The sequence below is a fragment of the Quercus robur genome, chromosome 12 (genome assembly GCF_932294415.1).
Source record: "Quercus robur chromosome 12, dhQueRobu3.1, whole genome shotgun sequence".
Taxonomy (NCBI): Eukaryota; Viridiplantae; Streptophyta; class Magnoliopsida; order Fagales; family Fagaceae; genus Quercus; species Quercus robur.
In genome coordinates, this window is record NC_065545.1 from 198,194 (window position 1) to 270,282 (window position 72,089).

At 36.4% G+C, this 72,089-nt stretch overlaps 4 protein-coding genes across 6 annotated transcripts; 3 read left to right on the forward strand and 1 right to left on the reverse strand.

The window, feature by feature from the left end:
- Positions 1-5,871: 5,871 nt before the first annotated feature.
- Positions 5,872-22,770, forward strand: LOC126708610 (iron-sulfur protein required for NADH dehydrogenase, mitochondrial). Of its 2 annotated transcripts, XR_007649204.1 has the most exons (9): positions 5,872-6,028; positions 6,125-6,233; positions 8,191-8,313; positions 9,094-9,191; positions 10,220-10,346; positions 15,221-15,306; positions 16,149-16,274; positions 20,146-20,315; positions 22,329-22,547. XR_007649204.1 is itself a non-coding variant. In XM_050408420.1 (8 exons), the coding sequence occupies exons 1-8, from the start codon at positions 6,002-6,004 to the stop codon at positions 22,494-22,496; spliced, it is 864 nt and encodes a 287-aa protein (XP_050264377.1). In that variant the 5' UTR covers positions 5,872-6,001; the 3' UTR covers positions 22,497-22,770. The 2 variants fall into 2 exon arrangements, 1 of the variants encoding a protein (XP_050264377.1); XM_050408420.1 differs by lacking the exon at positions 20,146-20,315 and having other exon boundaries at positions 22,329-22,770.
- A 2,533-nt stretch (positions 22,771-25,303) lies between these two features.
- On the forward strand, positions 25,304-29,122 carry LOC126708608 (fructokinase-1). Its single transcript, XM_050408417.1, has 5 exons — positions 25,304-25,893; positions 25,991-26,256; positions 26,353-26,644; positions 27,518-27,670; positions 28,258-29,122. The coding sequence occupies exons 1-5, from the start codon at positions 25,492-25,494 to the stop codon at positions 28,642-28,644; spliced, it is 1,500 nt and encodes a 499-aa protein (XP_050264374.1). The 5' UTR covers positions 25,304-25,491; the 3' UTR covers positions 28,645-29,122.
- Positions 29,123-31,377: 2,255 nt separating this feature from the next.
- On the forward strand, positions 31,378-34,502 carry LOC126708607 (uncharacterized). The gene is made up of 4 exons (XM_050408416.1): positions 31,378-31,513; positions 31,768-31,825; positions 32,000-32,016; positions 32,142-34,502. Exon 4 carries the CDS (start codon positions 32,264-32,266, stop codon positions 34,319-34,321), a length of 2,058 nt encoding a protein of 685 aa, XP_050264373.1. The 5' UTR covers positions 31,378-31,513; positions 31,768-31,825; positions 32,000-32,016; positions 32,142-32,263; the 3' UTR covers positions 34,322-34,502.
- A 5,532-nt stretch (positions 34,503-40,034) lies between these two features.
- LOC126708609 (flowering locus K homology domain-like) lies at positions 40,035-49,897 on the reverse strand. Of its 2 annotated transcripts, none has more exons than XM_050408419.1 (7): positions 49,753-49,897; positions 48,840-49,129; positions 46,075-46,324; positions 45,489-45,637; positions 43,742-43,999; positions 42,303-42,497; positions 40,035-40,384 (listed from the first exon to the last, which is right to left on the reverse strand). In XM_050408419.1, exons 2-7 carry the CDS (start codon positions 49,116-49,118, stop codon positions 40,199-40,201), a joined length of 1,317 nt encoding a protein of 438 aa, XP_050264376.1. In that variant the 5' UTR covers positions 49,119-49,129; positions 49,753-49,897; the 3' UTR covers positions 40,035-40,198. The 2 variants fall into 2 exon arrangements, with proteins under 2 accessions (XP_050264376.1, XP_050264375.1); XM_050408418.1 differs by having other exon boundaries at positions 43,742-44,005.
- Between the last annotated feature and the right edge of the window lie 22,192 nt (positions 49,898-72,089).

A 72,089-nucleotide genomic window follows, 5' to 3' on the forward strand; every position in this document is an offset into this window, starting at 1 on the left:
GAAGCAAAACCTCCTCATTGGGATTAACGATTGAAGGAGGGGCTTTAGCTTGATGGGGTGGAGGAGCTGAGGGACTGATCGCCTCAGGATAGAATACGTTCTCTGGCTCCGTAACTCAGAAGAAGCCTCAACCCTAACTTGATTAAGGGCCTCATCCCAAGTTTTTGCACAGTAGATACGGCACACCACTGGAACCTCGGCTCTCAAAGCCTTCTCAGTCTTAGCTATACCAACCTCATAGCCTCTCTGCTCAGCTTCATTTATTGCCCATTCGGCCTCGGTTTTTGCTTTCTCGTCTTCCTCCCTGGACTTTTCAGCTTGTTCCCTTAGCTTTTGGGTTTCCTCCGAGTGCTTCTTAAGAGTTAAGACTTGTTCCTGAGCCTTCTTCAGTTCAGCATTCGCCTCACGCAAGCGGTTCCCCTGGTCCTCGGCCTGCTTTTGATAGCCTTCTAGGGCCGACTCAGCACTCTTGCGAGCTTGCTCCTCAGCAAGTAACTTTTTCTTCACATCGGTCAAGTCCTGCTCAAATTTGGACAAGGTCTGCACAGCCGTTGCCCGTTTCTTCCTTTCATCATCTAGCTGATTAAAGCAGATATTGAGCATCTCATCCAACTTGAAAGTATTTTGAATAATCTGTAGGAAAGAGGTTAACACTATAGTCAGTAAGAAGTACATATTGATGAGTAATGATCGTAAAAAGAAAGAAGAAAAGAGTCAGCTTCTTACCATGCCCAAGTATCTTTTATTGTCGAGGATGAGTTCATTCTTCCTCATATTTTTTATTTCGGCCATATCTTTTGGGAGCAATAAGGCCTCCTTTATGGCCGAGGCTATGTGACACCCTATGCCACCGTTGAAGTCCCTTATAGATGCATCATCCCACAGGGGCTCCCCATCTCACAGGGGCTCCCCATCATGCATAGGTGCTGGCAACCATGCTTGTGGCTCAGAAAGTTCGGAATCAGACCTCTCCTGGCCCTGCGGAGCTTGGTGCTTGGTTTTTTACTGCTTTGCAGCTCGTTGGGCATCCTCCTCGCGAGTAGGACGAGACTTGCCAACGTCTACCACCTCCTTGCCCTTCTGCTCCCTGCGCCTTTTTAATTCGGTAGCATCAGGACGGGCTGGCAGAGGAGGTTGACGAGAAGGCTGGCGAGGAGCAGGAGGAGGAGACCTAGTGGGAAGAGATGGAGCCTGGGATTGAGTTGATTTTGCCGACGCACTCTTCCCGGGCTGACCTTCCATCAACTCCAACAAGCTTCTTTAGGGCTTCCTTTGTATCCCCATCTCATCAAAACCTTCTCCGGAGTGTATGGACTAATCAAAAATCCCAAAGTCGTCCGAGGAGTCAGAGACTTCTACAACTTCTTCCTCTCCTTCTTCTTCTTCCTCTCTCCCTCCTGCTTCCTCTTCTTTGAGGGTAAGCTGGGATGAAGAGGCTTCTGTCGAGACGTTGGCCACAAAAAGAGGCTCAGTACGGGATGTGTATTGGGGAAGTGGAATACCTTTTGGAACAACGAACCCTTTGTAGGCAACACTGATACGGTGAAGCCAAGAATTGCGGGCTTTAATCACGCACTTTGACGCTTGGAAAGCAAACGATAGAGGAGTATAGCCGATGATTAAATGTGCTGCACGGAGTTGACCGTCAGTTTCATTCACGTATATCTCAGCTTTCAATACCTTGTCCAGGCTCGCCTTATTGACTAACTTAATGTTGGGATTTGTGTAACGTCTATCTGCAAAACCATTGAATTGAAGCGAAGCGTTGTTAGAGATAGGAATACCAAAAAAAAACAAAAAACAAAAATACAAAATGTATGCGTAAACCAAATGTTATAAATCTATGACTACACTCCCACCTGGTATTCCTTCCACCATGGGGCATGGCAGACCATTGTGCCATTCCCCAGAGAAGATAAGAAAATTCTTCTTTAGATTCTTGTTCAAAGTGGGAAGGCACTGAATCAGCCTTACCTCGAGATATCTCGACCTGAGGTAATACCCCTGCCCGGTCAAGTGATGGAGATTGTACACCCAATTCACGTCATGGTGGGTCAGTTTTAGGTCCATTCTCTCGTTCAGAGCATCTATACTTCCAGGACCCTAAACATATTTAGGACATACTAGGTGGGGGATAACCTAAAGAAACTAAGGTAGCTCCTAGTAATACTACCCATGGGGATGATCATCCCACCTTCTATGAAAGCAATCATGGGAATAACCACTTCCCCTGTTTGTCTAGCGTCGACCCATTCCCCTTGGGCGGCGTACCTCATACCCACCGTAGAGGGGATCCTATACTTAGAGTGGAAATTTCTGATACCTTCCTCGGACTCAACTAGACATCGAAATGGACTCTTCTTTTTCCCCATTTTTCTAAAGGATTTAGTAGGAAAAAAGTAACGAGTTTAAAATAAAAGTGGTAAAGATTTTGAGAAGACTTACAGGTTTGAAAGAGGGACTTCGGACAAGATGTAATTGTTTGTAAATGCCAAAGAAATGATGAAAAAGGAGATAGGCCCTCTACCGTTCGATTTACATCTCACCATCGAACGTGGGAGACAAGGGCGTCGCCAAAATTTAATGCTGCCAAAATCGGGATGCTGAAGTATCAGAAGCATGCCCTAAAACATGAGTGAGTATGGGCTTATGACGTCAAAATCCATCTTTTCTCCCAAGGAGTCGAAAAGCAAGATTTTGAGGGGCTATTGTGGGGGCCGGTCGGTCACTAAAATTATTAAAGTCAAGTTAATTGGGCTTGTGGCCCATCCGAGAATGCAAACCTGTCCGAGGAGGCCCATATCAGATTGAAGGGGTAACCAAACGAAAGGAAGAGTGAATATCACGAAAGGTGAGTTTAGTATTCGTCCAAGGACAAAATCCTTCTCGGCAATATGAGTTCGAGGACGATCAGGATGCCATGTTGTTACAAACATACTTCGGAGCTACGTCACCACTAAAGGTGGGATAAGGGACCAAAGGTAAGAGAGAGAAGGCAAACAAATATCTATGACAACAGCTGCCTCCGCATTAATTGCCTCTCAACCAACTCTCTGGCTACATTAATGTGGAAGTGATGCCTGAACAGTGATGAAGCAGCCTTACAGTTGCTAGAAGGAGGTTCCAGAAGGTGTTAGATGGGACAGAAAGAGATCCCCTGAACCCAACCTACATGTGTGTGGTGAAGATGGTATGAAGAGGGCGGTATATAACATGAAAGAAAAGCATGCAGAAAGGGATCGAAACATAGAGAAAAATACAAAGAACACTCCGGAAGAAAGCTTGAAAACCAAAGAACTGTATTTGTTTCAAAGGAAAACAGATTGTTATATCGGTTCTAATCCATCTATAAACGTGAGGTTGAATCTTTTTACTTTTAAAGAAGTTAATCTAGTTCTTGAACATCCACGCTCTACAAATTTTATTGTTTGGGCCTTTTAATGTACGAACCCAAGACCGGTTTGGGATCGTTACAAATTGAGTCCTTACAATGATAATTGAGAAATTGTTTTAGTAAAAAAAAAAAAAATGTATGAGTATAATTTGGGGTTAAAAAAATCACTTGTTAACACTGGACGATTATTTGCTATCATGTGGTGGCGGCGGTGGAAGAGTTGGTGGCGGTGACGGTAAAAGAGTCAGCGGCGGTGGTGGTGACGGCGGCAGCAGCGGCGGTGGTAACGGTGGCGATTGCAGCTAGTTGTGATTGTTGTTTATTGTAGTGGATATATTATTTTATTGTGATGTTAATATTATTTTATTATATTAAAAGCTAAAATAGATCCACTGCTGCAACATGTATGTAGGTAAAATAGATAAAATAACTTTTAGTGGAGCTAAAAAGCTAAATTTTTATCACCATTGCTGTGAATACTCTAACTAATTTTCTACATCTCATTAATGTTTCTATCCTTTAATAAAATGATAATATAATAATAAAAATAATAATAATAAAAGTACCAAGCCGTGTGATGTGAAAAAGACAAAATTTGAAAAGTTAACTTCAATTTTTACTTTTAGCCCATTTAAACGTCATTCATTCACATTTATTAGACTATCAGGGGTGGACAAAACAAGAAAAGTATATAGAGAAGAGAGAACATTTATGCTGGGGCAAGGTGAAGAAGAAGCGGCTCTTATGCTGGGACAGAGGTGAAGAAGAAGCGGTGGCAGCAGCAACTGGCAGTGGGTGATCGGCACCGGGTTTGTGGCTGGAGGATGACAGTGCAGGTGATTAATATCGTTTTTTTTTTTGTACAGTCCGAATTTCAATTTTCGGCCGAAATGTCCGATTTTCGCCGGTATAGCCGGTATAGTCCGGTATTTAAAACGGTGCGATACAAGCATGTTTTTGTATCGGTTAAGTGACCGGTAAGAGAAATACCAACCGATACGATACAGTATTAACCTCTCTGTAAGAGCATCAGCATTGGAAAATTTCAATGCTATTCTATTTTACCATTATAAAACACCACTTTATCAATATACCATACCATTTTACAATATCTCCACATCCCAAAACTCTATTTTTATTAAAATATTATTTTTTAACCTTTCTTTATTATTTTGTTTCCAACCGTTTTCCTGGGCTTTCCAACAGCCATTTTTATTCTTCTCTCTCAACCTCTAGCACCGGTTCAACACACAACACACACACACACCCATGATTCACCGATCAACCTATCCAAACCCATCGCCACACCCACACACACAAACACAAACATCAAACCAGCAACAAAGAGCCACACACAAACACAAACCAGCAACAAAGCCACACACACAAACACAAACCATCAACAGAGCCACACACACAAACCATCAAACCAGTCCACCGATCAGCAAACCCAAGCCACTGATCTGAAACCCACGCCGCTGATTTGAAACCCAGGCCACTGATCAAAAAAATCATCACCGGAGCAAGCCCATTCAAACCCATTCAAAAAAAAATCATCACCGGAGCAAACCCATTCAAACCCATTCAAAAAACATCATCACCGGAGCCACCGAGCAAATCCATTCAAAAAAAATCATCACCGGAGTAAACCCATTCAAAAAACATCATCACCGGAGCCACCGGAGCAAACTCATTTAAACCCATTCAAAAAAAATCATCACCGGAGCCACCGAAGCAAACCCATTCAAAAAAATGAGAGAGATGAGAGAGCAGATGGAGAGCAGAGCCGAGAGAGCAGATGAAGAAGCAGAGACAGAAGAGAGAGAAGAGAACAGAAAAAATGAGAGAGATGAGAGACAGAGGAGAGAGAGTAGAGATACCGGAGCCTCCAGAGCAAACCCATTAAAAAAAAATCATCATCGGAGCCACCAGAGCAAACCCATTCAAAAAAATGAGAGAGATGAGAGAGCAGATGAAGAGCTGAGCCGAGAGAGCAGATGGAGAAGCAGAGACATAAGAGAGAGAAGAGATAAAAAAAATGAGAGAGATGAGAGACAGAGGAGAGAGAGTAGAGATAAAATATTAAATTTTTTTTTTAGAATACTGCTACAGTGCAATTCTACCTTTATAATTGCACTGTAGCAAGTATTGCAAAAAATTTACAATACTTGCCTTTACAATTTTCTGATGTAGATGATTTTAAGGCTACAAATGTCAAATTTTCTTTAGATATGACATTAGCATTCTCCAATGTTAATACTCTAAGGGGCACGCAGTCACTTGTCAAACATACGAAACAATTCATGCCACTTTCTATTTTATTAAGGTTGGTGGATTGAGCAAAAAAGGCCGTTGGAAGAGCCCAATGTGGAATGCTCTAATATAAACGCTAGCCCAAAAAAAAAACAGAGCTTTGGGTTTTTATCTTTTTGGGTCGTCGAAAAAGGCCCAATTAGACTATAACAAAAACACCTGAGAGAGCGAAATTCCAGCCATTGGCATTTCTAGGAGTTCCAACATATAAAAAAGAAAGGAAGGAATTCATGAAGGGATTTCCATAATCTTCATTTTGGGTTTAAAGGAAGGAAGGAAGGAAGGAAGGAATTCATGAAGGGATTTTTAAGCTCTTTCACTGTAAGTCATATGAAACTTTTGAAAAGGCTTTTGTCACTGTTGTTTAAAGGAATGGAATGGGAATGGGAATGGGCATATTCTATTTTGTTTTTGTAGAGGGTTGGTGGTGTTAGAGGTTATTCAAGCGTAAAGAAGGTTGAAGGGATTAAGCATGCTATAGCGGTTGCTTCTGGTAAAGGCGGTGTGGGCAAGTCCACCACTGCAGGTATTTCCTTCTTCTTCTCGAACAAAAACAAGATTTTGGGTTTTTGTATAGATGTTAATGTTTAGATTTATTTACATTTCTCAAATTAAATTTGAATTTGAATTTATTTTTGGGGTTTGGGCTTAGTCTAAATTTGTTGAGTTTTCGGGCCTTTGCTGAGATTACTACATTAGTTTTGATTCTGAAAGGGTTAAGGTCTGCGGATTCATTAATCATAGTGTTATGGTAGCCGTCTCTGTAGTTACTTTATATTCACATTTTAGGAAAAGCAGAGACTTCCAGTAGCATACAACAACAAGCCTCATTCAGACCCCAAAACTTTTGGGTCGGCCTTTGATCCTCAATAGATTATTCAGGGAGTCATGGTGGGCACATGTATTTTTCTCCCATTTTATTGTGTCTATAGTCATACCTTTTGTTACTTCCTTAATTAACGTGTCATTTTTTATTACTTCTATTAATGTTATTTTTATTCCACTTGAATTAACTCCATAAAAAAATTTTAAAAAAATCTTGAATTAACTCATTCTTTTTCACTGGTGCATTAATCACTATACTCCAAATATGACCAAGCTATCTAAAGTGAATTTCTCTCATCTTTTCATCAATATGGGTCACCCCTATTTTTAAGCGAATTTCCTCATTCGAAATCTATCATTTCTTATATTTCCACTTATCCATCTTAACATTCTCATTTCAACCACCCTCTATCTATGAATATGATTATTCCTAACATTCCAACATTAAGTTCCATAAAGCATGTCTAGTCTTGTAGTACCTTTTGAGTTTATAGGTATTATACAATCAACCGATATTTTTTATGTGCGTCTTAACTTCATCCATCTACCCTGCTCTTGTCTTGTGATTTGCATCCACTTTAATCTCTTTATCTTTATGAATTATTGATCAAAAGCTCTCTCTCTCTCTCTCTCTCTCTTCGGTATCTCTTGACCATCAAATCTTACAACCCATTTATTTTTGTTTTAACTGTTACTAAACTTGAATTCCATGTACTTTATTCTAGTTTACTTAACCAAAAGCCTTTAGATTCTAAAATGTCTTGCCAAATTTCTAACTTTGCATTAACCCCATGTTTAGTTTTATCCACTAAAACCATATCATCTGCAAAAAGTATACAACCATGGAACTTCCTCTTGAATCAACTTATTAAGCTCATCCATCACTAGTATAAAGATATATGCACTCAATGCTTATCCCTGACGCAAACCTATACCGATAGGAAAGTCACTTATGATGTCTCCACTTGTTATCACACTAATTATGTCTCTTGTCAAACATATCCTTAATCAACTTAATATGTTTTATAGGAACTCATTTCCTTTTTAAAACCCACTAAATAACCTCTCTAGGGATCCTACCACATGCTTCGTCTAGGTTAATAAAAAACCATATACCAACCTCTCTATATTTTTTCATTAGACATCTAAGTTAAACTCTGTAGTATGCTAGACTAAAATATATGCCAATGATGTGGGTGCCAATTAGACTAATTGGTGAAGTCTCTTGGCATTCTTCTAGAGACATATAATTGAATCCTGCTCACCATAGGGATGGGGGATTTAAGGGAGAGAAAGGGCTACCTTGGTTGTGTAGCCCATCTATTAGACCCCAAAAAATACACACACACGCACACACCCCAATGGACTTTAGCTCAAATAGCATCTCCTCCATCTATAAGAATGGGATTTAGGGTAAAGTTGTAGGTTGAAGATATGGTGCATGTCTAAGTTATGAAAAAAAGAACGGGGGTGTTTTAGGAAGAACATGGTCAAAGTATCACATGGAATGCGTTTTCAATTTGTCATCTTTGAAAACTTAAATATGATATAATGGTTTTAATAATGGCCTTGTCTTTGAACTAGATAAGGCACCTACCAATGTTTTTTAACTGTTTCTTCTGTTATTTTTCGGCTTATGCATGCTGCTGGGATTGCAGTTAACTTGGCTGTTGCACTTGCTACCAAGTGCCAACTGAAAGTTGGTTTGCTTGATGCTGATGTGTATGGACCAAATGTTCCTATCATGATGAAGATCAATAGTAAGCCAGAGGTGACTGAAGGTATTTCTTTAACTTAACATCACCCAAGGTGCTCTAGAATTAGCTTCTTCTTTATTTTTTGGTTGATTTTGGAATGTGCTATGAGAAGAAACCACATATCAACTAACCAACGCCATTGAAACAGGTTAAGAATACAAAAAAGTTGTTGGTTGAGTTACTCCAAAATTTTTAATTGTATGTGCTCTATGTATTTTTCAAATTTACAATCTTGTTAGTTCATGTTTTTGCTAAATTGGTTATTACAAAGCAGTCTAAAATTTCAGTTTTGTGGAAAGTCCTCAGTTGTTCGTTTACAAATTAACTTCGATTAGGTGTATGTTTACATTTTGTGCTTTTGTACTACCTTCTTTTTTTTTCTTTCTTTCTTTTTTTATGACTTGGAACCTCACCAAGGCAGGGCTCTTTAGAACCATCCCTAGAGAGTAGAGTAAGCCATGGATACACAATCCCATGTGCCAAGATTGTGTATTTGGTAATCCAAGGGAACACCTAATGGGGATGGAAAATAAGATGTCTAGGTCTACAGCTCATCTTTTATGTTATAAAATACTAAAAACTTGAAATTTAAACATCTTATAGATAGATAGATAGATAGATCTTGATTTTTAATTGCCTTGAAATTTTGCAAGTATGGAAGAGGTGTGTGTTTGTGTGCGCATGCGTGCGTGTGTAGATTTATTCTGGTAAGCTCTAGCCTGAATTCAAATCGATACTTTTGATGGCCTTCTTCTTAATTATTAATCTAGAGATATTTCATTATATTTTATCTTTCTCTGGTAGATAAAAAAATGGTTCCAATTGAGAACTACGGAGTCAAGTGTATGTCAATGGGGTTGCTTGTGGAGACAGATGCTGCCTTTGTGTGGAGAGGTCCCATGGTATGTCTGCCTTGTTATCAGTGCTTGCTTGAAGATGCATTTGTTTTAACCCCTTTTTTATCTTTCAAATGTTAATGGTCTTGTATGTATGATATTTACTTTGATGGGGCACCCTTGCCAATCGAATAAAAATGAAAAGATCATGGATAGCGCATATATATATACAAGTGGATGTAAAAATTTGGTATGTAACTTAATTGATATTTTATTTTGTTAATCCTCCAAGTATATGCAATTGATTCAATTGTTTTAATCATATTTGCATTTACCATTTGTTGTTTTCCCTGTCATGCATGAAATTCTGCGCATTCTCCTATCAAGGAATGGGAAGTTAGGGATTCATTGGTTCAAAATCACTGGATGGCAATGTAACATTTATTGAAATTATTATTATTTGAAATGAATCCCAAGGTTTATTTAGTTTGTGCCATGTAAAGGACTCTATCCCCCCTCCCCATCGCCTCCCCCTTTCCCAATGCTTGCTTAGGATAAAGGCATTTTTAAATTGAATAAAATGACTCTTTTTACTAGTATGCTTTCTTACTGTAATCAATATTTTCCAAGCTCACTGCAAACTTTCTGCTTCAAGACAAATAATGGTTCACAAATTTATATTGGCTAATCCTTGAGGATATCTATTTAAAAGATGGATTAATAATTTTTACATGATTATGATATTATTGGACTGTAGTTTACGGATGTAATTTAAACCATCCAATGGTTGTCTCAATTGTCTCGGAAGTATGTCAGATGTAATTGAAATGTAAGCCAACCAATTTTGATGTGTTGTTATATCTGTTGATTAAAAGTATCTTGTGTATTTTATTACAGCAAATTAAATTTTAGTTCCACATGATTTGCCCTTAAAACATGGAATCTTCATACTTCAATTTGTGGCAGTTAACCGCATCGTGGTTGGGTTCAAACATCCCATTAGTTCTGTAAACATAGACAGAAAAAGTTCACATGTGATATGCCTGTTCAAACAGATTGCTAATGTTTAGATGGGTTAACTTGAATTCTTGCAGGTAGGGAATGCTCTTGGAAAAATGGTCAAGGATGTGACCTGGGGAAAACTTGATATTCTCGTAGTGGATATGCCCCCTGGCACTGGTGATGCTCAGATAGCTATTTCTCAACTGCTACATTTGTCAGGTAGTTGAAGAATTTATAAGCTTAGGTTTTGGGTTCTATTGCTTTAATTTGCCTTCAAGTGAAGCTAAAATTAGATGTCTCAATTGACCATTAGGAGCTTAAAGTTTCCTAGGGTTGTGCATTAAGTTATAAGGGAATCTTGGGTGCATTTTATGTGTGGTGTATTGTGAACCAGGATAATTGAAAGATAGATTAGTCAATTCGAGGTGACTAGCCTTCTGAACTTGAGAGAAGAAGTAGACATTTTTGGGTTAATTTTCTGCTTAATTCTCATTAATGCATTTAACGTACATAAATAGCCAAGCATGAGATAACCTCATCAACAAATCCTAAAATATAAGAACTAATCCTATCCTAAAACATAGGAATCAATTTGAAAACAAGCAAAATAACAATACTAATCTACTACTACCTTATTCAGATATAGATCTATCACTAAGCCTAAATTTTAAATACTTCTAATTCAAATACAATTTATTGGGTCATAGCATTCCCTTCCCCTTGAAATGAATCTTGTCCTCAAGATTCCTAGATAGGAAATTGATGCTTCGTCACACCACGTCCTCCCTTGATTGGAGAAAACTCGACCTTGAATTCTTAAATGTGAAGGATAAGAACTTTGGTGTTAGGCTTAAGCATGTCTTGTGGGAGCACCAAGGATAGAAAATTCTTGCATTCCTCACCATTAAATTTATCAGGAATTACAAAATCGATGTGCGTAGGCATTGGTGCAATCGTGGTTGTCTTTTCTTGAGTCAAAGGAAGCATTGTAGTTTCAATCTTTCTAACTTCAGTAAGCTCTTGTTGGTCATGCACCATGTAGGGCTGATCATAAAAACATTCATCAAACTCTAACTTTTTAGCATGCGCACCATCTAATGAATCACTTTTCTTGTAGAACCTTCTCCTGTTCATGCTCTTTAGTAGGTTCTTGTTGAACAAAGGCTGAAGCAACACTTGTTGTTGTCATCGGTACTTCTATCGGAAATTTTGGTGAGTCCATAGTATTGGCTTGATTGTGTAAAACATTGCCTTCAAAGTCGTCGGTTGTTCTTTTGATAGATTGCATTGATTTATTTGGCCCAACCGATCTACTGCTGCAGACAAGTTTTGAAAGGCGTGCCTTAGATCCTTGAAGGCTTGTTCATAAGTGGTGGCTGATTGTGCTAATGAATATGGGTCAAACATGTTGTGGCAATTTTTTATATTTTTCTTGGGGTTATGGGTGGTGGCTAGATGAGGAAGGCAGCGGTATTTTGGTTGATGGTGATTTGGAGGATGGATTTTCTGTGGTTTGCTGGAATGAGAAAGGCAGTAAAGATTTTATTATTATTATTATTATTATTTTATTTTATTTAAAAAAAAAAAAAAAAACTAGATGGATCTGTTGGCTCTGATATCAAATGTTATGAACCCATGGGTAGAACTCACTCTTGAAAACTGGCTTGCAAGGAGAGGGTGTCCAAGAACTTATAAATACATGGTTAAACTTATATTTAATCCATGTGGAACACTAAGATCATAATATGGTTTGTATGTGTTTCTTATGCACATGAAAACCAATAAAGGGGCATGTATCCTGGGATGCACAGACGCCGCATCTGCGTCCGACGCAGCGACGCACGAGGGATGCTGCTGCCTGCGCGTTCGTGAAGTGATCAGTTTTTTTTGTTTGTTTGTTTCCCGACTCCCACTGATTTGGGCCGAATCGGTCCGTATCGGCTGAAACTGCCGATACATGCCGAATTTTTTTTTTTAAAAAAGTGCGAAACGCACCGTTTTGGCCGAAATAACAAAACCCTAACTAATCTAACCCGATTCATTCTTCTCATCTTCAGCTCTCTCTCACTCGTCTTTGTGCTCTCTATCTCTGCTCTTCGTCTCCCCTCTCTCACACTTAGCCACTCAGTCACACACACAATCTCACTCACAACCTCATCGACCCACTCTCATTCTCAAGTTCTCAATTCAACTCAAGTCTCAACTCTCAAGCTCGACCCACTCTCAAGAGTCTCAACTCAAGTATCAAACTAAAGCTTTCAATCTTAGTTTTTCAAATTTTTTAAGCTGAAGCTGATCTGATTTTTTTAGTCTGAAGCTCACGTCACCTGATCTGACTTTTTAAATATATTTTTTTAAATTTTTTATATAAGCTGTAATGTAATAATGTTGTGACTTGGGTTTGATTTTTTATTTAGTTAATAGTTATTACTCATTGTGATTTGTGAATCTGTGAACTGTGATCTGATTTTTTTAATTTTTTATATAAGCTATAATGTTGTGACTTGGGTTTGATTTTTTTTATTTAATTTATGAACATCATGATTTAGTTATTATCAAGGATGCACGGATGCGGCTCCCAGGCCGGCGCACCCGCGTCCGACGCGGCGACGCGGGAGGGACGCCGCAAACCGCGCGTCGTGCCGCGTCGCGCCACGTGGCGGATCCGACTCGGGCCGACGCGGCCCAAATCGGCGCCGACGCGGCCCAAATCGGGCCGAATCGGTCCGTATCGGCCGTATCGGCCATATCGGCCAGCGACCGATACGGCCGAAACAGGCCGGAATCGGCCGAAACATGCCGGAATCGGCCGAAACAGGCCGAAATCGGCCGTGAAAATCGCCGGAGAGGCCGAAATTCTGGCCTCAGATGCGTTTCTTGCCTTATTCTTTCTTTGTTTTGTGAATCAAGTATATTAATGTGTTTTTTAAGAATATTTTAATAGTAAAAATATATAGAAAATATAAATAAAAATATTTTTAATAATTTTTTAATCGCCGAGTCCCGCCCCGCACCCTATTTTTTCAAAAATTGCCGAGTCCCGCACCCGCACCCGCACCCGCACCCGAGTCCCGAAACGCACCCGTGCTTCATAGGTTATTATCTACTATTGCTCTTAAATTTGGCATATGTTTATATAATGTGAAAATGTATGCTTAGCAATATATTAAAAATATAAATAAAAAATTTTAATAATTTTTTAATCGCCACACCCTACTTTTTCAAAAATTGCCGAGTCTTACACCTGCACCTGAATCTAGAAACGTACCTGTGTTTCATAGCATGTATCTACTGTTGTTCTTTACAGAACTCAATATGTTTATCTTGTTTTCAGCATGGTTAACAAAATTAGACCTGATCTGCCAGTGATTGGTAAATGCTAGTGAATCAGTTCAGGTTCTATTTCTTTCCAGTCTCTCTTTTTTTTTTTTTTTTTTTGGGGGGGGGGGGGGGGGGGGGGGCGGGGGTTCAATCGTTTCGTTTTTTTTTTATTATTTCTGGGTTCAATCCATTCATTGGATCAGATAAGTATGTGAACTGGTCATGATTGATTACAATATGACTGGTACAAACTAGCTTATGAAAGATTAAATAAGAAACATAGGGAAACAAAACCACAGCATTTGTGTGTAAATCAGGTGAACTACCACTAATCCGAGTGATTGGAGCAGAAAGCAGATTTGAGATGGTTCAGTAATTCAGTAATTCATTATATTAAAATGGGAGTTCTGAAAATGTAGTTTTGGTTTAATGTCCATTTGATATGCCTTTTTAAATGTTTACTCACATTTATTGATTGCTTGTCTTTTTGATAATATGTTGTGATGTACTGCTCCCCCCTTGGAGGCCCTTTGTATACTTCGATATATTAGAAATTGAGACGCGCCCCCCCCCTTCTCCCTTTTCTCTATTTCCATTTTTGATAAAGCTTTATTACAAGTTATAATATGTGGGATGTGTGGACAAATGAATACTTACAAAATAAACTTAAGTTGTAGTTAAATAGATAATTGATTTCAACTTTTAGTGAAATTAATATTTTTGTATTACTCATTGCAGCCAAATGGTAAAGGAGGAGTTCTTGGATCCAATACATGGGAGGGAGGGATTTTAAATAGGGAAGTCTACTCCCCATAGTGTAGCCTACTATTATCGTTTGATCATGAAGTTGTATTCCAACCATAGACCTGACAGTTAAGTCAGTGAACTACTGATACTGTCCCTTACTTGAAAATGTATGATTGCTAGCCATAGTTTCAAATTTAAAGTATGATAACTATAATAATGAAATTTGAATCATTTTAGAACTTAGCAGTATTTAGCTAACATTAATTAGCTTTATTTGCTATTTGGTGGGATTTAGAGTAAAAGCTATTAAGATTCCAGACTATCTCGACTAGTAATGTAATTCTTATATCTTAAATATTAAATTTGTCAATATTCCACCATTTTCTGATACTTTTTCATTTGTTAGGGCAACAAAGTGGCCACAGTTTTACTTCATTCAGTACCTGCACGTTACTCAAGTAAAAAGGGTTACAGATTAGGAAAAAGTAAAAAGAAAGAAAATTGCTCCATCCCTTCTTGAGATGTTATTTAGTTCACATGAGGTTGGGTACGACTTTGCAGAAAATACTTCCATCAAATTTACTTTTGCCTATTCAATGATTGAACTGTCTTTATTGGCAGTTATAAACTTGTTTCTTATTCCCTCCCCCCCCCCCCCCCCCCCCATCCTTTTCATATTTTTGTTTTTTTGGTTGTTGACATTCTGTCTGATCATTTTTTGTGACACAGACAGTACATTGAAAATATTTTTTTCTTACATGGTATTTGAAGTGATAATGGATGTTTTGTTAACACTTGGGGAATTATTTTGCTTCCTTTGTGAATATTCACCTTTTTATTAATTTATTATAGAAAATTTCATATGATAATGCTACAAATTATTGTTTCATTTTTATGTCATTTAATCCCCCCCCCCCCCCCCCCAAAAAAAAAAAAAAAAAACCAGTGGGCAGGGGACACATGCATCATCTGTTTTGGTGAAACTTTTCTTTGGTTTTTTGTAACCATTGTTGCTCTGCTGGCAGGTGCTTTGATTGTTTCAACTCCTCAGGATGTGGCATTGATGGATGCTCGTAGAGGAGTTAAAATGTTCTCTAAAGTCCAAGTTCCTGTATGATCACTCTTGTTCTCTTCTTCTTCTTCCTCTTATTATTATTTATCCAACCCCCCCCCCCCCCACCCCAACTGTCTCTCTGTCTCTCTCTTTCACTCTACCAGCCCTTGAACACCTGACATGTGGGATTGTTATCTAAATTGCTGATTTTTCTGTTTCTTGCATTATAATATAGTCAAATGCTGTTGGTTGCAAGATCTCAACTTCATGCGGTTTTGATATGTTCACTAAAAATGTTTTTAATTTACTGTAACTTTTAGGGTGTGTTTGGTTGGGGTGAAAACAGGGAGAATGGAAAATAGGGTGGAAAATGCTGTTTTACACTGTTTGGTTGAGGAAAAAAAATAGGAGAGACAAAAAAAAGGGGAGAAAGTTTTCCCTCCTAGACTCACTTTTTTTATCCTCCCAAATTGGGAGGAAAATGAGGAGGGAAAAGTGATTAGAAATACATTTTACACAAATATCCCCACTTTATTACACTCACCTACCCCTCTCACTTTCCCACTATTATATAATAAGGACATAATAATCAATTTATATAAACTACATTTTCCATCCTCCCATTTTTCTCTCCCACCAAACAAAAAAGTTTTCCACCCTCCCACTTTTCCATCCTCCCACTAATTTTCCATCCTACAACCAAACGGACCCTTAGTTACAAGTAATGTGCTTGATGCAATCTAAGTTTAGTAACATAATATTGTACATTATAGATTAGGAATGACAATAGTTACAGTTGTAGTTTAGTCTTATAGTTTTCCTCGTTATACATGTATTACTAAGGAAAGACAGGAAGCATAATTGGATTATTTATATGAAAATTCTGAATGCTTTCACAGATTTTGGGAATTGTAGAGAACATGAGTTGCTTTACATGTCCACATTGTGGTGAACCTTCGTTCATTTTTGGTAATGGAGGAACTCGTAAGACTGCTTCTGAAATGGGCTTGGAATTTGTTGGTGAGGTATGCTGATTACTTCTGTTATTTTATTAATGCCATAGTAATGTTGATTTTCCATATGATCCCCTTGAAGTTGATTCTTCTTTCCCCCTTTCTTGGTTAATCAGTTGGTGTCTAAATAATTTGAAAATATAAGGCGTGAAACCTTAGTTCAAATTAGGATTTTACAGAATTGCAATAGTTATTTGATTGAAAGTGAAAGTAGGAAAGTTTAAGATCAATAACACCGAGCTGGGAAACATAATTATACGCAGGTGGTACCTCTCTACTTTAAAACAGGAGGTCTTGGGTTGAGCATGTAGGGAGGAGAGGGGTTTGGGGAGGGGCAGGTATCCCAATTTCATTTTTTTTGTTTTTTGTTTTTGTTTTAAAGAGATATAATAATCATAAATAAATTGTTTTTTTGGTGGGCTCTTTTTCTGTGTCTATTCGGTGGCAAGGGGTGGGGGACGGCTTCAGTTGGGCGTGTTCGGGGGTTTATGGCCCAATTGATAACAATGCGAGGGGGTTAATGTGGGACGAGTTGGTTGGTATTCAGTATTACTGGAATGTCCCTTGGTGTTGCATTGGGGATTTCAATATTGTCCGCTTCCCTAGTGAACGGTTGGGTAATTCTCGTCTTACTTAGGCTATGGAGCTTTTTTCGGAGTTCATTGAGGATCTTAATTTGATAGATTTGCCTTTGGAGGGAGGGAGCTTTACTTGGTCTAGCGGGTCAGAGAGGCCTTCGATGTCTAGGATAGACAGAGTTTTGGTGTCTCATGATTGGGAGGAGCAATATCCGGATGTGACCCAACGGATTCTTCCTCGTCCTGTTTCAGACCATTTTCCAATTCTAGTGGAGGTAGGGGGAATGGTGAGGGGGAAAAGTCCGTTTAGGTTTGAGAATATGTGGCTTAAGACGGATGGGTTTACCGATAGAGTTCAGTCCTGGTGGAGTCGGCATTCTTTCTCTGGCACTCCTAGTTTTGTGTTTGCCAAAAAGTTGAAGGCTTTGAAAGAGGACATCGTTCAGTGGAACCGTTTGGAGTTTGGTCATGTTGGTCGCAAAAAGACTCATTTATTAGAGTCTTCTAAATTGTTAGATGTCAAGGAAGGGGAGATTGGCCTCTCTGATGCAGAGATTTGTGAGAGAGCTGTGGTGAGATCTGAAGTGGAGAATCTTCTCTCTTTGGAAGAAATCTCTTGGAGACAGAAATCAAGGATGCTATGGATTAAGGAAGGAGATAATAATACTAAATTCTTCCATAAGGTGGCTAATTCCCGTAGAAGGTTTAATCATCTGAGTTTTCTGGAGGTGGATGGGGTGACCTATGAGGAGGATTCCGAGGTGGCTGCTCAGGTAGTAAATTTTTATAAAAATTTGTACCAGGATTCAGAGGAGTGGAGGCCTTTTGTGGAAGGTTTGGAGTTTGATCAGTTAGATGGGTTGGAGAGGGGTTGGCTTGAAAGGAGGTTTGAGCAGGAGGAGATTCTTCTAGCTGTTAATGAGCTGGCTGGAGATAAAGCTCCAGGTCCTGATGGCTTCTCTATGGCCTTTTTCCACCATTGCTGGAGAGTGGTGGAAAGGGATGTTCTAGCAATTTTTGAGGAATTTTATCAGCACAGTAAGTTTGAGAAATCTTTGAACGCTACCTTTATAGCTCTTATTCCCAAGAAAAACGATGCTTCTAATATTCGAGATTTCCGGCCTATCAGCCTAGTGGGGAGCTTGTACAAGATCTTGTCTAAGGTTTTGGCAAATCGGATGAAACGGGTCATAGATCAATTAATTTCTGAGTCTCAGAATAGTTTTGTGGGAGGCAGACAAATTCTTGATTCAGTTCTTATTGCTAATGAGTGTATTGATAGTCGTGTGAAGAGTAAGATCCCGGGGGTTATTTGTAAGCTAGACATTGAGAAAGCTTACGATCATGTGAATTGGGAGGCTCTTCTAGATCTTTTGAATTGGGAGGCTCTTCTGGATCTTTTGAAGAGAATGGGCTTTGGGGAGAAGTGGTGTAGTTGGATTTGCACTTGTATTTCAACTGTCCAGTTTTCTATTTTGATTAATGGGGCGCCGGCTGATTTTTTTGGGAGCACGAGGGGCCTAAGACAAGGGGATCCGCTATCTCCTATATTGTTTTTAGTTATGATGGAGGTCTTAAGTAGGATGATGAAAAGAGTTGAAGGTGCTGGCTTGATCAGGGGTTTTCAGGTTGTAGGCAGACGAGGTCTAGGGGAATGTGTCTCGCATCTTTTGTTTGCGGATGATACTATTCTTTTCTGTGATGCGGATGTGGAGCAGATCCTTCATGTGCGAATGCTTCTCCTTTGTTTCCAGGCTGTCACAGGCTTGAAGGTTAATGTCTTGAAGAGCGAGTTAGTTCCTACCCTATAGGGGAGGTTAACAATATTCATGCCTTGGCAGAGATTCTGGGCTGTCGGATTGGGTTTTTACCTATGACCTATCTTGGAAAAAATTAGTCGGAAGTTGGCCGGGTGGAAGAAGTTGTATTTGTCAAAAGGTGGTAGATTGACGCTGCTTAAGAGTACGCTTTCTAACTTTCCTACATACTATTTATCTCTTTTTACCATCCCTTCGCATGTGGCTAATAAGATTGAGAAGATTCAGAGGGACTTCTTGTGGGGGGATTCCAAGGTTCATTTGGTGGGGTGGGATAAGGTGTGTGCTCCTAAGGCTAATGGCGATTTGGGGTTGAGGAGACTCGTCTTTGGAGGAGGGTGGTGGCTCTAAAGTTTGGGGAAGAGTGGGGGGGTTGGTCTTCCAAACTGGGCAGGGGTGTTCATGGGTGTAGTTTATGGAGAAGTATCCGAAAAGGTTGGGAGGTGTTTAGCAAACACATCCGGTTTGAGGTAGGGGTGGGGGATAGAGTGAAGCTTTGGACAGACCAGTGGTGTGGGGACTCACCACTCCATCTATCTTTCCCGGTAGTGTATGGGATTGCTTCTAGTAGAGTGGCATCGGTGGCCTCGTCTCTCGAACGTTTGGGGACCGAGGCTTGAAGAAGTTGGAAGGTTCTTTTACTTAGAAATCCAAATGATTGGGAGACGGGTGTGGTGGATGATTTCCTTCAAACCCTGGGTTCTAACTTACCTCAATCTGAGCAAGGAGACCGCATGATTTGGAAATTGTCAAAGAAAGGGGTTTTTGACATCCGCTCGTTCTACAATAAGCTCCGAAGTTCTCTGCCTATTACCTTTCCTTGGAAAAGTATTTGGAAGGCTAAGGCTCCTACTCACGCCTCTTTCTTTGTTTGGACTGCGACTTGGGAGAAGATTCTTACAGGGGATTTTTTGCGGTGTAGAGGCTCCGATTTTGTTGATTGGTGCATTTTGTGCCGTTGTAATGGGGAGTCGGCGAATCATTTGCTTCTCCATTGTGATAAAGCTTATCTGTTGTGGAGCTTGGTTTTTAGATCCTTTGGGATTTCTTGGGTCTTGCCAAGATCGGTTGCAGATATGCTTTTCGGTTGGTGGAATTGGTTTGGAAAGCACTCATCTGGCGTTTGGAATCTAGCTCCGTTGTGCCTAATGTGGTGTATTTGGAGGGAGCGTAATTGGCGTACTTTTGAGGATAGGGACAGATCCGATGACCAGTTGCTCGCTTATTTTAGTGGCTCTCTTTTTGATTGGTCTAGGGCTTGGGGACTCACCTCTAGTGATTCTATCCCTATGTTCCTTAGTTCTCTTCTCTGTAATTAATTTGCTCTTTGTTGTCTCCATTTGTTTTCTTGTTTTTTTCTTTTTCTTCTCTCTTTTTGTTTGTTTCCTTCTCTGTATTCTCTGTTCTGCCTTGTGTTTTCATGAGGTAGCTTCTTATTATATATCTTTCTTACTTATTGTGAGAGTGTTTTTTTTTTGTGACACTCAGGCCCAAGGATCCCGGGCCTAAATAAAAGGTTTGGTGAACCGGGCCTTGACTCACCGCAGCTAACAAGCTGTTTAAGAATCAAGTGGAATACAGGGGATGCTCCTGACAATGTAAAAAAAAATGACAAGCAAGGATATTCGTATCGAGGAATGCCAAAAGAAATTAACAAGGTAAATTCAGAAGGAAAGAAACAGGATTAGCAAAGCGATAAAAATTAATGCTGAGAGGATCCTGAGAAATACGAAGCATATTTCATTAATATATTGTCTGTTTAATTACAGAAAGCTCACTAGGACGTGATACAAGGTTCAATCAAGCTCAAAAATTACAGTCTTGAATGGCTATTTCAGCCTTCAAAACTTGCAAAGTTTGATTCTCTTTAAATCCGAGTATGTGCAATAGTGGCTTTTACAGGATACCGGGAAGCAGTGTTTGTTTTTCTCTTAGTATTTTCTCTTCACCACAGATTTTACTGATAGTTTTTCTAGAGAATCTCTTCTTTTTTGTGTTTCTCTCTTTTTTCGCTGCTTTTTCTTCACAACCCATCCCTTCCTTTTATAATGGAGTTTTTAGTCTTTCCGGGGAACTGTTGGTTCCCCTGTTTTACCCTTTTGCAAACAGAGCACATCCTGTACCCATCATCTCGGTAAGTCCCATTTCCGTTTTTTCTCATTCTTTCCTTCTTTCAGCTCTGATTCTTTTGAAAGTTCCTGGTTGGCCATCTTCTTTGGGATGTGCTGAGGTATGCCCTTCTCGGCATCCCCGTTTCTGGCGTTTTCCTCTTTTCCCTTTTCTTTCCCATCTGGGTGGAATCCTATTCTGCCAACTTGAAAGCCGCTTGTTATCATTCTTTTTTTTGTGCTTCCCTGTTCTGGTTCCCCGAGGCTTTTTCTGTCTGTGCCATGAGAGGTCGCTGGGTTCTACTGGCGCTCGCGTTCTTTTTGCTTTTGTTTCTTGTTTTCTTCTTCTGTCTTTTTCTTTTGAGCTGTCCTAGTCTTCCTTGTCTTTGTGCCTGAAGGGATCCGCGCCTCTTGATGGTTCCTGAGGATCCTTGCTTCTTATCCTTTGCCGTGGTTCTTTTTTTTTGGATGCTTCTTTGTCTGGGCTTCAAGATCCTCTGGGCCTTTTTTTATTCCTTCATGGGTCTCTTGTATCTGCTACTTTGAGCTTAGCTTGATTTTTCCTTTTGGGCTTGACTCATTCTTTTGGGCTTCCTTCACTATGATCCTTTTTAGACCTCAACACTTATAAAAAAAAAAAAAAAAAATTGTGAGCTCTTCAAGGAAAACAAAATTTGATGTAAAAAGGGTTTAATCTTTTTCCTCTCAACAAAATATTCAAGGAATAATAGTCATCCTTGTGATTTCTTCCAAGTTCCAAAAGATTCAATTGAAAAATGAAAGAAAAATGGACTATGAAACATAATTTGTATTTGAATCGGATCAAATACTTCCAGTTGAAAATGAATAAAGAATCCATGGATAAAAGAGAGAAGGTAGGGCACTTCTAAATGTTACTAAATCAACAATTTATGATTTGTATCTTAAAATTATAACCTGATGATGAAGATGTTATAGTTTTTATATTGTGGCTCTAAAAGCTCTCTTAGACTCAGAATGCTGCTCTTGCACTGATTCACTGAAACCTTGACCCCATACAAGCATGCCTCCAATCAGCAAATCCACCTGAATTTTTTTCATACAGTTATTTGCTGTGATTAACATTTCTACCAGAATTTTAAGTTGGTATAAGTTCATCACTTCCAAAGAAGAAGGATATGATATTTGTGTTTCTGAGAAATAATCTGACTGCTAAAGGTAGATGAAAGAAATTCAAATAATCCTGTGACTATTTGGGTTTCGAATTATCTGAGGAGATGGTAGGATATTTGTATTTCACATACAATTAATGTGGCTGCTAAAGGTGAATGAAAGAAGCCAGGTGATTGTGCTACTATTTGTATTTGGGCATTTGGAATGATTGGTGGGAGATTTCAAAACTTTCTTCCTTTCTTGAACTTTGTGACAGCCATGTGCATCTTTAGTAGGAGTATATGTTATCGAAATACTTAATGGAATGCGACTTTGGAATGTGATTTAATTATGAAACATGTGTCTCACACGCTTATTGTATTTATCAACTAATAATATGTTGTAATTAGTTTGCATCTATTGCTGTTTCAGATACCATTAGAAGTGGACATTAGAAAAGGTGGTGATGACGGTGTTCCTATAGTAGTGTCAGCGCCTGATTCTCTAGTTTCCAAAGCATATGGTGATTTAGCTCAAAAAGTTGTGGACAGACTCGATGAATTGTCCAAGGAACACCCTCCTCCCGAGATTTTGCTGTGAAGTTGTGGGGTTTGTTTCAGAAACTAAATAAAGCGCCCCCTTTACTAGTTACTACGAGTTCTTTAGGCAATTTTTTAATTATGGATTATTCTTTTAGGTATGGGACAATAATTATGCAATTTTTATCCATTTTTTCCCAACGTATTTACATTGCACCATCTTAGGAAAATTTGGTCAAAGTTTGGAAAAAAAGTGAACCTTGTGATTTCCAACTTTGAAAGCTGATCTTCTTTTTATTTTTTTTAATTTAAAAGTCGAAAGATAAGTTCAAGTTGGTTAAAGTGAGAGAGAGAGAGAGATGGGATTTTGATGGTTCAGGATGTTTCAACAACGGAATATGAAGCTGCAAAATAAAAGGCGGGGTTTAGAGGGATCATTACATTAATAAGCGGTAGCAACTTGGATGCTTTTATAATTCTATCATAAATTCACAACCAGCATCATCTTAGAATAAAAGATATATTCTAAATGGACGGATATATATATAGAATATGCATCTTTTGGATGGACCTCTGGTAGTGGATACATTTGTATAGACTAGTGCTTGTAATGTTAAATTGTGAATTAGATAAAAGTTTACATGACATCATAATATTTGAAAATTGAAAACTCCAATTGCTGAGCTTGTGGCGCCACCCAGTACTTTCAATGACAACGAAAACGTCCAATATTCAAAATATCCCCTCCTCTGTGTGACTGTGAAGTTGAAAGAAATTCAAATTAGAATTTTAAATTAGAGTTTCAATTTTGCGTTACGTGTTTTAAATTATTTATTTTTAAAGAATTTTATTTCTTAATTTTGAAATCAAATGTGGGACCATATCATAAATATTCATCTAAATGAGTTATTAACTACAAAAATCAAAGAGTTTAGAATAAATGAATTATAATAAATAAATAAATAAGGTGCTTCACAATAATTAAAAAAAAATGGATAATTTACACTTTATACATAATAATATCTGTAAAGACTCAATTTGCAACAACCCCAAACCTGTACTGGGTTTGCATGTTTAAGACCCAAACAATAAAATTTGTAGAGCGTGGGTGTTCAAGAACTGGATCAACTTTTTTAAAAGTAAAACGATTCAACCTCACGTTTATATATGGATTAGCACTGATATCACAATTTGTTTTTCTTTGAAATAAGTTCAGTTCTTTGGTTTCTAGTCTTTTTTCCTGAGTGTTCTTTGTGTCTTTCTTTTTGTTCCGATCCCCTTCTGCATGCTTTTCTTTCATGTTATATACTGCCATCTTCATACCATCTTCACCACACACGTGTAAGTTGGATTCAGAGGATCTCTTTCTGTCTCATCTAACACCTTCTGGAACCTCCTACTAGCAGCTGTAAGGCTGCTTCATCACTGTTCAGGCATTACCTCTACATTAATGCGGTCAGAGAATTGGTTGAGAGACGATTAATGCGGAGGAAGCTGTTGTTATAGATATTTGTTTGTCTTTTCTTTCTTACCCTTGGTCCCTTACTCCACCTTTAGTGATGACGTAGCTCTGAAATATGTTTGTAACAAGATGGCGTTTTGATCGTCCTCAGACTCATACTGCCGAGAAGGATTTTGTCCTCGGACGAATACTGAACTCACCCTTCGTGATATTCACTCTTCCTTTCATTTGGTTACCCCAACAACCTAATATGGGCCTCCTCAGACAGATTTGCGTCCTTGGATGGGGTACAGGCCCAATTAGCTTGACTTTAACAATTTCAATGACTATCCGGCCCCCACAATATCCTTATAAATTTTTTAAAAAGTTAACAAAATATAAAAAAGACTATCAATAGTATTTAAGTAATAAAAAAATTATATATATAAGAATTATATTATGCATTTTATTATATATCTTTAAGTATATTCATGTATATGCATGGAATTACAAGCTAGTTTATTATAAAGGTAAAAAAATATCGAATAATAAAAGTGTATGGCCTTATTAGTTATTAGTAATATAAAAATTTATTATTTAACTATGTCATTTAAGATAAGGGTTATAGAAAGATAAGATGTTGTTTATGTCTTTTAGATAAAATGGAAAAGATTCGAGTATTCTGGTCAAAACAAATTAATAAAATCATAAACAATAATATATAGGTCATCATAATTACTAAAAAGTTGGCCATAGAGATTCCCAGTTCCCACACGCTTTAAGAAAAATCTGTAATGTCAATTGTCAAACTTGAGTGGAGGAACACTTTTTTTTCTCTCTCTCCTTTTAAAAAGAAATATAATTCTATGAAATAAAAAATACTTAAAATTATAGTTTTCACCAAATTCATTTGTAGACAAAAAATATATGAAATCTATTGTCATTAAGATAATATTTTTGATGTGATGGTCACTTCATAAGTATAAGTGCTTGTAGAGTGTGGATGTCAAGAACTGGGGTTCAAGTCTTTCAAAGCTTCACACACACACACATAAATATATACATACATACATAGATTAAGTTAGAATAAAATTTCTATTTTGTATATATTAAAAAAAAATAGTTATATGAAATAAATTTGAATTTGAATTTTTAGTTCAATAGTTTTCGTAAATATGTAAATTTAAAAATATATATTAATTTAAATGGACAAAATCTTAATATTAGTCCTATTATGTTATCATGTGGACAGTGTGGTGGTGGTTTTTTTTTTTTTTTTTTTTTGGAGATAGATTGTGGTGTTGTTAAGTTGATGTGAAGTAATTTATTTAAGTATTATAGGAAGAATTAAAATTGAAATGAGTTTTAAAAAAATTGAAACAAAAGATACAAGTGCATTTAAATATTGTGGAAAGGAAAAGAGAAGAGAAGAAAGCATTGGAGTGTAGTGTCAATTGCGTAGTAGATAATAATACAATTATAATCCCTCTCTTCGCTTCTTGCTTCCAACACAACACAACATTACTCAAAGTAATTCTGTTCTGTTCTGTTGGTTGTAGAAGTAGAAGTTAGTCTGTAGGTTTTGTGGGTTTGTGATATCGGTTGAGGAAAGTGAATGCCTATGATCCATCATCTGACAACAACCACCACCACCCTCTTCATCAAATCTTCACTCCCTTTCGCATACCATGCTCCATTTCAATATGAATATCATAATGAACAAAACCCTAGACCTAGACCTAGACCTAGACCTAGGAGGAGGCGCTCCATTTCCCAGTGGTCAATCCCTCGCTGCTGCAAAAAAGAGCAAGTGTATCCTAATCCTCCAACTCCAAGGGCCAAGCGAAGCTCAAACGTAGGAATTATAACAGCCACAGGGAAATCAAAAGAAATAGATGTGGCCACTTTGGGAAATCTGTGCGTTGATATTGTGCTTAATGTTCCCGAATTGCCCCCCAATGACCCTGCTCTTCGCAAGCTCTACATGGATCGCTTATCAGCTTCACCGCCCGATAAGGTCTCTCTTTTTATCTCTCTTACTTTCAACTTTCAGCTTTCAATTTTCAATTTTTATTATTTAATTTATTGATTTATAATAATAATTATTATTATAGCAATACTGGGAAGCCGGTGGTAATTGCAATATGGCAATAGCAGCAGGTCGGGTTGGACTTGATTGTATAACAATTGGTCATGTCGGTAACGACATTTATGGACGCTTCCTCCTAGACGTCCTTCGTAATGAGGGTATTTCTATGGTTGGAATGATGACCCCCCCCACTCAACTACATTCTGATCATCTTCTTCATGTTGCCTCTTCTTATCAAACACTTCTCTGCTGGGTTCTTGTTGACCCTTTACAAAGACATGGTTTTTGCAGGTATACCCCCCACCCCCCTCCCAACAATTACATTTCTTATCTATCTATGTATCTTGTACCTCAAAAATCAACCTTGTTTCTGTTTCTGTTTCTCAGTCGAGCTGATTTCAGTGACCAGCCTGCTTTCAGTTGGTTGACCACACTCTCCAACCATGTCAAGATGGCCATTCAAAACTCAAAGATCCTCTTTTGTAATGGTTATGGCTTTGATGAGCTTTCCCCCCACCTGCTTACCTCTGCTCTACAATATGCTGTTGAAGTTGGGACTTGTGTTTTTTTCGATCCTGGACCCCGTGGAAACACTCTTTCCAATGGAACTCCCCAACAACAGACAGCCCTTTCCCACTTCTTAACAATGAGCGACGTTCTCCTTCTCACTTCTGATGAGGTCCGTTTCACTCCTTTCTTTCTGCTGAATTGCTGTTTACTTTTTTCAACACTATGCATTACTGCACCATTCTTCTCCCAACGGCCATTTATACTTCTGCTCCATGCCCATTTAGCCTCTATTTAGTCATTACCATCTTCTTTTACACCCTTTTTCTTCTTCTCATGTCCTTGGAAAACCTTTAATTTTAAATATTGAATCTTCATTTTGCTGTTTCCATTAGTTTTTTCCGTGCCTGTCTGAACTACATCTGTTTGTCTTATTACCAACAATTTGTTAGCCTAAGTACGTTTCACAGGCAATTAAAATGTTGATTCCCAACATTTTCGTTCTATAATGAAAGTTGGCTTGTCCTTTATATTATAATTTCCTTTTTGCTTCTTTGGTACATCAGCACTCTAGTGTCTATGACTGTTACATTTGCTTAGATGGACTACCAATTTGTCGGGCTGTACACTTTTATATATGATTCTTCTATACAATAGTACCAAAAGTTTACAAAGATCGGAAAGGTCTTTTTATCCTAATGGAATTATTGATTCATGTTGGTGAGGAATTAGATACAATGTATCACAAAAATTGTTCCTTGGATCACTATTTTTTTGGAGTTCCATATTCATGTTGGTAAATAGACCTTCTTAGTTGCATATCTGAATAATTGTAGTTTTTCTTGAAACTGTTGTGGCCCTTGGTATACCTAGCAAGAGTATAGTAGGCTTACGACCCCATTCTTTCAATAACTTCCTTCCAGTAAAGTCTTTCTTTAAAGTGTAGGTTTTGTCTTTGTAAATTATGGTGGCAAATTCTATTTGTGCATAGTTTACTAGATTTTTTTTTTCCTAATCCATTCCACTCGTGTTAATGATTTGCCAGGCTCAAGCACTGACGGGCATAAAAAATCCAATATTAGCAGGGCAGGAGCTGCTCAAGAAAGGTGTGCGCACAAAATGGGTGATTGTTAAGATGGGTTCAAAGGGTTCAATTATAATCTCTATGTCAAGTATATCTTGTGCTCCTGCATTCAAGGTATTATTTTAGAATCTCAACATTATCTCTTATGATGTTTCCATGAGTTTCTTTTTTGGACTTCTTTGATACCATGATATTAATAATTGTTTTTGAAAGTCTTATAAAAATAAAAATAATAATAATAATTGCTGTTGAAAGTCTTATCAAAATAATAATAATAATAATAGTTGTTGAAGGTCTGTGTTTTGACTAACTATAACAGAAGTTTGGGGTTAATAATGGCATTCAGGTGTGTTCTTCATATTTAATTTATTATTTTAAACTATATATTTACCCATTCTTTTGCTGTTGCACCATAGAGGAAGCCTTTTGTACCAAATCATGTGAAAAAATGTTAAAATAAATAACATAAAACCCAAGAGTTTGACATGCAGTGAATATGATTGTGTGCTATATTTTGTATTAAAACTATTATGTTAACTAAATACTAGTGGAATGAAAATTTCTTCCGATAATGTGAAAAGGTCCATATCTGCTCGCTTTCTTCTAGTGCATTATTCTAACCTTCCTAAATTCCTTATTCATCTTCCTTTCTTGCCTAATGTGAAATGAAACAAGTAGTTGTTATTCTGCAATGTGATCAGGTGAATGTTATTGACACTGTGGGGTGCGGAGATAGTTTTGTGGCTGCTATTGCATTTGGTTTTATACACAATATGCCCATGGTTAGTTCATTAGCACTCGCAAATGCAGTGGGTGCTGCAACTGCCATGGGTTGTGGTGCAGGTAGGAATGTAGCAACCTTGCAGAGAGTAATAGAACTCATGAAGACTGCAGAGCTCAATGAGGATGAAGAATTTTGGAATGAACTGCTTGCTGAAAATGTGGACACTGAAGAAATTACATTTCTCTCGAAATTTGTTGTTAATGGAAACAACCACCAGTTGAACCGTATTGCACTACAAAAGGTGGTCTCGGAACTGCTACCTAAGCTTGAATCTTCACCTGTGGAGGGAAAAGTGCCATCTTGATAGATTAGGAAACATGGCAACTTTCCAGCAATGGACATAGATTTTATAAGAACCAATGCATTCTCTCAGTTGGTTGCACTCACAATTTACTACCTTGAAATGAGGCCTGGGTAGGAGACAATAAACACAGATTGGATTCATCTCCATTCAAATCAGATGAGGTAATTGTTGGGTATCAAATTAGTTGAAGGGGCGAGCAATGTTGCATAGCCTGTTTTACTGTTCGGATTTTAGGTGAAAGTTTTGCTTTTTATAGGTTAGCAGCTATGCTTCAACGTACCAAAGAGTTTTACATCTGAATTGGGTTTCTGCAAGCAACTTATTCATGATTTTGTAGATTTTTTTTTTTTTTTTTTTTTTTTTTTTTTTGCACCATTGCAATAAGAATGCTTCCCAAGTAGGTACCTGAATCTCCTTGTGTAAAGTTGGCATTGTAATGTGATACTTCAATAGCATAAAGGAAGCAATTTTCCCTGTACGGTTTTATTTTCGAAAATTGCATACTTTGGTGACCAAGTGCCCTCTTAATTCCAAATGAGTCTGTTTCATGATTTCGTGAAGAGTCGTATAAAGCCACCGTTTTCTGCTTACTAAAGATCCATATTTACATTTTAAGTCCAAAATTTCAGTCTGAATATACATCAGTAAAATTCTCAAGGAAGTGGGGAATTGATTTGGGTTGCCTTTAGATTTGATAATTTAAAATCAAGGCATTAGAAGAACAATTGTTAGTATAAATTTTTTATTTAAATTTAACAACAAATTATATGTTTTAGTAAACAAAAACGTTTGTGATACTATTTAGTAGTTTGAAATCCGCTTATTAATAAAACTAACATCCATCCATAAATTTTATCAATTAAAAAAATAAAGTAAAAAATTTCATTCCATGCTATAACCAAGTCTATTACCTAAATTAAAATTAAATCAAACTTCTTCATTTTAAATATCTCTACCCAAACAAACTATTCCGGAATGCGTAGAGATTTAACACGAGATGTTTTTTTTTTTTTTTCAAGAATTAAATGATTCTTATGCTTGATACATTTATTCACCCTAAAAGATTCCTTAAAAAATTATAATTTACCCCTCTAAATTATAATTTTTTACACTTACCCCTAAAATATTACTTGTGTAACACTTGCCCCCCTAAACTATGAGAATGCAAATTTACCCCTAAATTATTACCTGTGTAACACTTTGCACTATATCTCATGGGCAATTGCTTTAGAAAAGTGAGTGTGTATTCTCATACTTTGGGGAGTAAGTGTAAAAGATGGTATAGTTTAGGGGGGTAAAATGTGTATTCTCATAATTTAGAGAGTAAATATAAAAGATGGTATAGTTTAGGGAGAGTAAGCATGCATTCAGATAATTCAAGGGTGATTCTAAAAAAAAAAAAAAAAAAAAAATAGAGGGTGTGTAAAATGAGGTATAGTTTAGAAAGAATAAAGTTTTTGATGATTGAATAAGAGATCTAATGTTCAATCCCTGCCTATACCAAAAACTAATTGATGTTTTGGTCAGATAATAAAGAGTTATCATCAAAAGTAAACGTAATAAATTGAAATTTTCTATAAAAAAAAAGTATGCCATATATGTGAGGTTCATAAATACAGCAAGTATGCTGGAGCTTAGCGTAGTGTTGGAACTAATTGGTAATGGGTAATTCAAGCAACAAAGCCCGAGTCCAAATCTTCTATCCCATTTTTTCTGCTCCACTCTATACTCCACAAATAAAAATTTGCCACATGTTCACCTAATTAATTAAATACTATCATTAATTAATAATGATAGTATTAATAAGTCAATAATGGTAATATTTAATTAATTAGGTGAACATGTGACAGTTTTTATTAGTGGAGTATAGAGTGAAGTAAAAAAAGTGGGATATAAGATTTGGACTCACAAAGTCCACCAGTATAATAAAAAGGCCACCTATAATCATAAGCCCAAAATATATATAACTTGTTAACTTAGTGTTTGTAGCTTTACTCAAAAAGTCAAAATTAAAAGTTGGACAAAAAGAGTGAAAAAATCATTTGTGAATAATCTTAAAATAAGTATGTGAGATTTAGACCATAAATAAAATTAGAATTTTTGCTCTTTTTCAAAAAAAAATTAAAAATTTGATAAAAATGATAGAATAATAAAATAAAAAATAAAAATGTAAATAAAAGTGAAATCAAAATCAAAATTAATAAGAGAAGCATAAATATTTGTAAGGTGTGGAGAATAAAGTCTGGAGTTCAAGTTTTCAGAAAAAAGATTCACATATATATATATATATATTTATATATACATATATAGAGTTAAATTAGACTAAAGTAAGATTTCAATATTGTAAAAGAAAAAAAAAAAAAAAAAAAAGAGGGAGAAGTGAAGTGAGAGAGTAAAAATAAAAATGAAATAAAAGAGGAGAAATGAATGAATAGAAGTGGTGGGGGGGTAAAATAGGAATAGTGAAAAGAAGAGAAGGAGGGGAGAACAGGATGACGAAAATACCCTGAAAAAAGGGTAACCCTAACGTAGAAAAGTAGATCGGGCATCGGCTACCCTTTTGCCCCTCCCTTGCCCTCCTCCAAAAATCTTCACTCTCTCCTTTCAGGTTTTTCCCTCTTTTGGCCTCACTCACTCACTCACTCTTTCTACTCTTTCTTTCTATCCTTCTTAGCTCTCTCTCTTTTATCTCTCTCACTTCTTCAATTCATTCATACACATTAATTAGTTTTTTTTTTTTTTTTTTTTTTTATCTTCAATTTCTCTCCTCAATCAAATTTCTTTTCCTTAAACCCTAAATTAACATTTTTCTTCTTTTTCAATTGCAGGTTCTCTTTCTGGGGAGGTCGTCGTTATACTTGCACGTCACGTGAGTTCTCTTTTCTTTGGTTTCGAGATAACTAAAAAACTAGAAGCATTGCAGTTTGATGGAATTTGTGATTCTCTCTCTCTCTCTCTCTCTCTCTCTCTATATATATATATATATATATATTCTATTTTGTTTTTAAATATTAAAAAAAAAAAACCCAACTAATGTAATGTCCTACTAGTCCCTTCAATGAGAAATGTGGCTTCTTCGTATTAATTTGTGCTTACTGATACTATTGGTTTTCTATTTCTCAGTCGTTTCTACAACATTTGCGGAGCAAAACCCACAAACCAACTTTACTCTGTACTTCGGGTAAATGCTCTTTTTCTGTAATTCTTTTAATCTATAATGGTCTGGTCTCTGTGGAGGGAAGGAAGGAAAAAAGCAAAGGTTTTCACTTTTCATTCACAACTATGTATTTTTTTTTTTGTCAACAGGTCCGTCTAATTAAAGCAGATATTGTATTTATTTTTTCATTTGATTCAGCTGCATCATCTATAGAGGTAACCCCATTCAATTCAATTTGTTATGGACAACAATGACTTATCCTTAATGCCAGATCAACATTTGGCACTTGGGCACAATCACAGTTTGATTCTGGGTCCTGTTCATCATACTCATAATTTAGGATTGGGCCAAACCCCCAATGACCATGATTTGGATTTAGGAGTGCACACCCATCACCATGACTTGGGTTTAGGACATGCCCATGATCATGGACTAGCTCTTGGTCCAACACATGAACATGAAATGGCTCTTCAACACAATCTTGAGGAAAATGGTTTAGAGTTGGATGGAGATAAAGATTCCGAAGCTGCTCAAGACCATGCTGATGATCTTGACAACCATGACAATGAATTAGCTTTTACTGTTGAGAATCATGACTTGGGTTTATCCGACCATCATGAATTGACTGTTGTAGAGAACCATGATCTTCATGAGAGCTTAGATCTAGCCCTAGTAGAGCAGAATCAGGAGATGGGTATAGTATCTGTTTCAGATATGACTGTTCAGCAGTCCCTGATAGTTACTCCTCCAGTCCTTCAGTCCCGTGCCCTAGTTGATCCTGACCGCAAATTGACTGTTGGGCAAGAGTTTCCTGATGTCCATAGCTGCCGAAGGGCTCTGAGGGATGCAGCCATTTCCCTTCACTTTGAAATGCAGACAGTCAAGTCTGACAAGACTCGTTTCACTGCCAAATGTGCAAGTGAGGGATGCCCTTGGCGAATTCATGCTGCAAAGCTTCCTGGTGTTCCTACCTTCACAATTAGGACCATCCATGAGCCACATACCTGTGGTGGAATTACTCATCTTGGTCATCATCAAGCCTCAGTCCAATGGGTTGCAGAGTCTGTAGAACAACGCCTGCGGGAAAACCCTAATTACAAACCAAAGGAGATATTAGAAGAGATTCACCGGATCCATGGGATCGCATTATCATATAAGCAGGCATGGAGGGGAAAGGAGCGAATCATGGCTGCAGTTCGTGGGTCATTTGAGGAAGATTATCGATTACTTCCTCAGTATTGTGACCAAATCAGAAGGACAAATCCAGAAAGTATTGCGTTTGTCTATGGAAATCCTGTTGACAACTGTTTCCAACGCCTCTTTATTTCCTTTCAAGCATCAATTTATGGTTTTCTAAATGCATGCCGGCCTCTTATAGGACTTGATAGGACTTCTCTGAAAAGCAAGTACCTTGGGACCTTGCTTTTTGCCACTGGTTTTGATGGAGATGGCGCTATGTTTCCTTTGGCATTTGGTGTGGTTGACGAGGAAAACGATGATAACTGGATGTGGTTCCTTTCAGAGCTGCATAACCTGCTTGAAATTAATGCAGAGAACATGCCAAGGCTTACAATTTTGTCTGACAGGCAGAAGGGAATTGTGGATGGAGTAGAAACAAACTTCCCAACTGCTTTTCATGGGTTTTGCATGCATCATCTTAGTGACAGTTTCCGGAAGGAATTCAACAGTGCCATTCTCATCAACCTTCTTTGGGAGGCTGCTTATGCTCTCACTATACTTGAATATGAAGCAAAAATCCTTGAGATTGAAGAGATATCACAGGATGCTGCCTATTGGATCAGACGAATCCCACCTCGCTTGTGGGCCACAGCGTATTTTGAGGGTGTAAGGTTTGGGCATCTCACAGCTAATATAGCTGAATACTGGACAACTTGGATACTTGAAGCTTCTGGGCTTCCAATTATACAAATGATGGAGTATATCCGTCGGCAGCTAATGACTTGGTTCAATGAGCGTCGTGAAGCAAGCATGCAGTGGACTAGTATACTTGTTCCATCTGCTGAAAGGCGTGTGTCGGAGGCTATTGAGCGTGCTCATAACTATCAAGTGCTCCGAGCAAATGAAGCTGAATTTGAAGTCATATCCCATGAAGGGTCACATATAGTGGACATCCGTTCTCGTTGCTGTTCATGTCGCGGATGGCAGCTTTGTGGGCTGCCCTGTGCTCATGCTGTGGCAGCTCTTCTTTCTTGCAGGCAGAATGTTCATCGGTTTACTGAAAGTTGTTTCACTGTCACAAATTATCGCAAGGCATATTCACAAACAATACACCCAATTCCAGATAAAACTCTTTGGAAGGAGATGTTAACAGTATTTCAGAATGATGATAATAAAGATGCTGAGGTTATCATAAATCCTCCAAAATCACTCAAGCCACCAGGACGGCCAAGGAAAAGGCGGGTTCGTTCAGAAGACAGCGGTCGTGCAAAACGGGTTGTGCATTGCAGCCGCTGCAATCAGACTGGGCACTTTCGAACAACATGTTCAGCACCTATATAGGTACTGGTATACAAGTAGCACTACTCCCCCCTCCCCTACTGTGTAAAGAAAATCTAGTCCGTTTATATTTTTCTCTAGTTTTTTATTATTAATTGCTTCAGTTCTCAGAGATATTCTGTACTATTCATAGGCTTCTTCAGATGAGATTTCAGTTTAGATAGGTAATATTTTCAGAGGTCCACTTCATTGTTTCAGGTTTTAAATATCGGCTTTTAATACCTTTATTTTTATGTCTTGGAATTTTGCATTGTTCATACAAACCTGATTATTTTAAAATATATATATATAAATAATAATAATTTATTTGAATGGTTTCTTTATTTTTCTATCCATGTTACCAGCTGAATGATTTAAAGTCATGACTTGATTGATTTTCAAGGTATTCAATGAATCGTTGAGCTTTGTAATTTAGTGCAATGTTTTTATTTTCTTTTAGAAAATTTGATAGTTGGGGGAGGGAGATTTGAACCTTGGATGTACCCTCTAGAAATACAAGAAATTTGGTGCAATGTTGCGGTTGCGGAACTGATGATTTGTCTGTCCAAACAATCCAAAGATAAAAATAATTACTACCAAGATATACCACAACTTCAGTTACCAACACCTCATAAAATGCATCAGATTGTTGTGTCAAAGAAAACCATGCTAAGATTGTGAAAATAAAAATAAAAATCGTATTGTCAAACTGCTTAAGCTTCTAAAGTTGAACTAACTGGTTACCTGCTGAATGATTTCTACCCATGTTACCAGCTGAATGATTTAAAGTCATGACTTGATTGATTTTCAAGGTATTCAATGAATCTTTGAGCTTTGTAATTTAGTGCAATGTTTTTAATTTTTTTAGAAAATTCGATAGTTGAGAGAGAGGGGAGATTTGATCCCTGTATGTCCCCATTAGAAATACTAGAAATTTGGTGCAATGTTGAGATTGTGGAACTGATGAGTTGTCTGTCCAAACAATCCAAAGATAAAAATAATTACTACCAAGATATACCACAACTTCAGTTACCAACACCTCATGAAATGCATCAAATGGTTGTGTCAAAGAAAACCATGCTAAGATTGTGAAAATAAAAATATAAATCGTATTGTCAAACTGCTTAAGCTTCTAAAGTTGAACTAACTGGTTTGTACAAAAACATGTGTCAGCAAACAATTTAATGTTCCTTTACAGCTGTTTGAAACTTTTCTCGTAGTCAATTTGTCTTTGGACATGTCTCGGAAGTTGCAAGGAAAGATGTAGACTTTCAACATCGATCTTGAAAGAATATAAGTTTCCAGTACCATTTTGCGAGTTCCTTTGCTGTCCATACATACTTGTCCTGTGTCATTTTGCAATACTGCTTTTGTTCATTGGTTGCTTGGTGCAATACATGCAAAGGTGTATCAGGTGATCTAATGTGGAGTTGTGGACACTTGCAAACCAGGCTCGTATCAAGATTTCATTGGCTGTAATTTTGTGGAATAATATTGTGGAGAAGGCAGTAAATGTCTCAGAGAGTGGACACCATCCTTTTATTAATGTCTTCTTTCTTCTTCTGTTGTATAGAGAATGTGATTTTTTTTTTTTTTTTTTTTTTTTTTTTTGCTTTTTTGTTGGTCAAAAGAGGATATCATTGCGAAAACTGAGGAAAAAATAAAGTTTCAGGGCATTCTCTGCTTAGGTACAGACCGTTAAACTCAAAAATAAAAATACTAGAAAAAAATAAAAATATTATAAACGTCCACAGGTGGACAAACAAAATGATCAAATTGGTTGTCTTGGACAGCTCCCATCCTAGCAAGCTTGTCCGCAATTTTGTTTGCTTCTCGTAGCAATGGTTATAACGAATCTAGGGAATTTGGGTAGCTAGTAGCCTACAATCATCCACCAAAGGAGAGATCAGATTGTTAGGACAACTTGGAGAGGACAAAACATCTGTAACAGATTTTGCATCTAATTCTACTTCAATAGCATTAAAATTTCGATTTATGCAAAGTAAGAGGCCATAACAAAGGGCCTATAGTTCAGCTAAAAAACTGGATGTGATGCCAATATTTCTAGCGAACCCTACAATCCAAGCACCATCCTCATCGCGAATTACTCATCCACCTCCTACCAGACCCGAGTTCCCCAGTGATGATCCGTCGGAGTTCAATTTTACCCAACCCCGTGCAGGTCTTTCCTATCTAATTTGCTTGATTACCAAGTTCACTATTACCTTTGGAAAATAAGCACAATAAAAGAACTTCCTCGCCCTCTAAATTATCTCTTTTGCTAGATTTGGATTGGAGTTTCTATTCTTAAAGACCACCTGATTTTGTTGTTCCAAATTATCCAAACGACAAATGGAAACACCACCCTCCAAAGAATAGAGCATTGTGATGTGGCTTTCTCTGTGGTGCAGTTCACAGCTAACCAGGTCTGAAGGTTTTGAGAAAAGGAGAGGCCACTGCTGCTTGGGATTCCCAAATGATTCCAAATAGACATAATGATAGGACAGTCTCGAAAAGCATGTACAATTTATTCCACACCACCGTGGCATAGAGGACAAGTGGTGTCCATAACCATACCTCTTGATACAAGGCACTCTTTAACTCCGATGCTGTTGTGGCAACACTTCCATAAGAAAGTCTGGATTCTTGGAAGGGTTTTAAGGTCCCAGACCCATTTACCATGGAAAGGTTGAGAGGGACCTAGGCTTAAAGCAATTCTATACGCACTCTTGAGATCGAACTCCCCATGTTTTGCTCCCATCCAAACTAGTTTGTCTTGGCTACTAGCTGCCATTGCAAATGGGGTTGCCTGAAGCTCCTTCTTGCAACTTAAGGGGAGCTCAAAAGGGATCGTTGATCAGTTCCAACCAGATGTTGAGGCCACATCTCTAATTTTTCCTTCCTCACTAGCTGGGGCAGGGGGTCTTGGATAACTTGCTTCAAGGGCCCCTCATTCGACCAGTTATCATACCAGAGACTCAGACTACTATTTCTCCCAGGGATCAACCTTATACTTTCTTGAAAAATATTCTTCTCCTTCATTCATATTGGCCATATTTGAGAACAAGGCAACTTATCTTGGTTTTTGGACCTTACTCTTTACTAAGAGCAGTACTTGTTCTTTAGAACTCTAGCCCAAAGTGAGTCAACCTCCGTGTGAAATCTCCAATTTAGCTTTGCTAGCAAAGCAACATTCCTACCCTTGGCCAATTAAAGGCCTAAGCCACCTTTCACTTTGGTTTTCGTTATCTTGTCCCAACCTACCTAATGCATCCTTCTTGCTTGCTTAGAAGTTCCCAATGGAAAATTTCAATTAACCCGGTCTATGCCTTCAAGAATCCTGTTAGGAAGGTAAGTGCATTGCATCACATAAGCAGGAATGGTAGACGAAGAAGCTCGAACCAAAATAGCCCTTACAGCTAGAGAAAGCATATTTGCCTTCCAACACACCAACTTTTGCTTCACTCTATCAACTACAAAGTTGAAGTCTTGGCTAATTAAGCCAAGGCTTTTAATAGGGATGCCAAGGTATTTACCTAATTGCCAGTGTGGACTAGAAGCCGAGAATATCACTCAAGGACTCTCTTGTATCTCTGTCAACATTTGGGAAAAAATAGACTCTCGATTTGGACTCACTGACCATTTGTCCATATATACTACAGAAATAATCTAGCACATCCAGAATGGTTGAACAATTGATATGATCTGTTTTGGCAAAGAAAACAAGATCGTCGGCAGAGAACAAATGAGTAGCTACCCAAGATAGTCCATACAGAGAATGAAAAGATAAGGATATAGTGGGTCTCCTTGTCTAATTCCCCTGGTTGGGCAAAATTCATCAAGACAACCCCCGTTAAATAGAATAGAGGTGGAGATAGTGGAAGCACAACTCATGATGATCTCGATCAGGGTTTTTGGTAGGTTAACTCTTATAAGCATGTCCCTAATGAAGCTCCATTCCAGCTTGTCATAAGCTTTCTCTAGGTCAATTTTCATAACCATATAGCCAATATTCCTTTTTTCTTGCTAATAGTGTGAATTAGCTCTTACACAATAATTGCATTATTTATCCCCCCCTTCTATCTGGCACGAAAGCTGGCTGGAGAGGAGAAACTAAGTTACTCAGAAACGGCCTCAATCTGGCAACAATTATCTTTGTGACAACTTTGTAAACCGTGTTGCATAAACTAATGGGCCTATAGTTCCCAATAGTCTTAGGTCCTTACGTTTTAGGAATGAGGGCTATGTGAGTCTTGTTTAAATAATCTGGGATTTTCTTCTCCATAAACACCCTTTTAACTTCAGCTTTGATCAAGTCCCCAACAATTAACCAAAATCGCTAGGAAAAAAACCCGCATGAAGCCCATTCGGCTCCGAGGCTTTTGTTGCTTTTAGAGACCATAACGTTGCCTTTATTTCCTCATCAAACACTTCACATTCAAGACTGCCACTCTCCACTTCTGACAGTGTAGAGATGCACATTTTCTTTATCTAGGCTACATTGGATATCCCTAAAACATGAAGTAATAACAGTAGTATGAGGGATGAGCATTCCCTTCATAATAGTTGTCATATACACCAGAATCTAGTGTAACTTTGAAGTCTGAATTGTGTTTACAACCAGACCACCAAACACTAGATTCTTAAAGACCCAAATTTCCTCCCTACCATGGGCACATTTCATTTTGTATGAGACCCAAAAGATGAGCAACATGCTTTGTAAGAAAGACAATACAACTTTTTGGATTAAAGAAGGGGTAGATTTCAATAATTACTCTTAAGGTTTGGGCTAATGCCAACTAGGTCTAAGATATTTTAAAAACTTATCAATTTAGTCAACTTGGTTCCTAGACACCATTACGCTCGTTATTTTTCTCTCCCCTCCTTGGCTCTCAATCTCACTGTCGCTCTCCTCTCTAAGGCAATAGTGGTGGTGTGTAGATTTGGGTTTGAATTTGGTGGGTGTCCCTCAAATCTACAGTAGCTAAGTGGTTTGGGTTGGCTGTGGGTAGTCGTTTGCAATGATTGTGGGTCGCTGGTGGTGGGTCCAAGTTTGCCATGAATTTTTTAGATGTGAGTTTTTGGTGGTGGTGGTGGATTTGTTGTGAGGGTTGTGAGTTCCGATGCAATGGAGGTTTTGCTAAGGGTTTTGGTACAGGTTTGTTTTGGGTTGTGGCTAATCCAAGGTTAGAGAGAATGGGATGAGAGAGGAGAGAGTCAAGGAGAAAAGAGTAACAGACCTAACGGTGTTTAGGGATCAAGTTTATCAATTTTGAAACTTCTAGACTTTTTTAGCATTAGTTCAAAACTTAAGGGTAATTTATGAAATTTATCCTAAAAGTAGATGGACAGTATTGCAAAATATACGGGAATTGAAGAAAAAACTTACAAGAATGTTTGGCCAGCACGAACATTGTGATCAAAGGGTCATTCACAGATTCACACTAAGAATATATGAAATATACCAGATCATCAACCAGAATAATGCCGAATTTCCTGATGCCCACATACACAAGTAGCTCAGAAAGAATAAATATTCCAAGTAATTTTGAATTCTTCCAACCGCCCTCCCCACCCCCCAACAAAAAAAAAAACCCACAAAGGAAAAAACACAAGCATTATTACTCCACCGTTGAATGTGTTGAACTGTCCTAAACAGCCTATAAAATTCAGTGCTAGCAGCAATAGACCAGTAAGAAAAAGACCAAAGTAGCAATAAGGATGAGGGAAAGAGAGCGAAGCTAAAAAGCACATTGCCACTTTTAACAAAATATATTTAAAAGAATGAACAATAAAATGTCACCAAATTCAGAACATCAACATATCAAATTATCTGGTATTATCCAGTTGATACGGCACAGAACAATGTTTGCAAAATACCTACAGAATTATATCAGCATCTCAATAACCGTAATCATTGCCATACACTGAACCATAGTCTGGGGCAGGTGCATGGCCTGTGTGTCCAGCAGTGGTGGGCTTTGAAGTTGCATAGGAAGGACCATAAGATGGAAAAGCATTATATCCCTGACAGATGGATCCCCCAGCTGGGTTCTGTGTAGAGCTTGCAGCTTCAGCCATGAAATTCTGCATCATGCAAATAGGAAGAAGAGGCTATTAGATAAAGAAAAGGCGCTGCAGTGGTGAAGGCAAAAAAAGAAAGAAAGAAAGAAATAACTGAGTAATTCTACCTCAGTATTACATGGTTGTGTGGTTGTTAAAATGCATGCTTAGCCTTGCTTAAAGCTTAAAGGTTTAAGTGCTGCACTTGATTGAAGCAAAAGCTTGTTTAATGAAGCTTTTCTGGTGCTTTTTAAAAATGTGTGCCTAGGCTTGCTTAAAGCTAAAAGGTCAAAGGTCTAAGCGCTACACTTGATTGAAATGAAGCTGGATTAATGAAGCGCATCATAGGCGCGCTTCTCCAGCACTTTTTTTTTTAAAAGAATAAAGCACAAATAAATGCACTTTTCTTTTACTTTTTAGCAATAAAAAGAAGGGACTAAAATAAACCTCCCAAAAAATCAGCAGCTTATTTGTTGTTATTATTATTATTATTATTTCCATCAGACCAAACTTCGATTTGTGTGTATCAATTCCAGCAACGCCAACCCATGAACCAAAACCTCTTTGTGCCACCCAACCACCAAACCCCAAACCAAAATCAACCATACCTTGCAACCTCCAGTCATAACCCAAAAGAAAAAAAGAGAAATTTTCAAGTTGAACCCACCCATTTCAACCATTAACCCTAATAACGGCTACCTATTTGGTTTAGAAAAGTTGTTTATTACTTTTTCTTTGTTATCAGTAATCTTAGCCTTTCTTGGAACAAGTTATTTAGAAGTCCTAATCCTTCTAGGAAAGGATATAGCAATAGCCTATATAAAGGCTTTATTGTAGTAAAATTCATAGCAAGATAGAGTTTACTAAAAAAATTCAGCAGCTTATTTTAAGCTTTGAATGTATAATTGCATTCTCCTACCCTTTCTTATTTTTTTGGTTGAGAAAACTGCCTTCTCCTACCTAAGTGTGAATAATTAGGAAAACCTAGGTGTGATTACCACTTCATCTTTCTTTATTTCTCATCAAACATATTCAAGATCTAATCTTTTCATACTTAAACCCTTGAACATCAACCCTTATTCAAGAACCCATCAAGATATCACCAAGAAACCTAATTTAGTGCTGAATTCCTAAAGATCCCACAACAAAAGTGCCTATTGTCCTGCATCATCCCCTTGCTTTTGCATCATCAAATCCATCAAAGCACTAGGTCTGACCAACTGTTTGCTGGAGATCTCAAGTTTTGGGAAAGCCAACTCACAACAGTAGGCTAATCTCAGCTCCTCTGTTGTCCTGCCTCTAGTTTCCAAGCCTCGCACCATTGATAAAAGCTTGCTAGAACACAAGGCTAGGGTGTGCTTATTGTGACCGTTAGCCAAGCTGCACTACTGCAACCCAACCAAGGCTAGGGTGTGCTGAGGTGGCTTTCTTAATGCCACTTACAATTTTTGTTTACTGTAATTAAGTGACACATAAGCATTTTGTTACCAATGCCAATAATTTTGGCCTGCCTGTTATGTAACGACAAAATGAAACCACCCCTGAAATTAAACCTAAATTTTTTTACTTTCTTATTTTTTCAAGAAAAAAAAAGTACAACAGAACTATCACTATAACAAACAGAGTTTCAACATATGACTGTTACATAATTTTTAGAAAATTACATCAATTCATACCCTACATATTAAAAGTCCAAATTACAGGGAAACAAATCAAACACAGATCTGAAATACAGAAACAAATACACTACAGCTTTGATGCCATTATCAAATCCAATGACAGGTTTAATTTCAAAAGTACAATATAAACATAAGAAATACAAACTAAAAATAAGATTGCAAAACAAGGGAACCAAAAAAAAAAAAAAGCAAATCAAACTGGAGGTAACAAGAGAATAAAGGCAACTATTGCACACATGGAAATCACAGGAATTGTAGAATACCTGTATTAACTGTTGAGCTGTTTGTACTTGTGAAGCAGATCCATTTATTTCAACAGTCATCTCCTCAGGCATACCCCTTGTTTCCTGTATTGCAATAGTCGCCCCACTGGCACGACGTATGTAGCTTATATTAGAACCAGATATCCCAATTACAGCATCTGTATATAATAGAGGAACTTGCATGTGGTGCGTAACCTACAAAGAAAAATGTAAACAGCACATATCAGAAATAATTTTGTAACAGAATAAGCCTAGCCCTCAACAAGGTCTGACATTCTCTCATTCTCTTTGTTTTTTCTTTCTGGGTTTTCAAGACAATAATATGCAAATGAAAAAAGAGCAGTTGCTACTTGCACAATTTACTGTGATTCATATTATTGGGAAAATACCCTCACGCGGAACGCCTTCCTAAACAATTTTAACATTATATTCAACTGCCACTTAGCAGACTGAAATAACTGACATCATAATTCATAATAAAATATTCATTTCACAGCAGCAGTTTCCTCAGTGAAAGGAAAGTACAAACAATATTCCGGCACAATGAAGCTTCAAGCAACCCTCTAGCATCAACATCAGTGGCCCAGTCCCTGATTCAAGAGTGTTGAAGCCTCAAAGGACACCAGGTCCAGTTTGTAGAAGAAAAGCATTATTTTTTTATGTAAGTATAACTGGAATTTCAGTTTCCATTTTTCTTTTAAATCAGAAAGATTCGGAAAAATTAAGATCAAATAGAAAAACCAAATCTAATTTAATCAAAATTTGTTTAGTGTTAAAATTATTAAGTATTTTATTATTATTATTATTATACCAAGAATGTCTCCATTGAAAATACCAAGAGATGCCAACTAGTTAAGTTACAAGGCTCTTTTCTTATAGAAGAAAAGCATGTCAAAAAATATTTACTCTTCCAACATTTGAAGTTATAAATGCTACCCACGATTTTATTTTTCAACTAAACCTAATATCAAGAGTGGCACAATGAGTTTCTCAAAAAAAAAAAAAAAAAGAGTGGCACAATGAAGCTTTAAACAATTCCTTTTTTTTTAATGAATAATAAAGTTTTATTGAGGAAAACTCAATATACAAGAGAGCTACTAAGAGAAAACAGTCAAGGTATAGTACAACTATCAATGAAAGTGAACAAAGAGGAAGAAGATAAGGTGGACAACACAGTCATCCACTCATACAAAGTACACAAGAATAAAGCTTCAAACAATTCTAGCCCTCTACCATCAACATCAGATCTTATTATGAAACATTTGTGGATTTTAATTAGAGAGAAATACTTTGAAATTAATAAAGTATAACACAGGACTTAATTGATTAAAGTCCTACAGAAAGAAAATCTTAGTTTCCATAAGTTTACTGCAACCCCATTAGAGAGTTACCCTCATATCTTACTAAACACAGTCAAGATCAAAGCAAGAAGAAAGCACCTTGGTGGCCACTAGCTGTTGTGGCTGGACACTGGATAAATGAATCCCCATAGAAGCATCCCTTCCGTACATAGGACCCTGCCAATGCTGATTATCCAGAGGTGGAGCAGGCGAATAATTGTCATATTGATGTGGAGGCTGCACATATTGAGGATTAGGTGCAAAATCAGGTCCGGCACCAGCATTAATTGGAAAACCTTGAGGAGGGCCCCAGGACTGGTGTGGGGGAATGTTCTGGTTTGCTTGAAATTTTGGCATCTGCATCTAACCAATAAAAACAACTATACAAGTTATATTTTATCCAATATGAATACGACAAATAATAAACCACCTCATCTAAACAAACAATTGACAAATTTGAACTATCCTAGACTCAATATGAATTTAAACTGGGTCAAAAAAAACATTTAAAAGTTCATTTAAACTCAAAAAAGTTCAAATACTCCTGGTTTATTCATACACAACAACAAGGCCTTAGTCCCAAATTGCTTGGAGTCAGCTATGATCCTCAACAAGATTGCAAGGTTGATCACATGTATTCTTTTCATCCATTCTAATCCATATAAAGTCATAGTCTTTCTTACTTTCTTAATTTACATGTCCTTTTTAACTACTACTAATGTGATATTTGGTCTTCCTTTTTTCGTTCCCTCAATTTGAATCAACTCACTTTTTTTTACCAATGAATTAATTGCTCTCCTTTGCACATGACCAAACTATCTTAAGTGACTTTCCTTAGTCTTTTCAACAATAGGGGATTACCCCTATCTTTGAGCAAATTTTCTCATTTCAAATCCTAACTTTCCGTGTATTTCCACTTATCTATCTTAACACTCATTTCAACTACACTCATTTTCTGAATATGTTACTTATTAACAACCCATGTTTGTTACCATAGAGCATAGCTAGTCTTATAGAAATCTCATAAATTTTCCCCTTTAACTTAATAGGTATTCTAGGATCACACAATATTCTGGATGCGCTCTTCCACTTCATCCATCCTGCTCTTCTCCTATGATTCGCATCATTTTTGATCTCTCAATCTTTATGAATTATTGATCAAAGAAATTGAAAGCTCTCTCTCTTTCGTATCTCTTGACATCGAGTCTTACTGCCCCTTTATATTATTTTAATTTTTTACTTTTACTAAACCTACATTCCATGTACTCAATTTTAGTCCTACTTAATAAAAAACCTTTAAGTTTGAATAACCCCCCTAATTTCTAACTTGGCATTGACTCCACTTCTAGTTTCATCCACTAAAACTATATCATATGTGAAAAGCAAACACCAAAAGATTTCCTCTTGAATCACTTTAGCGAGCTCATGCATCCCTAGAGCAAAGAGATACTCCCGGTTTATTCATATAGATCCATAAAGTTCATTTTGGCCCCAAACCATTTTCAGTAAAGCATTACATGCTTATATATAAAAAGATAATTCAAAAACATTTCAAACAGGAAATTCAACTAAGGCTTCACTTTTCCCTACGTTGTACGTCTTTCAAATTTAAGAAAATAGGGTGGATGTTTTGAGCATCTAACATTCTAGATCCCCAGGGAAGTAGGGAACTACACCCTTTTAGTATTTGTGTCATCTAAGCCAAACTAATCCAAACCGATGTTACCCTTACCTGGAATGGCGAACCACAGCAAGTGAGCCAGTCAACCAGTATATAAACAACAGTGCATGGAAATAGAAATCATGATGATTACCAATCCCAAATAATACAAACAAACGAACTTACTTGCATTTCAAATACTCCGACAATACTGCGGTCAACCAGGAATTTTCGGAGATGATTTAAAATCAGTTCAACTGCTTTGTGCACACCAGCAGGTTCCCCATGTACCTCAACAATACTATCATCTTTCAACACAAACTTTGGTAGGTGTTCTGCACTAAATTACTACAATATTCAGAATATTAAAGCAGCCTTTCTGTGAAGATTTCACATTCGAAAACAGTAAACAATGTAATAATTTAAAAAAAAAATAAATAGTTCTTTATATGTTAGGCCATGCAGAAAACTAAGAAAACAAATGCAAGGCTCAACTCACAAAAAAAAAAAATTTGACTACGTTATCTGGTATGTGATAGGCATAAGGAGAATATGGCAAAAGAGCATGTGGAAAACAGTACTCAAAGTCAACACAAAGGGTCACAGTGCTTGAATAGAAGTGACAAGATGTATAAAATGAAAGTAAAACCTTGCGAGGGGGGGGGGGGGGGGGGGGAAGGGTGAGGAAAAAGAAATAATATTTCAAAATCTTCAAAGAGGAAAAAAATAATAATCTAACATTTTTATATGGAAAATAATATTTTTCAAGAACCTGCACTGAGAACCCGAATAGTACAATTTGAAGCATCTTGAATGGACTTTATAGTTGAACCCTGCTTCCCAATCAGACTTCCTGCCTGAGTATCTGCCACTAGAACCCTTGTGATAATTGTGCCCACTGCACCAGATGTAGCGTGAGCAGAGTTGGTGTCTACATCGATGATTTGTTTATGAACTCTCAATAAAGCATCCATGGCAGGAGAAAGAGGAAGATTTAGCTCTTCCTTAGCAGAAACCATCACCTTAGAAAAAGGCCAGAGAAACAAACAGTGAAATTAGCAACATCATCAGACCATGATTCATTTCATAAAACTATCCAGTGGCAGAATCCAAAATCAATTCATGCATGACAGATAAGAAAAAGTCCCAAAAATTATTCCACCTTTAGTGGACCTTCTAATCCTTTCAAACACACAATTAGCTTCTTACAATAACACAATTAATCATCGGTATTATAGCATTTGGAAAGAAGTGTTCAATTCCATTCATGATTCATCTATTCATCCAAACAATTCATATCAATCTTAAAAAACATCTTTCAATATTTCTATGAACAAATTTTCATAGTCCTAAAAATTTGAAACTGTTACTAAGAAGGCACACATCCAAGGGTCCTAAGAATACAATTTTAAGGTAGTCCATTGGGGACAATAAAAATGATTTTAACTAAAACATAACAATTACTAAAAACCATGCCAATGGTGTCTCCCAACCCAATGGTTTCTTTTCCTAGCAAGAAACCAACTTCATTATCAATTTCAAGGTTTTTGAAGTGGTGGTGGGAGAACAAGCACCAAACACCATTGAGTGATGTATACATATTAAAATATGATAAGAATACGAGATTTGAGTAAAAGCATTTTAAGATTAAGTCACACATCTCTGTACACATTCTTCTATGCACGTTATATTTTGGTTAAACTTATAATTTTCAAGTGACAGTCTTTAGTCTATTCAGGAATTAATTATTTTTTATGCCACTCCAGTAGCAGAATTGTTCAAGAGATATTTCATATTTCTATACTTTAGTAAAGGTTTTAACAACCTATACTTCCATGCTTCAATGTACTTTGTGCTTATTAAAGTGTGAAAAAATTGAGAAGCTTGTTAGTAATACTGCATCATACTGATGACAATTTAAGATTTTCCTAGTACAAAGTTTAACAATGTCCGGCAAGACACCAGTCGACCAAGTTCTGTAATTACCAGATACAGAGAATGCTTCTCGATACCAAACTCCGCACAACATATTCCAGATTGTTAAGTCAAAAGGAACTTTTCAGCACTTGTAATGCTCAGAACAGATCCCTGCAACCTTGATCTTTGGTTCTTCTAGTTTGAAGCCACTTTGGTAATTGATTTGTTGCCTTAAATTTGCAAAGAACCTGCACACATTCATTTTGGTTATTGTGACAAAAGACACTTTTACTTTGGTTCCATACTTAGCCTCTGTTAATTTAATTTCACCTTCCAACTTACTTCATCTTCATCTTATTGTCTTTTATTGTTAACAACTATTTAGTAACCCAACGGTCCCAATTTATCACTTTCTTAGCAGCTTTTTTAAATACTGGAGTGAACATATTTTATTATAACCAAAGCTGTATATCTGTTGTTAATTATTTGCTGGAATTTAGGCTAGCAAGATAGTTAGTCCATTTTTTGACCTTGATTGTAGGCAATTCCCTAAGCAATAATGGATTCCTGCACATATAGTTCATACAGTTCTACATTCGGGGGAATAACAGAAACAAAAACAATAGAAATATACAGAGAAACAAGATTTGAAGGGTATGACAAGTTAACATTTAATAGCAGTGATATTTCCAAAAAAAAATAAGCTCCATGCATCTACCTTTATGCAATTCCAACAACAGGGAAAAAAATCTAGAAGGAGATTATAGAAAATGACTTACAGCAATTGATTGCAAGAAAACAAGCAAAATCAAGACAATAAGAATTTGATGGTACAGTATTGTACAAATCTATTAAGTTGACCAGAAAAGGATTGCTATAAGACTAGCTATGGTGGTACAAAACGTTTAGACTGTTAAAGCAACATGCTTATCCAAAAAAAAAAAAAAAAAAAGAAGCAACATGATCATAAAATGAGCATAGCCCAAACGGAAATATTAAGATGGTATGAGGAATAACAACAGGAAAGATAAGAGAATGAAGTTATCCTTTCAAAGGTAGGAGTAACTCTTATTGAAGGAGGTCTAAAAAAAAAAAAAGGAAGAGTTGCTTATGATGGTTCAATTGTATGCAATGCAAACTGATTGATACATAGTGAAAAAGAGTGATTTATTCAAGTTGATGGAGTAAAAAGAAACAACATGGGCAGAAGTAGTAAAGAAAGATATGTTGAACAAGGAGGCAAGAGCAAGCACAATTTTAGATAAGATAAATGACAAAAAAGAAGATGTGTGATGTGACTAATCCCAATTAGAATGAGAAACCATAGCCAACCCCAATTTAATTAGGATTAAGGCTTATGTAAGTCGAGAACTGCCCAAATTCATACCATAAGAAACATGAGAACAAGAGTACTTTTGACAAAAACCATAACTCATTCACATATAAAAACCAGGATAAATATTCAGTACAACCATCAGATAGTCAAGCATCTGGTAAGAACATAAGTTGATTGATAATTTAAGTTTAACAACCACTGAGGTAGACAGGAAAACTACCTCAATATGCCCAGAACATAAATACAAACCCCAATAAAAACGACACTATAGAAAAGCAACTTACTGCTCTTTCTGATGTCCCAGGAGGACCATCAAGAATTTTAACCCGAGCCTTTGTCTCCTCAGTGATTTTCTTAATGAATTCTCCCTTGCGACCAATAATACCACCAACCTTTTGCACAGGAACTAACATCCTGAACACATTCTCTCCAGGCCACCCAGGCCACTTTTTTTCTTCACCTCCTTTGAAATCAAAATTATTGTCAAATCCTTGTGTCTGTGGAGGATGAGAGCTCTCAGGCATATCACCTGTCTCATGCCCATTTAAATCTTCGCTACCCATTTAAGTGTTTTCTGTGAAAAATCAACCAATGCAAACTGATTAATATGTATATCTATCAACAAACACATTACAGAATGATCTCAATGTATGTATCAGACTATTTACACTCCTACGTACATTTTCCTCAAGCAAGTAAATGAAACATTAATGCAGGAAACCCGAGTAGGAATAATTTTCACCCAAAATGCCCAATAATATCAAAGAATTTTACATTACCACAATTGCCAAGCTAAAAAATACTGGCAGTCTGAGACTTTTAATGAAGAAGTTTATTTTTCTATATTAACAATGCAAATATATGTTTTGCAATTTCGTATACAAAAATTAACATGGACTCAGATCTTCTTCTTTAAATAGAACCAAATCAACAGAACATCAAAAAGTCTCAATTACACATTCTATTCATTTATATTCTAGGCCACCAAACGGATCCTAACTATCATCTGTCAATCAAAAATGCAAATAAAGTAAATAAAAACCCTGGAGAGCCGAATGTATATGTATATCTATGAAACCCTAAAGAGAAAACAAATTGTAAAGGAAAAAAGGAAGAGAATGAAAAGCGTAGAATATACATATACATATATATGAATAGAGTATACAGTGAGTGAGTTTGAGATTGCATTTTACTTACAGAGAAACTTGGGTTGTACACTACAGAGTCAAAATCTTTGGCAGAGAAAAAATGGGCGGGACGGGAAATTGCAAGTGCAAGCCAGTGCAAGTAGTATATGGCAAAGTGAGGTTTTGTATTTAGTCCTTTCACTTTTGCTATATTATGGAACTTGCCTCAATCTTTTCTTATTTTATTGGAAACCCGCTTTCTAACAAAAAGCTTCTTCTTTTTTTATTTTTCTTTTTCTTTTTCTAAATTTAATTTTGGACACTAATCAAGTGATATATTGTTTTTATAAATATAAAAAACCTAAGTTAAAGAAATCATTTGGCATAAATTAAGAAGTTTGAAGTTTAACACAAAAACTCCAATGGTAGTTGACATACGTTGGGTTGGGCAGAGGATTCTAAACTTGGTGTACTCAAAATGTAGCACCGGCTATCAAAAATGCAAAGAAGATGACATGTTAGGCAAATGTTCAATTGCATCATCTTCAAGCTCTGCAGGCTCAATCACCACAAATTGAACTGGGCACACCATCTCTCTCTCTCTCTCTCTCTCTCTCATATTTTTTACTTCTTTTAATCTATGGTTCATATTTTAACTTTTCAATTATTTTATTTGTGGTTTAGAGGTTAGAAATACGGGAATGTGAATGTGTTATTGAGTTTACTATTGTTTTATACCAACATAATCCAAATAGTTAGTTGAAAGAATTTCACATTATTAGCAAACACTTATTTTTTATCTTTAAAATTGTGTTTTCAAAACACATGTTTAAAAATCACTATTTTTAAAGAAGCCGCACTTTTCAGAAAAAAAATTTAAAAATAAAAATAAAAAATCCTTAGGGGGTGTTTGGTACACCATTTCAAACAATAATTTTCAGTTTTTAAACAACATTACATATATTTCCACACACTTTTTCACTCACACGTATTTCCACGCATGTTTTTAAGTGTATATACCAAACACTCCCTTAGCGTGTATATATAATTTGGTTTGGTTTTGTGATGTAGGAGGAAAGGAAGTGTGGGGATAAGTGATCTGAGCAGGAGTATTGGGTCGTAGGCCAAGGCCATACCCGAGGATACTTAGGAACCCAAGGATGGTCATAGGGTTTATTAAGTTTGGGGATCAATGAGCCAAGGATGAGAAAGTATAACAACAAGCTGGTAGTAGTACCCGAGGAGCCAAGCTTCCTCAGGAAAGCGTTGTGGAAGGTTGGAGCCCAGCCTTCCTTGGAATGTTGTACAAGAGATAATCCTTCCTTTTATGGATAAGCTTCAAGGAAGATAACCAACAATGAAAGAAAAAATATCTAGGAAGAAAGTTGCTACCACCGTATTAAATGTTCTGCACCTAACCACCACATTAAGGCTGCGTTTGATTCAACGGAAATGCTTTTCCGAGCGTAAAATCATTTCAGGGGAAATTGTTTTCCCGTAAAGTAAAATGTATTCAGGCTGTTTGGCTGCCTAGGAATTTGTTTTACGGAAAATTAATTCCCATGTTTGGTTCGTTCAAACATTTTACGGAAAATAGAATTCGTTTTACGGAAAATCAATTCCTATGTTTGGTTTGTGCATCATTTTACGGAAAATATGAAATGCCTTACAAATTCAGCACCTGCATTACCTACACAAACCTGTAACAGTACAAAAATAATCATCCACTTCAATATAAAAAATAATCATCCACTTCAACATAAAAAATAATCATCCGAATATACCCATAATATTTATATCAAAACAACCACATCAATCTTTCACCATTGGCATTACACCTCCATGGTGTACAAAAATGATACCTACACATGGTATCTGAATAGTACAAATACATAATTTGGGCAATTGTATAGTCCCAATAATACAAAAGACTACATATATAATACAATGGTAGGTGAATACTAGTACTATAACAAAAATTAATCCCTAAAGCTACCATCACAGTCAACATGAAATAGACAAGTCAGTGGTGTGTGAACAAAAAACTATCCATCCACAGCTTTCTCAGCTTAGCATTCTTGGCTAGAAATCCCCGTGCTACCTTCTTATTTTCACAGAGATGGTCAAAGGCAGTTGCGAGCATGTCTTCGCTATACCCATCCGCCACCATAGTCATGACCTCAAAGTAAAGAGTTGTGTAATCAACAGGCCCCCGATTGATTTCTTTCAAAGCCACAGCAATTTCCTTCAGCTGATCAGACGAATCAGTCAGCACACTATCATCAGAGGGAGGTGCACACCCTCTTTTATGGGACTTGGAAATTCCCGACCCAATGGTGGATGACTCTATCTCATTCTTCCCTTTGTCCACCACACCTTCCTCCCTATTATCCACCACAAACTTAGTACTATCCCCATTGTCTGGCTCATTCTCAATATCCACATACGACTTAGAAAAGCTACTCGTGGCTGTATCCTTCCCCATTACAATTCATCATACATCTCAATCTTTTTGTTCAGATACTTCGCATGCTTACGATGCGCTTGCAAAGGAGAAAGGAACGTATAATAACAATGCAATAATCACTTCACTCATAAATTCAATATTCAATTAAATATAGATACCATTAGATGATTTAGGTCAATTATAAACAAAAAAAAAAAAAAAATCTGTTAGGGAACATGAGACATAACTCATGATTTTGAAGATAAGTACAACAGAAAATACAATGTTCAAATGCTAAGACCAAATTTTACAATAGATCCGCACATGAAAGTTATATTTGAAAATTTGTAAAAGTAATGGAATCCTAAAAAGAATGACACTCTAAATTTCATATAAAAAGGGTACTTGAGTAGCCTTGTCTTATTCTCAATTCATAGATTATAAAAGCCAAAAACATATATTATCATTTATATTAAGAAAATATAGTTGGAAGCCATACCATGACTTCTTCTTGATATGTCTTCGCATCGCATGTAATCATTTTTAAGTTATTGTCCCACCCGAAACCACTCTTCTTCCTAATAGTTTGAATAGTGGTCCACATGGTCCTCAAAGTCCACAGCCGATTCTCTACATAAGAGGGGTGGCACTCGACCCCAAATTGAGTAGATATCTCCTTCGCTACAAAAGCAAAGGAGTCGGCCTTGAAAGTGTTAGAAGGCTTGTTGCCCTTTGCAGCCTCCTCGGCAAGTAGCCTAAGCAAAGTCTTGTGCATGGGGGGCAGCCACCTGAACTGCTTAGTGCCGCCCACTTTCTCTTTTCCCTTTGAAATTACTACATATGAAAATTGTATAGTGAGAGTAGCATTTAGTAATTACGCTCGGAATATGAACAACAAATCAAACACACATACAACCACGCTTATAGATGTGCACAACAGAACAAAAATACTAACACTAGAAATAACAATGTAATGCTGGAAATAACAATGTAATGTTGAAAATACTTTTTCCTTACACCACCAGAAGTCTATAGTAAATACATTGTCCTTAAAAATAAAAATAAAAAAATACAACACATATTACAATCATAGAAATCTAAATAAAGTACTACTCTTCACTCCTGATATAATCAGACCGCATAACTTGGCATATCTAATCTCTCTTAGCATTCCACACTCTACTGTCTTTAATGGAGTCCTGACGTGACCGTGTTTCTTGTTGGGGGGTCACTAGACTCTACTTGGTTCATTGCAGCCGCCATAATATGGTCATTTGGTTCAACCCCCATAATGTGATTATGAATCACACAACATGCTAACACTACTTTCACTTGAGTTTCAAAAGACCAAAATGGTTCTGCATCCAACACTTGAAAACGTTTCTTCAACACTCCAAACCCTCGCTCAATGGTAGTTCTCAATGAAGAGTGTCAGAGGTTGAACAATTTTTGTTCATTCTCAGGAGGATGATCATTAAACTCTTTCAAGTGATATTGCACACTCCGATAAGGTGACAAAATTCCATTTTTATTACCATACCCAGCATCACCAAGATAATATTTACCTACATATATTAAAAAATAAAACCAAATCACTACTATGCTTAGGAAAACGCTCAATATTTATTAAACTAATAAACCAAAAAGGTGAAGTAATCCTATAATACCTTCGGGAATTGAAAACCCCCCTGGCCTAGCAAATGCATCATTTAACACATGTGAATCATGTGCATTGCCTTCCCATCCAACCAATACATAAGTGAACTTTAAGTCAAAACTAATGTCAACTAACACATTTTGCGTGGTTCCATCTTTGCAACCACAAAACCTTCCTTGTATTTCAGGTGGCACAGATGCACGAACATATGTACCATCAATTGCTCCAATACAATCCTAATTTTCGACAGATATAATGGTTTAAAATTACACAAATCTTCACAATTTACAAAAATACACAAGTCGCAATATTTACCTTAAAATATAGGTAGAACCTTCTACTATTCCTTATCTCTGGGGGTGTATCTTCCCTAGGTAGTCTTATTAGAGCTCTATATAATTTTAGGACCCCCCTAAGGATGACCTTGAAGTATCTATGAATAGTTACAGTCGATCTATGGAACCGACTACCAATTATATGGAACCTTACATTATGACTAATAATGTGACAGAAAATTAGCACTTGCTCCGTAACAGACATGTGAATAGTCGAGTATACGTGCTCCCCCTCAGTGAGGATGTGACATAAGTGGTGGAAAGCTATAGACTTCATTCTAATTTGATTCACACAATGTCTCTCACTTCCATGCAGAATACTATTTATGTAATGTTCTCTCTCAGCTGCATGATTAACATAAGGCACCCTAGGCAGTCGTTTACGCCACAATTTTCCCTACAATGCAACCCCCACAAGGAGGACAGATGCAACTGAGGCAAGAATTGCAATTTTGGTTTTTTTCTTCATCTAAAAAATCACAAACACTGTGGTCTAAGAGGTATGTAAACAAACATGATATTGATTACACAGTATATAAAAACAGCCACGAACAGAAAACATCCAAACCACATTGATAACGAGTACCAAAATATTTATGCACATATATTTCTATATAATTGTAACATCAACAACGTACACAACGGAATACCATCACAATCAATATTTACACCAACAAATCACATTGCATTCTATTTCTGTATAACTGTAACATCAACAACGTACACAATATAATACCATCACAATCAATATTTACACCAACAAATCACATTGCATTCTATTTCTGTATAATTGTAACACCAACAAAATCTAAATTCTTAAATCAATGAGTTTTTTTCTTCTATGAAAGCTACGATCAAGATAAATTGTTTCCCCACAAAATTTGGCATCTTTTAACATAATGACTCCAGTGATCAATTAATTCTTGGTGTCTAAACTATGGAGACAATATAAAAACGAAAGAGAACATATTGCTTACTATTAAATTGGATGTAGAGCGACTTAGGTTATTGTAAAAAAGCAAGCTTTAGAAACTCTGTCCTTCCTAGAGCCCTATGTTGTTCAACAATTCAGTATATGCTCGATACAAAATCTATGAAGAATTCATGAATAATACACAGTGTAAATAAAAAATGGATAATTAAAAAAAGTAAATAAATAAATAATTATATAAATAAATAAACAAACAAATTAAAAAAAAATATATATATATATATAGATCGGATCTGAGAGGTGGGTCAGAGGATGGGCTGTTTATGGGTTTAAGGGTGGATTTTGGCTAGATGGGTTTGAGGGGATGTGGATCGAAGGTGTGTGGATTGGAGGTGAGGTGAGGTGATGTCGGAGGTGTGTGGATTGGAGGTGAGGTAGTCAGACTGAGAAATGAATCAACTAGAAAAGGAAACTCACCGTGGGTCTGCGTTTGGCACTCATTGAACTGTGGGTGGAGCTCGGACTACCGTGAGGGAGAGGATCAACTACGATTGGCGTGAGGGAGAGGGTGGAGCTCGGTGTGAGTGAGTGAGCTCAGTGATCTCTTCTCTCTCTCTCTCTCTCTCTCTCTTTTTGCGCGTCTGAGTCCGGAAATGGTTTGAAGTGAAAATAGAAATGTAAACCAATTTCCAGGTCAAAGTCGTAAAACACATGGTCAAATGAAATGCTTTTCTAGAAAATTATATTTTCCATGCGCAACCAAACACACAGTGGGGTGTAAAATCATTTCCTGAAATGGTTTTACACCAACACAAATGCAGCCTAAATGTACTATAACAAAATGTATTTTTAGCGACGAAAATTTTCGTCACTAAAAGTCCAATATTTCGTTGCCTAGTACCTTTAGTGACGAAATTCGTTTCATCACTATAGCCCCATCGCTAAAAGTATTAGCGACGAAAACTTTGAACAAATTTTGTCGCTAATGATCTGAGTTGTTTATAATAAAAATACTTTTAGCGATGAAATTATTTCGTCGCTAAATGTTTTCCTCGTTAAAAATACTATTCAGGGACAAAACTATTTCGTCACTACATGTACCTTATTTTATTAGATAATTTTTAGCGACGGAATATTTTTGTCACTAAAGCTATTTTTAAGAATATTCGGGTACTTATAGTGATGAATATTTTCTTCACTAAAACTATTGTCTAAAAAATTCAGCTCTATTTAGCGACAAAAATTTTCGTCTCTAAAAGTGTTTTTTATAAATTCAGTTACGTTTAGCGATGAAAAATTTCGTCACTAAATGTAGCTAAATGTGATGGAAAAATTCGTCACTTAAGCTACTTATCTATTTTCATTTTTTTCTTGTATGTAACCTGTCATTACATTATTAACTCCTCACACTTAAATAACACATTTATGTCAACTACACATTTATAAGAAAATGATCCATATATTCTAAATGTAAAAATAAAACAAGTATTCTATTCAATCCATCCATACAAGTTGTTTCCAACACATACAATAATACAAGATGTTTTATAATATACAATAACATAAAATACTAAGGGCTAAAAGAAAATGTCCTCAAACGTCTTCAAGTAGTGCCAAAAGAAAATGCCCTAAAAGCCACCAATAAGAAATTTGCACAAATATAAAAACAATACTACATTAAAATTGTAAAGTAAAAACATTAACTATGTTATAAGAAACATCTCTATTAAATATTTGTGTGTGTGTATATATATATATGGTCATCCAAGACACAAACTTCAAACCCAATTTGGCTGTCAACCTCACATTGCATAATTCAATTACCACATATTTGCTAGAACTAAATCATTTACTCTATAATTCAGTCAAAATAAACACCAAAAACCCAATTTGGGCATTAATGCATAGAGCCATAGACTACAAAGACAAATAAAAAATAGTCCCAATTACCAGATCTAACACAATTCAAGAACTTAAACTAAATTCCCACATAAACATCAATACAAAGCAAAATTCAAGCTTTATCACAATGACCCATCAAATCTAAGTCAATTAGAATGACACAAAAGCAACAAATTTCAGATTTAAAACAGAATCAATTGCCATCCAAAAAAAAAAAAGTGATCCAAAGGACCATAACTCAACCAAAACATTTTAATACACTACTGCAAATGATTAAATCAAACAATTATTAAAATTAGTTAAGTAAAACACATGTTGAGGAAAACGCAGGAATTTACAAGCCAACCCACTCAACAAAGGTTTCAAGTAAATTCCACAAAATCCCAACATACTTGTCATACTTTCAAATTCACTGCATAACAAGTCGGTCCTTTTGTAAAAATCATTTGGTCCATGAAAAGTTAACTAATATACTTGAAATTAAATAGGGATAAGTTCTTATATGTGTAGTATATACCATAAAAAATTCAACACAAAATAATTTTTCTATAATTTATTAAAAATCACGTATTGCAACTAACTCAAATTTCCCTTTGACAGATTTAGGTTCCCAAAAAAAAATTGCTATAGTTTTAAAACTAGCCCAAATGCTTTGAGACTTTATTCACATTAAAACTACATGTAAAAGAATATTAAAAATATGGAATGAAACCCCTTATCTCATATAAACAAATACCACAACAACAAATTAAAAAACCAAAACTCATAAATCATAAAGACAAATAATCAAGGAAAATTATCTTAGTTTTGTAGAGCAGGTATAGCTGAATATCCCATTGCAAGAAACCAAAAGGCCAAGAGAAAGAAGAGACACTACAAGACACTTAAATTTTCATGGTTAACATTTCATTACCCATTTGTTTTTAAAACAAGTTCATAGCACCCAAACCATCAAAGTATCACATACTCACCTCTAGAGCAAAATAATTTAAACAAAATTTCAAATTTTACAAACTTTATACACACACACACACACACACACACACATATAGTCCAACTTCAAATTAAATAATCAACAACAAACAATTAAACCCAACTTCATAACTCATTAAGGTAATATATCAAACATTTTATATGCAAAAAGCAAAACCTCAAAGCACTTAAATTTTCATGGTTAACACTTCATTACCCATTTGTTTTAAAACAAGTTCACAACACCCAAACCATTAAAGTATCATATACTCACCTCTCCACACTATAAAGACCTCCAAAATCCATTACCCAACAAAAATAGTGATTGGGTGACCACTAGAGCGAAATAATTTAAGCAAAGTTTCAGATTTCACAAACTTTATACATACACACACACATATATATATATATATCACAATTAAACTCAACTTCATAACTCATTGAGGTAATATATCAAACACTTGATGTGCAAAAAGCAAAACCTCGAGACACATAAACTTTCATGGTTAACACCTCATAACCCATTTGTTTTAAAACAAGTTCATAGTAGCACCCAAACCATCAAAGTATCACATACTTACCTCTAGAGCAAAATAATTTAAACAAAATTTTAGATTTCACCAACTTTATATACACATACATACATACATACATACATATATATATATTTATATATATATATATATATTTATATCATATAGTCCAACTTCAAATTAAATAATAAAAAACAAACAATTAAACTCAACTTCATAACTCATTGAGGTAATATATCAAACACTTTATGTGCAAAAAACGAAACCTCAAAGCACTTAAACTTTCATGGTTAACACTTCATTACCCATTTGTTTTAAAACAAGTTCATAGCACCCAAACCATCAAAATATCATATACTCAACTCTCCACACCACCAAGACCTCTAAATGCTTCAAGTATTGAAAAGAAAAAAAAAGTAATCAACAAATATAACTCAATCAAAACCTAAGGCCCTAAAGCCTAACTTTACTATCCTAAGATGAATACCCCTACCCAAACGGGAACCAAGCAAGCATACAAGAAACTTATAGGCTTTAACACAACCAAAACATTTTATTTCCTTACCACAAACAATGTGCAGTTACCAACTTAATACAGAGCATGTCATTATCAAACCATGATAAAATTAGCCAAAGTAAAACACTTGTCAAAGAAAACACATATGAACTTAGAAGATAGACCACACAACAAAAACTTGTAGTAAATTCCTTATAGTCTTAACATTCTAATCATATTTTCTGATTAAATTTGCAACAGATCAGCTTTTTTTAAAAATTTGTTTGGTCAACTTAGTTTTATCCAAAAAGCTTGAAATTAAATAGGGAGAAGCCCTTATATGTCTAGTATGTACCATAACCTCATATTACTTGCACAAATTTATAGGTAACACCACAATCACAACAACATATGCCAAAAACATTTCAAAAATGCAAGGAAACCCTTTTTCTAAAATTAATCCAATCTCTCATATAAATCAAAATCCTAAGTGATTTCTCAAGAAACCTAACTCACATGGTTGCCAAACAACAAAATCCATTTCATAACTCATATAGATGCCAAAAACATTTCAAAAATGCAAGGAAACCCTTTTTCTAAAATTAATCCAATCTCTCATATAAATCAAAATCCTAAGTGATTTCTCAAGAAACCTAACTCACATGGTTGCCAAACAACAAAATCCATTTCATAACTCATATAGGCAATTTATCAAACACTTGGAATGCAAAAGACACATGCTCATATTACTTGCACAAATTTATATTTAACACCATAATCACAACTACATATGCCGAAGACATTTCAAAATGTAAGGAAACCCTTTTTTCTAAAATTAACCCAATCTCCCATATAAATCAAAACTCAAATGATTTCTCAAGAAACCCAACTTACATGGTTGCCAAACAACAAAATCCATCTTGTAACTCATATAGGCAATTTGTCAAACACTTGATAAGCAAAAGACACATGCTCATATTACTTGCACAAATTTATATTTAACACCACATATGCCAAAGACATTTCAAAATGCAAGGAAACCCTTTCCTAAAACTAACCCAATCTCCCATATAAATCAAAAACCCAAATGATTTCTTAAGAAACCTAATTCACATAGTTGCCAAACAACAAAATCCATTTCACTCCATTAAATTAAAAACCTCCAATAAGATTTTAAATGTACCAACAAACACAACAAACTACTTTTAAAACAAAACCCATAACATAAAGAGCAATCCTAACTAAGGTTTTCAGACCTGGACCGTTCATTGAACCGTAAAAGGGAGAGGTTCAAGGTTTTTGAGGTCCAACCGAGGTCGAACCGGGATCGAACCGTGATGACGTCATAATTAATTTAATAATTATTTTAATATAAATAAATATATTAAATTAGTATAAATAGAAAATTTAACTAAAATAATCCAATTAAATATAAATATCTATATTCCAAATATAGATTTTCATATCATAACTGTTACAAGACAAATAAGAAATATCAAGTCCTAAGCAAATTTAAATATAATATCTATTTATTTATTTATTTATATATTGATTAGTTAAACTTGTAATAATAATTATTATTATTATATAAGAATTAGAAAGACACTCAAATAAAATAAAATAAATTATGGGGCCAGAGAATTTATGATCCCGGCCCACTTTGCATTAGGGCCCAAGGCCCATACGGAGGATAGGCGTTGCCGAGGACATGCAACGGAAGTCCAAATGGCCTAAAGATACGGCCGAGGACGATTTTGTTCTCAGCATCCCAAGGCGCTCCTAGAAAAAAGGGTGAGTATGGTATATGAGCAGTTCAAGGAAAAGTTAGACACCTCTGCATTAATGGGGAAAAGACCTCTGAGCAGTGTGGCGACAAGAGACAAAGGAAAGGTTGCCATTACTGCAATTAAGTACTCTGCGCCTGATAGAGCAATGCTTTTCAGCTTTACAACCACCTCCAACCACTTTGGGTATGGGCTGATAGGACAAGTATCAGCCCTAGAAAGCTGGACCTACACGTGGACGTTGGAGGGAGGGTAAAGACTAGTATAAAAGGAGAAGGAAGCAATCCATAAGGGGGGGCTGGGGGGGCCAGCATAGTTCACCCCTGTACAATCATCTCGAACACCATGATTGACCACTGTCCAATAACCAAGGCTTAGCCTTTTAGCCCACTCTCTACAAATTTTATTGTTTGGGCCTTTAACGTTCGAACCCAATACCAATTTGGGGTTGCTACAAATCGAGTCCCTACAATTGGCGTCGTCTATGGGAAGACATGTGCGTTGGCGCAGACGGCGGTTAGTCATGGAAGGATCAAGCCCTTATCAACGAGGGTCCCTCGAGAGAAATAACTTCGGCAGAGATGCAAGCTATGTGAAAGCCCCTCTATTATTTCCAGCAGCGCGCTGGTTGCCTTAACACAGCTCCCACTCGGGGCAACCCTTCGAAGTGCAAGTGGCAAGGGCAGTTCTAGGGGCTTCTAATATCAAGTCAATGCCCCACAACTTTGTCAAGGGGCTAACCCTCGAGTTATAAAGAAAATCTAAGTTTTGGACAGAACCAAGGTCTTGTATGGTTCTCGGACTCAAACCTATGGGGAAACCAACTACTTAAAGAAAATCTAAGTTTTGGACAAAACCAAGGTCTTGCATGGTCCTCGGACTCAAACCTATGGGGAAACCAACTACTTTAAAGAAAAACTATAAAGTTTTGGATAGAACCAAGGTCTTTCATGGTCCTCGGACTCAAACCTATGGAGAAACTAGTCACTAGAAAATGGCCTAAGTCCTAGACAGAATGGAAATCCCGCGCGGTCCTCGGATTCCCAGCTCTAAGGAAACTAACACAAACCGAGTGTTTAGACCCGGTACAGTCATACCTCGGTCCTCGGACCGGGTGCCAAAAAAAGGGTTCAGGCTATGAATTGTCAGGAACGTGGCAAAGCACCCTAGTGCTTGGTGACCCTCTCAGATAGTTCATTTTAGGTTACTCATCCTCAGGTGATCACCCCGTATGCAATACAGAGCATTCAGCAGTTATTTCGGTCAGTCTCATATGGCTAACCTACTTCAAGTCGGTATTATTGTGCCCATCAGTTTTAATGAGTTTAAAGTGATAGCTCTTTGTTAATGAGGGTTTCGGCCCTAAGTATTTTTCAAAAGAAAAGGACCCCAGCACATCCATTCACAAAATAATTATGGCAGAAAAGTAAAAACACGCAAAATGGGATAAAGTCATCTTTTATTAGACAAAGAAGTAGTACATCGTACAATAAGGGGCTTAAACAAGCCTATACCAGAAGCTAAGTACAGAAGCGAAAAGAAAAGCAAAAAGAAAAAGATACAGGGGAATGATAAATCCTTCAAAATTTAGCCCTAGCAGCAACTAAGCTCGTCAGGATGGCACCGGTGATGGAAGAGAAGAAGAAGTAGAGGCAACTGGGTGGCACCAGTAATGGAAGAGAAGAAGAAGCGGAGGCCCCTAAGTGGCACTAGTGATGGAAGAAAGGAAGAAGTAGGGATGCGTAATCCCCGTACCAGTTCTGACTACAATCGAGCAAGTATCGTATTAGCAGCGCTTGGGAGAGAGCGGATGGTACCGACGATGAGAAACCTCAGTGTTGTCGCATCAAAAATTTGATGCGACCTCCACCTGCTTCGAATTTTGGCTGAAGGAAAAAGAGGCTCCTTTCTTGCCTTATCAAGGGGAAGAAGTGTCTTGAGTCTTTGTCTCCCTTGCCCTGACCGAGCCATCTTGAGTCCCAGAGAAACCCAATGCTTCTGGAGAGGGTGTGGTCCCTTTGCCCTCACCCTAGACTTGACCATATCACTCCATAAGGCTTAGTCACATTGGTAGTGGGGACTTTGAGCACAACTAGAGGGTTAGGGATTTGAAAAACTTAAAGGGTCTGTACGTAAAGGAAATGACCTCCCACCGTGCTTCTTATATGGAGAGCAAGCCTGGCGGCATTTAAATCTATACAAATCTCCATGAAAAACTACAAACGAGATAAGTCCCGCTCAATTTCCAAAGCAGCCTTCAGCCATTGGAACTGCGTCGCCTTGTGAAGAGACCTTATTAAAGGCGCGCCCTGTGTACCGAAACGGCAGGAGCACAGCGTGGGTGAACCAAAAGAATGTCTTACAATCTGGAGCATGTTCCAAGCAAACAAAAAAGCTCCAGCATTGATGAAGGATAAGACTTGGCAAGCTGTGACATAGGCCCGACGTCATCAAAATCCTCATCTCCGTCCGAGGAGTCGGACAACAGGATTTTGAGGGGCTATTGTGGGGCCAGAGAATTTGTGATCCCGGCCCACTTTACATTAGGGCCCAAGGCCCACGCCGAGGATAGGCGTTGCCGAGAACATGCAACGGAAGTCCAAATGGCCTAAAGATACGGCCAATGACGATTCTGTTCTCAACATCCCAAGGCGCTCCTAGAAAAAAGGGCGAGTATGGTATAGGAGCAGTTCAAGGAAAAGCTAGACACCTCTGCATTAGTGGGGAAAGGACCTCTGAGCAGTGTGGTGACAAGGGACAAGAGAAAGGTTGACATTACTGCAATTAAGTACACTGCGCTTGATAGAGCAATACTTTTTAGCTTTACAACCACCCCTAACCACTTTGGGTATGGGCTGATAGGACAAGTATCAGCCCTAGAAAGCTGGACCTACACGTAGACGTTGGAGGGAGGGTAAAGGCTAGTATAAAAAGAGAAGGAAGCAATCCATAAGGGGGGGGGGCTGGGGGGGCCAGGGCTAAGAACCAAAGTCACCCAGACTGTGTCGAGGAGAAAAATCTTCTTGGGCAAGCATAGTTCACCCCTGTACAATTATCTCGAACACCATGACTGACCACTGTCCAATAACCAAGGCCTAGCCTTTTAGCCCACTCTCTACAAATTTTATTGTTTGGGCTTTTAACGTTCGAACCCAATACCAATTTGGAGTCGCTACAAATCGAGTCCCTACATAAATTATTTAAATTATTTAATAATTTTAAATTCAAATAATTATTTAATAATTATTATATACTTAAGTGTAAATATCAATTAAAATTAGAGCAATAATAGTACCATAACATTTTATACAAATTTTGCCACAATTTGCCACGTGATGAGATGTGAGTGGTAGAAATGTAAACCCATAATTTTTTTTTCATTACTCACACTTTGCCATGTGTCAAATTATAGCAAAAAATTGTGTAAGATATTGTGATACTACATTACTCTTCAAAGAATAATGCTAAAGATACAAATTATTTTACAAAAAATTTTACAAACTATTGATGTGTTGAGTGATTATTGGTAAATAAAAATATGATATTAATGATGGGCCTAGTAAGAGGTTGGCCACATCAACATTTTGTAAAAATGTTGTAAAATAATTTGTGTCAGAGCATTACTCCTCTTAAAAATACTTAAAATATTTAATACACCAAACAATACATGTCACATCATGCTGGGAAGCTGAAAATAAAAAATCTGAATCTAATGGCTGAAATTTTTTTGCTTTTATTAAAAAATTAAAACCATTCATCATTCCAATGTTAGCCACGTGAGAGAATGCTTGTCACACTCACATCAAGCTGGCAGCTGAAAAAATTCTCAATCTAATGGTTGAAAATTTTTTCCTTTTATTAAAATTTTAGAACCTTTCATCATTCCAATGCATGTCACGTGAGAGACCTAGGAATTCAAAACTCAAAAAGGAGTAACAAAGTAACACAACAAAGAAAGAGAACACATTAGAGTGATCTCCATCAACGAAAAAAAAAAAAAAAAAAAAAAAAAAAGAGAAGAAGAAAAAAAAGAAGAAAGAAGAAGAAGTAGTAGCAGCAGACGACGAAGGTGTGATCGGCAACTGTTTGGGCAATCTGCTGGCTGCTGCTTCAACTGGGCGCAGACCCTGTTTCGTTGTGTTCTTCTTCTTCCTTTTTTTTTTTTTTTTTTTTTTTGAGGAACTTGTCTTCTTCTTCTCTGGTTCTTTTTTTTTTTTTTTTTTTCCTTACAAATATCTTTGTTCAAGATCTGAAATTATCATATCTCCTTCCGATCTTTGTTCTTCTTCGTGCTCTTTCATTTCTTCTAGATCTGATCAGAACTTCATACCGGTGTGTTGGCCAAAATTCACCGAAAAAGCTGAAACAAAAAAAAACCATTCGAACCTTAAAAACCGGTCACGGTTCACAAAACCGAACGGTCGGACCGCGGTCCATGCGGGTCCCTGCTTTTTTGGCGTGAAACGGTTCTTCACCCTAAACAGACCGTAAAACTGAACGGTTCGAGGTTTTTCCGATCGGACCGTACGGTCTGGTCCGGGTTTCAAAACCTTTCCTAACAATATAGGAAAAAAACCCAAAGATATTAGAAGGTGGGTCATGGAGATTTTACCTTAGATTCATGTTAGGAGAAGTCAAGCCATGGATAAGAGTTTGATGACTGAAAATCTAGTAGAAGCTAACCAAGAGACCAAGAGGGAGGAGAGATTTGGTAGAGAGATAGAGGGATGTTTGTGTTTGTTTTTGAGTTTGTGTTTGTGTTAGGGAGTGAGTGATAATGAGAGAGGGAGGGTTGAAAAATTTTTAAGTGAGTGGGTGGGAGAAATGAAAATTTTTTTTGCTGAAATTTAACCCATTTAAGCTATCGCTGTTTCTAACTTTTTTGTTACGAATTATGATTTCATTGCTAAAGCTACCAGTTTATATGCATTGGACTTTTGGCGACGATTTAGTTTTGTCACTATTGGTTACCTTTGGCGACGAAATGAGTTTCGTCGCTAATACTGTTCAAAGCAACATCTATAGCAATGAAATATTTCGTTACTAAAAATCTCAACTTTTAGCGATGAAATATTTCGTCACTATAGATTAATTAAGTTCACACCTAGTTTTTCCCCGTTGGTGCCCTTGTTTCAAATCAACAATAGCGACAAAAATTACTTTTTGTCTTCAAATGTTATAATTTTTTTCATTATTAGCAACGAAATCCATATTTCGTCACTAAATCTGTAATTTTAGCGACGAAATCCATAAGTGGAAATGACCCTTGGGCAAAAATATCTTAGTTCATAGCTACTCACAAAGTTTTTAGCAGGTTTTTGATGGGACAAGCATCCAAAAGGTTACCTACGTGATCAACAAGTGGAGGGCTGGGATTGAAAATAATAGGACCATATAAGGGAAAGGCCCTCATGAAAAATTGGGTAGGTAATCTGAGGAAAAAAAAAAAAAAAAAGGAACACCTTGTACTTAGATAAACGTGAGTGAATATAAGAACACTTCATCCTCAGACTTGGGAGTGTTATTCATTTCAAATTGTGTTTTCGTATCTTTTTAGCATGAATCCAATCTATTGTAACCTATACTTGATTTGTTGAGTCTTTTACCTGTAAAATCCACTTTCTAACAAATATATTGTTTTGGGCTTGTTGGGCCATCATCCATTTTTAGTGGGCTAAGAGTCTAATTCTAGTCCTTACTGGAAGTATATTAAGATACCAAAGGAAGTGATGAAGTGAGCAAGGCACAAACCATTTATTAATGTTGATTGAAGTTGAACCATCAGCTAATGGTGATCTGAGCCTGAGGTGAGGGTTGATGATTGCATCTATATATTTAATTTGTCCAGCAAGTAAGGGCAACCAACCAACCACAGTATAAGTATAGTATAATTCAATTTAATTGTTGCACGAGTATTTCGATCGATCATGCCTATTTGTAAAGGTCGTTTAAAATCATGATTTTTCTTCACGAAATTGCAATGCCAAACAAATGGGAGGCAGCTGCAGCTTTTAGTTGGGTGAGCAAATATAGATCGAGTTGTCCATGTGCCCATTGGCTATTGGGTATTGCAGGCAAAATGGGCCTTTGATCTCTTGTTGATGGTTTCCTGTTGCCGCCAGTTTTTCCCGCTTGCTTCGTCACAAAAGCCGTTGAGGAAGTTTACCCTGTATCTGGTTTTTACTAGGGCTGGGTCTAGGAGTTACCAAAAATAGTCATATGCTTTTTTATCACTTTGCATCTGGATGAGATTTCATGGTAAAATTGAAAATGAAAACTGCAGTGAGTAATAATAGTCAATAGATAGTCAAGAAATTCACTAGGCGACCATTGATTTTGGAGAAAAGGTTTTTTGCTCTGACACAAAATAACTCAATACAATGTACTGGTGTGACGTCTTGGATATGGGCATAAAAAATTGATTTCTTCTTGTTATGCCTTTTGAAACCGCGTACCATGGTCAATACATACTGATACTACTGTGTTTGCCTTGCCTACAATGAGCTTCTCCATTCATGCCCAATTGTTTTGTTTTTGTTTGTGAGAGAAGTCCAACGCTAGCTGAAACCGACCTATGCTATTTGGAACCAAAGCATAGCCATTCAGTAATTTACCTTTCAAACCGGCCCCCATCTATGTCACACTCATGCATGTCGCTATTTTAATTATTAATTGAAAGGTTTCCTATTCACCTTTCCGAAGCCAAAATCTTCTATTTGCTAATGCTTTGGATTCTGGGACTAGGACTACAACTCAAGCCAACCTATCTCAACGTCTCATTGCAATTTATCCTCTTAATTAATGTATTATGTATTTGAAACTCCTACATCAACATTCAATACTCTCACAAAGATCTAACCAACACTGGAATTTGAAGTCTTCTTTAGCCATAGCACCAGGCTATCTAGCTATAGGTCGGCAATTAAGACGTTGAATTTCACAGTAAGTTGAAATTGAAGTCAAAATTAGGTGAAGAAATTGCTAGATATGCAAGTCAAATAAGTTAGCAATATGTTTGATGTTAAAGTAAGCAGGCACTACTGGAAAGTCTTCTCTTTCTGTGGGCTTTCTAATTTGCTTTGCTTTATCCTGATTAGCAATAGTCCGTTCATAGCAATATTTTTTTTGGTCATTAGCAATTTGTTGAATTTTGCCATTCTTATACTATAGAATAGCGCCACATAATGCCTAGAATTCTTAGGAATCCAATCAAAGTGTACAATAGAAGTTAAGGTCAAAACCACAAAAATGTGAACTAGTGAGATAAGTTGTACTAAAGCAGCTTATTAAGACTTCGTGTTACTAATAACTCGAAAAGTTACAATATTTCTTAGGGAAGTGTGAACTTTGAAGTTAAGAACAAAGCCTTCAAATCTAATACTAGAAATAAGATCGCGCGCTTCTGTTCCAATATAATAAAGATTTAAAGTCTGGGAGGAACTCATTTTTCACATGTGAATTAGATAATATCCCATCCCACACACAATAATTTGACAATAAGAATGACCGAATAGATCAAAGTTAAAACAAGCACCCCCGCCCCCCCCCCCCCCCCCCCCCCCCCTCTTTTTTTTTTTTTTTCAAAAAAGAAATTCTTGAAAAGTCTGAGCAGAATGAATTATACGGATTTTGCAATCGAATCATGTAAGTTTTCTCTTTTTAGAATGCAACATCACCAAGAATGATATTAACGACAACAATGATAATGCATTATAGGTTTGTTCATAGTTGTTTTGTTTGTTTAGACGAATAATAAGACTAGAACATTCACATCAAATTTACTAAAATGTGTCAAACTTATAATTTTTTAGCACCTAGCTACAGTAAATTGTCATCTTTAGTAGTTTATTTATTGTAGCTAGATGTTAAACACAAAAAACATTATTTAAATGAAATTTAGAGAGAGAGAATTGAGTGGTAAAAGAAAGAATAAAAAAGAATAAAGAAAATATATTTAAATGAAGTGGTAAAATAATAGAGTATTCAATGTTTGGTATATTGTAAAGTGTGGTGTGTTAAAATAAATAAAGTAACTTTGAGTTACTAAAAATTAAAGTTTTTATCACATTATTTGGTAAATGCTCTAAGCACCTGACTTTTTAGGTAAGGTTACAATAGCTTGTGTAATACTCCATGAAAAACAGTACATAGAATTAGTGTATTACTAGTCGTTTGTAAAATTCTTTGTCCGACAAAATATTACTGCTGCTTGGCATCCCTTAGTAACTTTGTTGGATCTATCCCTTGGAGAAGGAGATGGATCCTGCTTTTATTTTTCTAATAAAATTTTTAAATTTTTGTTGGGATTGTGAATGATTGAGACGACGACAACAACAAAAACAACCACACACACACAAAAAAAAAAAAAAAAAAAAAGAGAGAGAGAGAGAGAGAGAGAGAAAGAAAGAAAGGAGAAATAGAAAGCAGAAACATAATTAATATGGCGTGGCCGAATAGCCTACATTCACAGTAAAGGTCCTAAACAACTACGTTTTTACTATTAAGATCTCAATTTTAAAATAGACCCCAAATTATAGTTACTCACATGGACTACCATTGGGATTGTAGAATTTGCACTACAAGTAAAACTATGAATACTTTTGCTTACTCTACAAGTACATAAACATACAATGAGATTTCTAATGATATTTTTGGATGAAGGAATTTAAAATGATTTGGATTTCAATCATTAATTTAAAGAACTTCATTGTTTTTAGAAAAATTCATTTAAATAACTTCAACATTGTTTAAAATAACAATTTTTCTTCAATTGATGAAATTTATAGAGGGATTTTTTTAGCTTTTATTAATATGTGAGTTTCAAAATGACGGGATGTAACATATCATTTCAAATCCATCACATATCACACATGATTCTTTTTGAGGAAAATATCTAGATTTCTCATCATCATGTATTATATTTATATAGGGCAATTTATACTGGTAATTATTTTTTAAATTCCATAGGTTTATATTCTCAAAACCAAACGCAACCTTTTTTTTTTAAATAAAAAATCTTTTTCAGCCAAAAAAAAGAAGAAGACAAATTATGCATAGGCACATTTTTTTAACATAAACATTCACTTAAATTATATATGAATGTGATGCTAAGAGCCTTATAGCTCAACAAGTTAGTGAAAGAGTTCTGAGACTCTTAGAGAGAAATTCTAGAAGAAGAAAGAATAGAGAAACTGATTTTCATTATATGAAATAGATTACATCAGATGCCCAATATATAGGGTCAGTAACCATAACAGATTTGTAACTAACCATAACAGATTTGGAACTAACTATTCTAACAGAATACATACACGTGGACTGTATTACAGCTAATCTTATACTTAACCTTGTGGTGCTAAACTACATACAGTATTACAATAGTATTGCTAAACTACAGGTCGTTTGTGCTCTGTTTTATATCTCTGTTGACATAGTCACCATCATCCTTTACAGTTAGAACATCTTGACATTTCTAATAAAGATATTTAAGATTTAAATCTTCTTATCTCCTAATAAAGATATTTAAGATTTAAATCTTCTTATCTCCAACTATCGATATATCAAAAGTGAAATTAAGTATATGATTTTCATGGATTGAGGTCATGGATAGAGAGAAGATATGGGCAATGGTTCATGAGAAATCATCCTACCATATTTTATACATAGATAACTGCTTTCCAATTTCCAAGGAGATAGGAGGGTTGTCTATGTCTCATACAGCTCTAAGTATGCAAATACTTTGGTATTAATCATATCAATGTCCTAATCTATTGGACACATCTCACCTATATACAATATCACATTATTTTCCAAGATTTATTTTTTCCATGTATCAATAATGCGACAATTATGGATTATTATTACTTCCCCATCAAGACGTATTTTATTAGGGTAGATTCACTTTTTGGGGAAATATTAATTATGATAGAATTTATTATTAGGTTGTAATTGGGGTACCCCTAACCATAGGAAGTTGTACGAACGAAAAGAAGAAGATGCCTTTGGAGGTTGACAATGACGGGTACCATTCCCTCACAGAAATGTTTTCAATTATACACCCTTTTTTTTTGTTTGGTAAGAAAAATTATCAAATTATACATCTCTACCAAACAAACAATAAAAGACAACACTTTTTTGTGGAGAACATGCTTGAAATGTGGAAACAGAATGCCATTCGAAAAGTTGCCTTGACTTTTAGGCTACTTCTATACCATAATATATTGAATTTGCAATTGCATATATATATATATATATTGGTCATGATTCCATTTGCTTTTTGTGTATAGTTTGATTGGTGATAAATTTGATCTATTGTTGTTGGAAGTAATATCATAAGAGCTTTATTCTGCCAGCATTTAGGGCCCAAAAAGCTCATTTTGACTAGGAATTTTCCAATAACGCACAACTTTTATTTTAATTATTTGAATTCCTTGCTTGCTGTGAATGTTTTCCCTCGGAATATATATAGATTTCTGGGCCAAGCATATGATTTGGCCGTATTACGCGCTGTTGCTGACATGTTCTTTCCCACTTTTCTTGTTGATATTGAGTTTCATGGTGGAAAACCACGAGGACTAGTGTCCACTGTCCACACACACAAATATCATTTGTGATGGTACAGATTTTCCTTAGCTGGATCACAATTCATATCTATATATGTATATATATATATATATATATATATAACTGTGTTAACTTTAATTTGTCTAGTCTTATCTAATCCACACCATCCTACTGCTAGATTAAGACACGATATCATAATATATATATATATATATATATATAATTTGGTGCATACATCACTACACTACTGTGAAATTAATCAAAGTCCAGTTTGCAAATTAAAATTTCCACTTCATCGGAGATTGTTAAAATCTAAATGCAAAATTGCATGCATTTTAGTTATCATTTTAAAAGCAAGATTCGATAGTGCAATATGGATGGTTTGCATCAAATTCAAAACTTTTTAGCTTTAGGATTATTGATTTGATGAAGGCCTGGAGGCTGGAGTCCTTTAGCTAGCTAGGCCATTATATATTTGACGTCATAATTAAGGTTTTTATGCATTTATTTAATTTATAGGAAAATTTTCTTCAAAATGAGTTTTATATATCATTATACAAATGTTTGCTTCTTCTTTTCTTTTTTCTTTTTTTATAATTTTAAATTTGGTGGGGTAAGTTGATTTTCTTGATCTCAACTTGTCCAGGTTCTTTTTTCTTTTTCTTTTTTTTGGGCAGTAAAAGTGCCATATAAATAAAACGCAATCGAGAGTAACTTGATTTGAACTCAGCAACCCCACAAGAATATTGGATTTCTTTTGTTATATGAGTGATTCTGCCCCGATCTTT

What these genes read in the sequence shown, in the direction of transcription:
- LOC126708610 (XM_050408420.1), top strand. Translation starts at nt 6,002, where the DNA reads ATGAAGGGATTTTTAAGCTCTTTCACT. An exon ending in TTGTGTGGAGAGGTCCCATG is followed by an intron (nt 9,192 to 10,219) that starts GTATGTCTGCCT and finishes GAATTCTTGCAG; the next exon opens with GTAGGGAATGCTCTTGGAAA. An exon ending in TCTCTAAAGTCCAAGTTCCT is followed by an intron (nt 15,307 to 16,148) that starts GTATGATCACTC and finishes ATGCTTTCACAG; the next exon opens with ATTTTGGGAATTGTAGAGAA.
- LOC126708608 (XM_050408417.1), top strand. Translation starts at nt 25,492, where the DNA reads ATGCCTATGATCCATCATCTGACAACAACCACCACCACCCTCTTCATC. An exon ending in CAGCTTCACCGCCCGATAAG is followed by an intron (nt 25,894 to 25,990) that starts GTCTCTCTTTTT and finishes TTATTATTATAG; the next exon opens with CAATACTGGGAAGCCGGTGG. An exon ending in CAAAGACATGGTTTTTGCAG is followed by an intron (nt 26,257 to 26,352) that starts GTATACCCCCCA and finishes TCTGTTTCTCAG; the next exon opens with TCGAGCTGATTTCAGTGACC.
- LOC126708607 (XM_050408416.1), top strand. Translation starts at nt 32,264, where the DNA reads ATGGCTCTTCAACACAATCTTGAGGAAAATGGTTTAGAGTTGGATGGA.
- LOC126708609 (XM_050408418.1), bottom strand. Translation starts at nt 49,118, where the DNA reads ATGGGTAGCGAAGATTTAAATGGGCATGAGACAGGTGATATGCCTGAG. An exon ending in TATTCGGGTTCTCAGTGCAG is followed by an intron (nt 45,638 to 46,074) that starts GTTCTTGAAAAA and finishes AATTTAGTGCAG; the next exon opens with AACACCTACCAAAGTTTGTG. An exon ending in CAGCTCAACAGTTAATACAG is followed by an intron (nt 40,385 to 42,302) that starts GTATTCTACAAT and finishes TGCATGATGCAG; the next exon opens with AATTTCATGGCTGAAGCTGC.